Genomic DNA, 72,089 nt, shown 5'->3' on the forward strand with positions numbered 1-72,089 from the left:
ATTCAGCTCACAGAGTTGAAACTTTCTTTAGACAGAGCAGATTTGAAACACTCTTTTTGCGGATTTTACAAGTGGAGATTTCAAGCGATTTGAGGCCAATTGTTGTAAAGGATATATGTTCGTTTAAAAACTAGACAGAATCATTGTCAGAAACTACTTTGTGATGTGTGCTTTCAACTCACAGAGTTTCACCTTTGTTTTCATAGAGTGGTTTGGAAACACTCTGTTAAGTTTGCAAGAGTATATTTGGACCACTTTGAGGCCTTCGTTGGAAACGGGATTTCTCAGTATACTGCTAGACAGATGAACTCCCAGTAACTTCTTTGTGTTGTGTGTATTCAACTAACATAGTTAAAACTTCTTTTAGACAGAGCAGTTTGGAAACACTCTTTATGTGGAATTTGCAAGTGGAGATTTCAAGCGATTTGAGGCCAATCTTAGAAATCGAAATATCTTTGTATAAAAACGAGACAGAATCATTCTCTGAAACTACTTTGTGATGTGTGCGTTCAACACAGAGAGTTTAACCTTTCTTTTCATAGAGCAGTTTGGAAACACTCTGTTTGTTAAGTCTGCAAGGGGATAATTAGACCTCTTTGAGGCCTTCGTTGGAAACGGGATTTCTTCATATAAAGCTAGACAGATGAATTCTCAGTAACTTCTTTGTGTTGTGTGTATTCAACTCACACAGTTGCACCTTCCTTTAAACAGAGCAGTTTGGAAACACTCTTTTTGTGGAATTTGCAAGTGGAGATTTCAAGCGATTTGAGGCCAATCTTACAAATCGAAATATCTTTGTATAAAAACTAGACAGAATCATTCTCAGAAACTACTTTGTGATGTGTGCGTTCAACTCACAGAGTTTCACCTTTCTTTTCATAGAGCAGTTTAGCAACACTCTGTTGAGTTTGGAAGAGGATATTTAGACCACTTTGAGGCCTTCTTTTGAAACGGGTCTTCTCAGTATATTGGTAGACAGATGAACTCCCAGTAACTTCTTTGTGCTGTGTGTGTTCAACTCACAGGGTTGAAACTTCATTTACACAGAGAAGATTTGAAACACTCTTTTTGTGGATTTTACAAGTGGAGATTTCAAGCGACTTCAGGCCAATTATAGGAAAGGAAGTATCTTCTTTTAAAAACTAGATAGAATCATTCTCAGAAACTATTTGTGATGTGTGCGTTCAACTAACAGAGTTTAACCTTTCTTTTCAAAGAGGAGTTTGGAAACACACTGTTTGTTAAGTCTGCAAGGGGATATTTAGACCTCTTTGAGGCCTTCGTTGGAAACGGGTATTCTTCATATAAAGCTAGACAGATGAATTCTCAGTAACTTCTTTGTGTTGTGTGTATTCAACTCACAGAGTTGAAACTTCCTTTACACAGAGCAGTTTGGAAACACTCTTTTTGTGGAATTTGCAAGTAGAGATTTAAAGCGATTTGAGGCCAATCTTAGAAATCGAAATATCTTTTTATAAAAACTAGACAGAATCACTCTCAGAAAATACTTTGTGATGTGTGCGTTCAACTCACAGAGTTTAACCTTTCTTTTCAAAGAGCAGTTTGGAAACACTATGTTTGTTAAGTCTGCAAGGGGACATTTAGACCTCTTTGAGGCCTTCGTTGGAAACGGGAATTCTTCATATAAAGCTAGACAGATGAATTCTCAGTAACTTCTTTGTGTTGTGTGTATTCAACTCACACAGTTGAACCTTCCTTTAGACAGAGCAGATTTGAAACACTCTTTTTACGGATTTTACAAGTGGAGATTTCAAGCGATTTGAGGCCAATTGTTGTAAAGGATATATGTTCGTTTAAAAACTAGACAGAATCATTGTCAGAAACTACTTTGTGATGTGTGCGTTCAACTCACAGAGTTTCACCTTTGTTTTCATAGATTGGTTTGAAACACTCTGTTAAGTTTGCAAGAGTATATTTGGACCACTTTGAGGCCTTCGTTGGAAACGGGATTTCTCAGTATACTGCTAGACAGATGAACTCCCAGTAACTTCTTTGTGTTGTGTGTATTCAACTAACTTATTTGAACCTTCGTTTAGACAGAGCAGTTTGGAAACACTCTTTATGTGGAATTTGCAAGTGGAGATTTCAAGCGATTTGGGGCCAATCTTAGAAATCGAAATATCTTTGTATAAAAACTAGACAGAATCATTCTCTGAAACTACTTTGTGATGTGTGCGTTCAACACAGAGAGTTTAACCTTTCTTTTCATAGAGCAGTTTGGAAACACTCTGTTTGTTAAGTCTGCAAGGGGATAATTAGACCTCTTTGAGGCCTTCGTTGGAAACGGGATTTCTTCATATAAAGCTAGACAGATGAATTCTCAGTAACTTCTTTGTGTTGTGTGTATTCAACTCACACAGTTGCACCTTCCTTTAAACAGAGCAGTTTGGAAACACTCTTTATGTGGAATTTGCAAGTGGAGATTTCAAGCGATTTGAGGCCAATCTTAGAAATCGAAATATCTTTGTATAAAAACTAGACAGAATCATTCTCTGAAACTACTTTGTGATGTGTGCGTTCAACTAACAGAGTTTAACCTTTCTTTTCAAAGAGGAGTTTGGAAACACTCTGTTTGTTAAGTCTGCAAGGGGATATTTAGACCTCTTTGAGGCCTTCGTTGGAAACGGGTATTCTTCATATAAAGCTAGAGAGATGAATTCTCAGTAACTTCTTTGTGTTGTGTGTATTCAGCTCACAGAGTTGAAACTTTCTTTAGACAGAGCAGATTTGAAACACTGTTTTTGTGGGTTTTACAAGTGGAGATTTCAAGCGATTTGAGGCCAATTGTAGTAAAGAATACATCTTCGTTTAAAAACTAGACAGAATCATTGTCAGAAACTACTTTGTGATGTGTGCATTCAACTCACAGAGATTCACCTTTGTTTTCATAGAGTGGTTTGGAAACACTCTGTTAAGTTTGGAAGAGTATATTTGGACCACTTTGAGTCCTTCGTTGGAAACGGGATTTCTCACTATACTGCTAGACAGATGAACTCCCAGTAACTTCTTTGTGTTGTGTGTATTCAACTAACTTATTTGAACCTTCGTTTAGACAGAGCAGTTTGGAAACACTCTTTATGTGGAATTTGCAAGTGGAGATTTCAAGCGATTTGGGGCCAATCTTAGAAATCGAAATAACTTTGTATAAAAACTAGACAGAATCATTCTCTGAAACTACTTTGTGATGTGTGCATTCAACTAACATAGTTTAACCTTTCTTTTCATAGAGCAGTTTAGCAACACTCTGTTAAGTTTGGAAGAGGATATTTGGAGCATTTTGAGGCCTTCGTTGGAAACGGGAATTCTTCATATAAAGCTAGACAGATGAATTCTCAGTAACTTCTTTGTGTTGTGTGTGTTCAGGTGACAGAGTTGAAACTTTCTTTAGACAGAGCAGATTTGAAACACTCTTTTTGTGGATTTTACAAGTGGAGATTTCAAGCGACTTCAGGCCAATTATAGGAAAGGAAGTATCTTCTTTTAAAAACTACACAGAATCATTCTCAGAAACTACTTTGTGATGTGTGCGTTCAACTCACAGAGTTTAACCTTTCTTTTCATAGAGCAGTTTGGAAACACTCTGTTTGTGAAGTCTGCAAGGGGATAATTAGACCTCTTTGAGGCCTTCGTTGGAAACGGGATTTCTTCATATAAAGCTAGACAGATGAATTCTCAGTAACTTCTTTGTGTTATGTGTATTCAACTCACACAGTTGAACCTTCCTTTAGACAGAGCAGTTTGGAAACACTCTTTTTGTGGAATTAGCAAGTGGTGATTTCACGCGATTTGAGGCCAATCTTACAAATCGAAATATCTTTGTATAAAAACCTGACAGAATCATTCTCGGAAACTACTTTGTGATGTGTGCGTTCAACTCACAGAGTTTCAACTTTCTTTTCACAGAGCAGTTTAGCAACACTCTGTTAAGTTTGGAAGAGGATATTTGGAACAATTTGAGGCCTTCTTTGGAAACGGGTTTTCTCAGTATATTGCTAGACAGATGAACTCCCAGTAACTTCTTTGTGTTGTGTGTATTCAACTCACAGAGTTGAAACTTCCTTTACACAGAGCAGTTTGGAAACACTCTTTTTGTGGAATTTGCAAGTAGAGATTTAAAGCGATTTGAGGCCAATCTTAGAAATCGAAATATCTTTTTATAAAAACTAGACAGAATCACTCTCAGAAAATACTTTGTGATGTGTGCGTTCAACTCACAGAATTTAACCTTTCTTTTCAAAGAGCAGTTTGGAAACACTATGTTTGTTAAGTCTGCAAGGGGACATTTAGACCTCTTTGAGGCCTTCGTTGGAAACGGGAATTCTTCATATAAAGCTAGACAGATGAATTCTCAGTAACTTCTTTGTGTTGTGTGTATTCAGCTCACAGAGTTGAAAATTTCTTTAGACAGAGCAGATTTGAAACACTCCTTTTGTGGATTTTACAAGTGGAGATTTCAAGCGACTTCAGGCCAATTGTAGGAAAGGAAGTATCTTCTTTTAAAAACTAGACAGAATCATTCTCAGAAACTATTTGTGATGTGTGCGTTCAACTAACAGAGTTTAACCTTTCTTTTAATAGGGCAGTTTGGAAACACTCTGTTTGTTAAGTCTGCCAGGGGATATTTAGACCTCTTTGAGGCCTTCGTTGGAAACGGGAATTCTTCATATAAAGCTAGACAGATGAATTCTCAGTAACTTCTTTGTGTTGTGTGTATTCAGCTGACAGAGTTGAAACTTTCTTTAGACAGAGCAGATTTGAAACACTCTTTTTGTGGGTTTTACAAGTGGAGATTTCAAGCGCCTTCAGGCCAATTGTAGGAAAGGAAGTATCTTCTTTTAAAAACTAGACAGAATCATTCTCAGAAACTACTTTGTGATGTGTGCGTTCAACTCACAGAGTTTAACCTTTCTTTTCATAGAGCAGTTTGGAAACACTCTCTTTGTTAAGTCTGCAAGGGGATAATTAGACCTCTTTGAGGCCTTCTTTGGAAACGGGATTTCTACATATAAAGCTAGACAGATGAATTCTCAGTAACTTCTTTGTGTTGTGTGTATTCAACTCACGCAGTTGAACCTTCCTTTAGACAGAGCTGTTTGGAAACACTCTTTTTGTGGAATTTGCAAGTGGAGATTTCAAGCGATTTGAGGCCAATCTTACAAATCGAAATATCTTTGTATAAAAACTAGACATAATCATTCTCAGAAACTACTTTGTGATGTGTGCCTTCAACTCACAGACTTTAACCTTTCTTTTCATAGAGCAGTTTAGCAACACTCTGTTAAGTTTGGAAGAGGATATTTGGACAATTTTGAGGCCTTCGTTGGAAACGGGAATTCTTCATATAAAGCTAGACAGATGAATTCTCAGTAACTTCTTTGTGTTGTGTGTATTCAGGTCACGGAGTTCAAAATTTCTTTAGACAGAGCAGATTTGAAACACTCTTTTTGTGGATTTTACAAGTGGAGATTTCAAGCGACTTCAGGCCAATTGTAGGAAAGGAAGTATCTTCTTTTAAAAACTAGACAGAATCATTCTCAGAAACTATTTGTGATGTGTGCGTTCAACTAACAGAGTTTAACCTTTCTTTTCAAAGAGCAGTTTGGAAACACACTGTTTGTTACGTGTGCAAGGGGATATTTAGACCTCTTTGAGGCCTTCGTTGGAAACGGGAATTCTTCATATAAAGTTAGACAGATGAATTGTCAGTAACTTCTTTGTGTTGTGTGTATTCAGCTGACAGAGTTGAAACTTTCTTTAGACAGAGCAGATTTGAAACACTCTTTTTGTGGGTTTTACAAGTGGAGATTTCAAGCGACTTCAGGCCAATTGTAGGAAAGGTAGTATCTTCTTTTAAAAACTAGACAGAATCATTCTCAAAAACTACTTTGTGATGTGTGCGTTCAATTCACATAGTTTAACCTTTTTTTCATAGAGCAGTTTGGAAACACTCTGTTTGTTAAGTCTGCAAGGGGATAATTAGACCTCTTTGAGGCCTTCGTGGGAAACGGGATTTCTTCATATAAAGCTAGACAGATGAATTCTCAGTAACTTCTTTGTGTTGTGTGTATTCAACTCACACAGTTGAACCTTCCTTTAGACAGAGCAGTTTGGAAACACTCTTTTTGTGGAATTTGCAAGTGGCCATTTCAAGCGATTTGAGGCCAATCTTACAAATCGAAATATCTTTGAATAAAAACCTGACAGCATCATTCTCAGAAACTACTTTGTGATGTGTGCGTTCAACTCACAGAGTTTCACCTTTCTTTTCATAGAGCAGTTTAGCAACACTCTGTGAAGTTTGGAAGAGGATATTTGGACCATTTTGAGGCCTTCTTTGGAAACGGGTTTTCTCAGTATATTGCTAGACAGATGAACTCCCAGTAACTTCTTTGTGTTGTGTGTATTCAACTCACAGAGTTGAAACTTCCTTTACACAGAGCAGTTTGGAAACACTCTTTTTGTGGAATTTGCAAGTGGAGATTTCAAGCGATTTGAGGCCTATCTTACAAATCGAAATATCTTTGTATAAAAACTAGACAGAATCATTCTCAGAAACTACTTTGGGATGTGTGCCTTCAACTCACAGAGTTTAACCTTTCTTTTCATAGAGCAGTTTAGCAACACTCTGTTAAGTTTGGAAGAGGATATTTGGACCATTTTGAGGCCTTCGTTGGAAACGGGAATTCTTCATATAAAGCTAGACAGATGAATTCTCAGTAACTTCTTTGTGTTGTGTGTATTCAGGTCACAGAGTTGAAAATTTCTTTAGACAGAGCAGATTTGAAACTCTCTTTTTGTGGATTTTACAAGTGGAGATTTCAAGCGACTTCAGGCCAATTGTAGGAAAGGAAGTATCTTCTTTTAAAAACTAGACAGAATCATTCTCAGAAACTACTCTGTGATGTGTGCATTGAAATCACAGTGTTGAACCTTTCTTTTCATAGAGCAGTTTGGAAACACTCTGTTTGTTAAGTCTGCAAGGGGATATTTAGACCTCTTTGAGGCCTTCGTTGGAAACGGGATTTCTTCATATAAAGCTAGACAGATGAATTCTCAGTAACTTCTTTGTGTTGTGTGTATTCAACTCACACAGTTGAACCTTCCTTTAGACAGAGCAGATTTGAAACACTCTTTTTGCGGATTTTACAAGTGGAGATTTCAAGCGATTTGAGGCCAATTGTTGTAAAGGATATATGTTCGTTTAAAAACTAGACAGAATCATTGTCAGAAACTACTTTGTGATGTGTGCGTTCAACTCACAGAGTTTCACCTTTGTTTTCATAGATTGGTTTGGAAACACTCTGTTAAGTTTGCAAGAGTATATTTGGACCACTTTGAGGCCTTCGTTGGAAACGGGATTTCTCAGTATACTGCTAGACAGATGAACTCCCAGTAACTTCTTTGTGTTGTGTGTATTCAACTAACATAGTTAAACCTTCTTTTCGACAGAGCAGTTTGGAAACACTCTTTATGTGGAATTTGCAAGTGGAGATTTCAAGCGATTTGAGGCCAATCTTAGAAATCGAAATATCTTTGTATAAAAACTAGACAGAATCATTCTCTGAAACTACTTTGTGATGTGTGCGTTCAACACAGAGAGTTTAACCATTCTTTTCATAGAGCAGTTTGGAAACACTCTGTTTGTTAAGTCTGCAAGGGGATAATTAGACCTCTTTGAGGCCTTCGTTGGAAACGGGATTTCTTCATATAAAGCTAGACAGATGAATTCTCAGTAACTTCTTTGTGTTGTGTGTATTCAACTCACACAGTTGCACCTTCCTTTAAACAGAGCAGTTTGGAAACACTCTTTTTGTGGAATTTGCAAGTGGAGATTTCAAGCGATTTGAGGCCAATCTTACAAATCGAAATATCTTTGTATAAAAACTAGACAGAATCATTCTCAGAAACTACTTTGTGATGTGTGCGTTCAACTCACAGAGTTTCACCTTTCTTTTCATAGAGCAGTTTAGCAACACTCTGTTAAGTTTGGAAGAGGATATTTGGACCACTTTGAGGCCTTCTTTGGAAACGGGTCTTCTCAGTATATTGGTAGACAGATGAACTCCCAGTAACTTCTTTGTGTTGTGTGTATTCAACTCACAGAGTTGAAACTTCCTTTACACAGAGTAGATTTGAAACACTCTTTTTGTGGATTTCACAAGTGGAGATTTCAAGCGACTTCAGGCCAATTGTAGGAAACGAAGTATCTTCTTTTAAAAACTAGACAGAATCATTCTCAGAAACTATTTGCGATGTGTGCGTTCAACTAACAGAGTTTAACCTTTCTTTTCAAAGAGCAGTTTGGAAACACACTGTTTGTTAAGTGTGCAAGGGGATATTTAGACCTCTTTGAGGCCTTCGTTGGAAACGGGAATTCTTCATATAAAGTTAGACAGATGAATTCTCAGTAACTTCTTTGTGTTGTGTGTATTCAGCTGACAGAGTTGAAACTTTCTTTAGACAGAGCAGATTTGAAACACTCTTTTTGTGGGTTTTACAAGTGGAGATTTCAAGCGACTTCAGGCCAATTGTAGGAAAGGTAGTATCTTCTTTTAAAAACTATACAGAATCATTCTCAGAAACTACTTTGTGATGTGTGCGTTCAATTCACATAGTTTAACCTTTTTTTCATAGAGCAGTTTGGAAACACTCTGTTTGTTAAGTCTGCAAGGGTATAATTAGACCTCTTTGAGGCCTTCGTTGGAAACGGGATTTCTTCATATAAAGCTAGACAGATGAATTCTCAGTAACTTCTTTGTGTTGTGTGTATTCAACTCACACAGTTGAACCTTCCTTTAGATAGAGCAGTTTGGAAACACTCTTTTTGTGGAATTTGCAAGTGGACATCTCAAGCGATTTGAGGCCAATCTTACAAATCGTAATATCTTTGCATAAAAACCTGACAGCATCATTCTCAGAAACTACTTTGTGATGTGTGCGTTCAACTCACAGAGTTTCACCTTTCTTTTCGTAGAGCAGTTTAGCAACACTCTGTTAAGTTTGGAAGAGGATATTTGGACCATTTTGCGGCCTTCTTTGGAACCGGGTTTTCTCCGTATATTGCTAGACAGATGAACTCCCAGTAACTTCTTTGTGTTGTGTGTATTCAACTCACAGAGTTGAACCTTCTTTTAGACAGAGCAGTTTGGAAACACTCTTTATGTGGAATTTGCAAGTGGAGATTTCAAGCGATTTGAGGCCAATCTTAGAAATCGAAATATCTTTGTATAAAAACTAGACAGAATCATTCTCTGAAACTACTTTGTGATGTGTGCGTTCAACTAACAGAGTTTAAACTTTGTTTTCATAGAGCAGTTTGAAAACACTCTGTTTGTTAAGTCTGCAAGGGGATATTTAGACCTCTTTGAGGCCTTCGTTGGAAATGGGAATTCTTCATATAAAGCTAGACAGATGAATTCTCAGTAACTTCTTTGTGTTGTGTGTATTCAGCTCACAGTATTGAAACTTTTTATAGACAGAGCAGATTTGAAACACTCTTTTTGTGGATTTTACAAGTGGAGATTTCAAGCGACTTCAGGCCAATTGTAGGAAAGGTAGTATCTTCTTTAAAAACTAGACAGAATCATTCTCAGAAACTACTTTGTGATGTGTGCGTTCAACTCACAGAGTTTAACGTTTCTTTTCATAGAGCAGTTTGGAAACACTCTGTTTGTTAAGTCTGCAAGGGGATAATTAGACCTCTATGAGGCCTTCGTTGGAAACGGGATTTCTTCATATAAAGCAAGACAGATGAATTCTCAGTAACTTCTTTGTGTTGTGTGTATTCAACTCACACAGTTGAACCTTCCTTTAGACAGAGCAGTTTGGAAACACTCTTTTTGTGGTATTTGCACGTGGACATTTCAAGCGATTTGAGGCCAATCTTACAAATCGAAATATCTTTGTATAAAAACTAGACAGAATCATTCTCAGAATCTTCTTTGTGATGTGTGCGTTCAACTCACAGAGTTTCACCTTTCTTTTCATAGAGCAGTTTAGCAACACTCTGTGAAGTTTGGAAGATTATATTTGGACCATTTTGAGGCCTTCTTTGGAAACGGGTTTTCTCAGTATATTGCTAGACAGATGAACTCCCAGTAACTTCTTTGTGTTGTGTGTATTCAACTCACAGAGTTGAAACTTCCTTTACACAGAGCAGTTTGGAAACACTCTTTTTGTGGAATTTGCAAGTGGAGATTCCAAGCGATTTGAGGCCAATCTAAGAAATCGAAATATCTTTGTATAAAAACAAGACAGAATCAATCTCAGAAACTACTTTGTGATGTGTGCGTTCAACTTACAGAGTTTAACCTTTCTTTTCATAGAGCAGTTTGGAAACACTCTGTTTGTTAAGTCTGCAAGGGGATATTTAGACCTCTTTGAGGCCTTCGTTGGAAACGGGAATTCTTCATATAAAGCTAGACAGATGAATTCTCAGTAACTTCTTTGTGTTGTGTGTATTCAGCTCACAGAGTTGAAACTTTCTTTAGACAGAGCAGATTTGAAACACTCTTTTTGCGGATTTTACAAGTGGAGATTTCAAGCGATTTGAGGCCAATTGTTGTAAAGGATATATGTTCGTTTAAAAACTAGACAGAATCATTGTCAGAAACTACTTTGTGATGTGTGCGTTCAACTCACAGAGTTTCACCTTTGTTTTCATAGAGTGGTTTGGAAACACTCTGTTAAGTTTGCAAGAGTATATTTGGACCACTTTGAGGCCTTCGTTGGAAACGGGATTTCTCAGTATACTGCTAGACAGATGAACTCCCAGTAACTTCTTTGTGTTGTGTGTATTCAACTAACATAGTTAAAACTTCTTTTAGACAGAGCAGTTTGGAAACACTCTTTATGTGGAATTTGCAAGTGGAGATTTCAAGCGATTTGAGGCCAATCTTAGAAATCGAAATATCTTTGTATAAAAACGAGACAGAATCATTCTCTGAAACTACTTTGTGATGTGTGCGTTCAACACAGAGAGTTTAACCTTTCTTTTCATAGAGCAGTTTGGAAACACTCTGTTTGTTAAGTCTGCAAGGGGATAATTAGACCTCTTTGAGGCCTTCGTTGGAAACGGGATTTCTTCATATAAAGCTAGACAGATGAATTCTCAGTAACTTCTTTGTGTTGTGTGTATTCAACTCACACAGTTGCACCTTCCTTTAAACAGAGCAGTTTGGAAACACTCTTTTTGTGGAATTTGCAAGTGGAGATTTCAAGCGATTTGAGGCCAATCTTACAAATCGAAATATCTTTGTATAAAAACTAGACAGAATCATTCTCAGAAACTACTTTGTGATGTGTGCGTTCAACTCACAGAGTTTCACCTTTCTTTTCATAGAGCAGTTTAGCAACACTCTGTTGAGTTTGGAAGAGGATATTTAGACCACTTTGAGGCCTTCTTTTGAAACGGGTCTTCTCAGTATATTGGTAGACAGATGAACTCCCAGTAACTTCTTTGTGCTGTGTGTGTTCAACTCACAGGGTTGAAACTTCATTTACACAGAGAAGATTTGAAACACTCTTTTTGTGGATTTTACAAGTGGAGATTTCAAGCGACTTCAGGCCAATTATAGGAAAGGAAGTATCTTCTTTTAAAAACTAGATAGAATCATTCTCAGAAACTATTTGTGATGTGTGCGTTCAACTAACAGAGTTTAACCTTTCTTTTCAAAGAGGAGTTTGGAAACACACTGTTTGTTAAGTCTGCAAGGGGATATTTAGACCTCTTTGAGGCCTTCGTTGGAAACGGGTATTCTTCATATAAAGCTAGACAGATGAATTCTCAGTAACTTCTTTGTGTTGTGTGTATTCAACTCACAGAGTTGAAACTTCCTTTACACAGAGCAGTTTGGAAACACTCTTTTTGTGGAATTTGCAAGTAGAGATTTAAAGCGATTTGAGGCCAATCTTAGAAATCGAAATATCTTTTTATAAAAACTAGACAGAATCACTCTCAGAAAATACTTTGTGATGTGTGCGTTCAACTCACAGAGTTTAACCTTTCTTTTCAAAGAGCAGTTTGGAAACACTATGTTTGTTAATTCTGCAAGGGGACATTTAGACCTCTTTGAGGCCTTCGTTGGAAACGGGAATTCTTCATATAAAGCTAGACAGATGAATTCTCAGTAACTTCTTTGTGTTGTGTGTATTCAGCTCACAGAGTTGAAAATTTCTTTAGACAGAGCAGATTTGAAACACTCCTTTTGTGGATTTTACAAGTGGAGATTTCAAGCGACTTCAGGCCAATTGTAGGAAAGGAAGTATCTTCTTTTAAAAACTAGACAGAATCATTCTCAGAAACTATTTGTGATGTGTGCGTTCAACTAACAGAGTTTAACCTTTCTTTTAATAGGGCAGTTAGGAAACACTCTGTTTGTTAAGTCTGCCAGGGGATATTTAGACCTCTTTGAGGCCTTCGTTGGAAACGGGAATTCTTCATATAAAGCTAGACAGATGAATTCTCAGTAACTTCTTTGTGTTGTGTGTATTCAGCTGACAGAGTTGAAACTTTCTTTAGACAGAGCAGATTTGAAACACTCTTTTTGTGGGTTTTACAAGTGGAGATTTCAAGCGCCTTCAGGCCAATTGTAGGAAAGGAAGTATCTTCTTTTAAAAACTAGACAGAATCATTCTCAGAAACTACTTTGTGATGTGTGCCTTCAACTCACAGACTTTAACCTTTCTTTCCATTGAGCAGTTTAGCAAAACTCTGTTAAGTTTGGAAGAGGATATTTGGACCATTTTGAGGCCTTCGTTGGAAACGGGAATTCTTCATATAAAGCTAGACAGATGAATTCTCAGTAACTTCTTTGTGTTGTGTGTACTCAGGACACGGAGTTGAAAATTTCTTTAGACAGAGCAGATTTGAAACACTCTTTTTGTGGATTTTACAAGTGGAGATTTCAAGCGACTTCAGGCCAATTGTAGGAAAGGAAGTATCTTCTTTTAAAAACCTGACAGCATCATTCTCAGAAAGTATTTGTGATGTGTGCGTTCAACTAACAGAGTTTAACCTTTCTTTTCAAAGAGCAGTTTGGAAACACACTGTTTGTTAAGTGTGCAAGGGGATATTTAGACCTCTTTGAGGCCTTCGTTGGAAACGGGAATTCTTCATATAAAGTTAGACAGATGAATTCTCAGTAACTTCTTTGTGTTGTGTGTATTCAGCTGACAGAGTTGAAACTTTCTTCAGACAGAGCAGATTTGAAACACTTTTTGTGGGTTTTACAAGTGGAGATTTCAAGCGACTTCAGGCCAATTGTAGGAAAGGTAGTATCTCCTTTTAAAAACTAGACAGAATCATTCTCAGAAACTACTTTGTGATGTGTGCGTTCAATTCACATAGTTTAGCCTTTCTTTTCATAGAGCAGTTTGGAAACACTCTGTTTGTTAAGTCTGCAAGGGGATAATTAGACATCTTTGAGGCCTTCGTTGGAAACGGGATTTCTTCATATAAAGCTAGACAGATGAATTCTCAGTAACTTCTTTGTGTTGTGTGTATTCAACTCACACAGTTGAACCCTCCTTTAGAGAGAGCAGTTTGGAAACACTCTTTTTGTGGAATTTGCAAGTGGACATTTCAAGCGATTTGAGGCCAATCTTACAAATCGAAATATCTTTGTATAAAAACTAGACAGCATCATTCTCAGAAACTACTTTGTGATGTCTGCGTTCAACTCACAGAGTTTCACCTTTCTTTTCATAGAGCAGTTTAGCAACACTCTGTTAAGTTTGGAAGAGGATATTTGGACCATTTTGAGGCCTTCTTTGGAAACGGGTTTTCTCAGTATATTGCTAGACAGATGAACTCCCAGTAACTTCTTTGTGTTGTGTGTATTCAACTCACAGAGTTGAAACTTCCTTTACACAGAGTAGATTTGAAACACTCTTTTTGTGGATTTCACAAGTGGAGATTTCAAGCGACTTCAGGCCAATTGTAGGAAACGAAGTATCTTCTTTTAAAAACTAGACAGAATCATTCTCAGAAACTATTTGCGATGTGTGCGTTCAACTAACAGAGTTTAACCTTTCTTTTCAAAGAGCAGTTTGGAAACACACTGTTTGTTAAGTGTGCAAGGGGATATTTAGACCTCTTTGAGGCCTTCGTTGGAAACGGGAATTCTTCATATAAAGTTAGACAGATGAATTCTCAGTAACTTCTTTGTGTTGTGTGTATTCAGCTGACAGAGTTGAAACTTTCTTTAGACAGAGCAGATTTGAAACACTCTTTTTGTGGGTTTTACAAGTGGAGATTTCAAGCGACTTCAGGCCAATTGTAGGAAAGGTAGTATCTTCTTTTAAAAACTAGACAGAATCATTCTCAGAAACTACTTTGTGATGTGTGCGTTCAATTCACATAGTTTAACCTTTTTTTCATAGAGCAGTTTGGAAACACTCTGTTTGTTAAGTCTGCAAGGGTATAATTAGACCTCTTTGAGGCCTTCGTTGGAAACGGGATTTCTTCATATAAAGCTAGACAGATGAATTCTCAGTAACTTCTTTGTGTTGTGTGTATTCAACTCACACAGTTGAACCTTCCTTTAGATAGAGCAGTTTGGAAACACTCTTTTTGTGGAATTTGCAAGTGGACATTTCAAGCGATTTGAGGCCAATCTTACAAATCGTAATATCTTTGCATAAAAACCTGACAGCATCATTCTCAGAAACTACTTTGTGATGTGTGCGTTCAACTCACAGAGTTTCACCTTTCTTTTCGTAGAGCAGTTTAGCAACACTCTGTTAAGTTTGGAAGAGGATATTTGGACCATTTTGCGGCCTTCTTTGGAACCGGGTTTTCTCAGTATATTGCTAGACAGATGAACTCCCAGTAACTTCTTTGTGTTGTGTGTATTCAACTCACAGAGTTGAACCTTCTTTTAGACAGAGCAGTTTGGAAACACTCTTTATGTGGAATTTGCAAGTGGAGATTTCAAGCGATTTGAGGCCAATCTTAGAAATCGAAATATCTTTGTATAAAAACTAGACAGAATCATTCTCTGAAACTACTTTGTGATGTGTGCGTTCAACTAACAGAGTTTAAACTTTGTTTTCATAGAGCAGTTTGAAAACACTCTGTTTGTTAAGTCTGCAAGGGGATATTTAGACCTCTTTGAGGCCTTCGTTGGAAATGGGAATTCTTCATATAAAGCTAGACAGATGAATTCTCAGTAACTTCTTTGTGTTGTGTGTATTCAGCTCACAGTATTGAAACTTTTTATAGACAGAGCAGATTTGAAACACTCTTTTTGTGGATTTTACAAGTGGAGATTTCAAGCGACTTCAGGCCAATTGTAGGAAAGGTAGTATCTTCTTTAAAAACTAGACAGAATCATTCTCAGAAACTACTTTGTGATGTGTGCGTTCAACTCACAGAGTTTAACGTTTCTTTTCATAGAGCAGTTTGGAAACACTCTGTTTGTTAAGTCTGCAAGGGGATAATTAGACCTCTATGAGGCCTTCGTTGGAAACGGGATTTCTTCATATAAAGCAAGACAGATGAATTCTCAGTAACTTCTTTGTGTTGTGTGTATTCAACTCACACAGTTGAACCTTCCTTTAGACAGAGCAGTTTGGAAACACTCTTTTTGTGGTATTTGCACGTGGACATTTCAAGCGATTTGAGGCCAATCTTACAAATCGAAATATCTTTGTATAAAAACTAGACAGAATCATTCTCAGAATCTTCTTTGTGATGTGTGCGTTCAACTCACAGAGTTTCACCTTTCTTTTCATAGAGCAGTTTAGCAACACTCTGTGAAGTTTGGAAGATTATATTTGGACCATTTTGAGGCCTTCTTTGGAAACGGGTTTTCTCAGTATATTGCTAGACAGATGAACTCCCAGTAACTTCTTTGTGTTGTGTGTATTCAACTCACAGAGTTGAAACTTCCTTTACACAGAGCAGTTTGGAAACACTCTTTTTGTGGAATTTGCAAGTGGAGATTCCAAGCGATTTGAGGCCAATCTAAGAAATCGAAATATCTTTGTATAAAAACAAGACAGAATCAATCTCAGAAACTACTTTGTGATGTGTGCGTTCAACTTACAGAGTTTAACCTTTCTTTTCATAGAGCAGTTTGGAAACACTCTGTTTGTTAAGTCTGCAAGGGGATATTTAGACCTCTTTGAGGCCTTCGTTGGAAACGGGAATTCTTCATATAAAGCTAGACAGATGAATTCTCAGTAACTTCTTTGTGTTGTGTGTATTCAGCTCACAGAGTTGAAACTTTCTTTAGACAGAGCAGATTTGAAACACTCTTTTTGCGGATTTTACAAGTGGAGATTTCAAGCGATTTGAGGCCAATTGTTGTAAAGGATATATGTTCGTTTAAAAACTAGACAGAATCATTGTCAGAAACTACTTTGTGATGTGTGCGTTCAACTCACAGAGTTTCACCTTTGTTTTCATAGAGTGGTTTGGAAACACTCTGTTAAGTTTGCAAGAGTATATTTGGACCACTTTGAGGCCTTCGTTGGAAACGGGATTTCTCAGTATACTGCTAGACAGATGAACTCCCAGTAACTTCTTTGTGTTGTGTGTATTCAACTAACATAGTTAAAACTTCTTTTAGACAGAGCAGTTTGGAAACACTCTTTATGTGGAATTTGCAAGTGGAGATTTCAAGCGATTTGAGGCCAATCTTAGAAATCGAAATATCTTTGTATAAAAACGAGACAGAATCATTCTCTGAAACTACTTTGTGATGTGTGCGTTCAACACAGAGAGTTTAACCTTTCTTTTCATAGAGCAGTTTGGAAACACTCTGTTTGTTAAGTCTGCAAGGGGATAATTAGACCTCTTTGAGGCCTTCGTTGGAAACGGGATTTCTTCATATAAAGCTAGACAGATGAATTCTCAGTAACTTCTTTGTGTTGTGTGTATTCAACTCACACAGTTGCACCTTCCTTTAAACAGAGCAGTTTGGAAACACTCTTTTTGTGGAATTTGCAAGTGGAGATTTCAAGCGATTTGAGGCCAATCTTACAAATCGAAATATCTTTGTATAAAAACTAGACAGAATCATTCTCAGAAACTACTTTGTGATGTGTGCGTTCAACTCACAGAGTTTCACCTTTCTTTTCATAGAGCAGTTTAGCAACACTCTGTTGAGTTTGGAAGAGGATATTTAGACCACTTTGAGGCCTTCTTTTGAAACGGGTCTTCTCAGTATATTGGTAGACAGATGAACTCCCAGTAACTTCTTTGTGCTGTGTGTGTTCAACTCACAGGGTTGAAACTTCATTTACACAGAGAAGATTTGAAACACTCTTTTTGTGGATTTTACAAGTGGAGATTTCAAGCGACTTCAGGCCAATTATAGGAAAGGAAGTATCTTCTTTTAAAAACTAGATAGAATCATTCTCAGAAACTATTTGTGATGTGTGCGTTCAACTAACAGAGTTTAACCTTTCTTTTCAAAGAGGAGTTTGGAAACACACTGTTTGTTAAGTCTGCAAGGGGATATTTAGACCTCTTTGAGGCCTTCGTTGGAAACGGGTATTCTTCATATAAAGCTAGACAGATGAATTCTCAGTAACTTCTTTGTGTTGTGTGTATTCAACTCACAGAGTTGAAACTTCCTTTACACAGAGCAGTTTGGAAACACTCTTTTTGTGGAATTTGCAAGTAGAGATTTAAAGCGATTTGAGGCCAATCTTAGAAATCGAAATATCTTTTTATAAAAACTAGACAGAATCACTCTCAGAAAATACTTTGTGATGTGTGCGTTCAACTCACAGAGTTTAACCTTTCTTTTCAAAGAGCAGTTTGGAAACACTATGTTTGTTAATTCTGCAAGGGGACATTTAGACCTCTTTGAGGCCTTCGTTGGAAACGGGAATTCTTCATATAAAGCTAGACAGATGAATTCTCAGTAACTTCTTTGTGTTGTGTGTATTCAGCTCACAGAGTTGAAAATTTCTTTAGACAGGGCAGATTTGAAACACTCCTTTTGTGGATTTTACAAGTGGAGATTTCAAGCGACTTCAGGCCAATTGTAGGAAAGGAAGTATCTTCTTTTAAAAACTAGACAGAATCATTCTCAGAAACTATTTGTGATGTGTGCGTTCAACTAACAGAGTTTAACCTTTCTTTTAATAGGGCAGTTAGGAAACACTCTGTTTGTTAAGTCTGCCAGGGGATATTTAGACCTCTTTGAGGCCTTCGTTGGAAACGGGAATTCTTCATATAAAGCTAGACAGATGAATTCTCAGTAACTTCTTTGTGTTGTGTGTATTCAGCTGACAGAGTTGAAACTTTCTTTAGACAGAGCAGATTTGAAACACTCTTTTTGTGGGTTTTACAAGTGGAGATTTCAAGCGCCTTCAGGCCAATTGTAGGAAAGGAAGTATCTTCTTTTAAAAACTAGACAGAATCATTCTCAGAAACTACTTTGTGATGTGTGCCTTCAACTCACAGACTTTAACCTTTCTTTCCATTGAGCAGTTTAGCAAAACTCTGTTAAGTTTGGAAGAGGATATTTGGACCATTTTGAGGCCTTCGTTGGAAACGGGAATTCTTCATATAAAGCTAGACAGATGAATTCTCAGTAACTTCTTTGTGTTGTGTGTACTCAGGACACGGAGTTGAAAATTTCTTTAGACAGAGCAGATTTGAAACACTCTTTTTGTGGATTTTACAAGTGGAGATTTCAAGCGACTTCAGGCCAATTGTAGGAAAGGAAGTATCTTCTTTTAAAAACCTGACAGCATCATTCTCAGAAAGTATTTGTGATGTGTGCGTTCAACTAACAGAGTTTAACCTTTCTTTTCAAAGAGCAGTTTGGAAACACACTGTTTGTTAAGTGTGCAAGGGGATATTTAGACCTCTTTGAGGCCTTCGTTGGAAACGGGAATTCTTCATATAAAGTTAGACAGATGAATTCTCAGTAACTTCTTTGTGTTGTGTGTATTCAGCTGACAGAGTTGAAACTTTCTTCAGACAGAGCAGATTTGAAACACTTTTTGTGGGTTTTACAAGTGGAGATTTCAAGAGACTTCAGGCCAATTGTAGGAAAGGTAGTATCTCCTTTTAAAAACTAGACAGAATCATTCTCAGAAACTACTTTGTGATGTGTGCGTTCAATTCACATAGTTTAGCCTTTCTTTTCATAGAGCAGTTTGGAAACACTCTGTTTGTTAAGTCTGCAAGGGGATAATTAGACCTCTTTGAGGCCTTCGTTGGAAACGGGATTTCTTCATATAAAGCTAGACAGATGAATTCTCAGTAACTTCTTTGTGTTGTGTGTATTCAACTCACACAGTTGAACCCTCCTTTAGACAGAGCAGTTTGGAAACACTCTTTTTGTGGAATTTGCAAGTGGACATTTCAAGCGATTTGAGGCCAATCTTACAAATCGAAATATCTTTGAATAAAAACCTGACAGCATCATTCTCAGAAACTACTTTGTGATGTGTGCGTTCAACTCACAGAGTTTCACCTTTCTTTTCATAGAGCAGTTTAGCAACACTCTGTGAAGTTTGGAAGAGGATATTTGGACCATTTTGAGGCCTTCTTTGGAAACGGGTTTTCTCAGTATATTGCTAGACAGATGAACTCCCAGTAACTTCTTTGTGTTGTGTGTATTCAACTCACAGAGTTGAAACTTCCTTTACACAGAGCAGTTTGGAAACACTCTTTGTGTGGAATTTGCAAGTGGAGATTTCAAGCGATTTGTGGCCTATCTTACAAATCGAAATATCTTTGTATAAAAACTAGACAGAATCATTCTCAGAAACTACTTTGGGATGTGTGCCTTCAACTCACAGACTTTAACCTTTCTTTTCATAGAGCAGTTTAGCAACACTCTGTTAAGTTTGGAAGAGGATATTTGGACCATTTTGAGGCCTTCGTTGGAAACGGGAATTCTTCATATAAAGCTAGACAGATGAATTCTCAGTAACTTCTTTGTGTTGTGTGTATTCAGGTCACAGAGTTGGAAATTTCCTTAGACAGAGCAGATTTGAAACTCTCTTTTTGTGGATTTTACAAGTGGAGATTTCAAGCGACTTCAGGCCAATTGTAGGAAAGGAAGTATCTTCTTTTAAAAACTAGACAGAATCATTCTCAGAAACTATTTGTGATGAGTGCGTTCAACTAACAGAGTTTAACCTTTCTTTTCAAAGAGCAGTTTGGAAACACACTGTGTGTTAAGTGTGCAAGGGGATATTTAGACCTCTTTGAGGCCTTCGTTGGAAACGGGAATTCTTCATATAAAGTTAGACAGATGAATTCTCAGTAACTTCTTTGTGTTGTGTGTATTCAGCTGACAGAGTTGAAACTTTCTTTAGACAGAGCAGATTTGAAACACTCTTTTTGTGGGTTTTACAAGTGGAGATTTCAAGCGACTTCAGGCCAATTGTAGGAAAGGCAGTATCTTCTTTTAAAAACTAGACAGAATCATTCTCAGAAACTACTTTGTGATGTGTGCATTCAATTCACATAGTTTAAACTTTTTTTCATAGAGCAGTTTGGAAACACTCTGTTTGTTAAGTCTGCAAGGGTATAATTAGACCTCTTTGAGGCCTCCGTTGGAAACGGGATTTCTTCATATAAAGCTAGACAGATGAATTCTCAGTAACTTCTTTGTGTTGTGTGTATTCAACTCACACAGTTGAACCTTCCTTTAGACAGAGCAGTTTGGAAACACTCTTTTTGTGGAATTTGCAAGTGGGCATTTCAAGCGATTTGAGGCCAATCTTACAAATCGAAATATCTTTGCATAAAAACCTGACAGCATCATTCTCAGAAACTACTTTGTGATGTGTGCGTTCAACTCACAGAGTTTCACCTTTCTTATCATAGGACAGTTTAGCAACACTCTGTTAAGTTTGGAAGAGTATATTTGGACCATTTTGAGGCCTTCTTTGGAAACGGGTTTTCTCAGTATATTGCTAGACAGATGAACTCCCAGTAACTTCTTTGTGTTGTGTGTATTCAACTCTCAGAGTTGAACCTTCTTTTAGACAGAGCAGTTTGGAAACACTCTTTATGTGGAATTTGCAAGTGGAGATTTCAAGCGATTTGAGGCCAATCTTACAAATCGAAATATCTTTGTATAAAAACTAGACAGAATCATTCTCTGAAACTACTTTGTGATGTGTGCGTTCAACTAACAGAGTTTAAACTTTGTTTTCATAGAGCAGTTTGGAAACACTCTGTTTGTTAAGTCTGCAAGGGGATATTTAGACCTCTTTGAGGCCTTCGTTGGAAATGGGAATTCTTCATATAAAGCTAGACAGATGAATTCTCAGTAACTTCTTTGTGTTGTGTGTATTCAGCTCACAGTATTGAAACTTTTTATAGACAGAGCAGATTTGAAACACTCTTTTTGTGGATTTTACAAGTGGAGATTTCAAGCGACTTCAGGCCAATTGTAGGAAAGGAATTATCTTCTTTTAAAAACTAGACAGAATCATTCTCAGAAACTACTCTGTGATGTGTGCATTGAAATCACAGTGTTGAACCTTTCTTTTCATAGAGCAGTTTGGAAACACTCTGTTTGTTAAGTCTGCAAGGGGATATTTAGACCTCTTTGAGGCCTTCGTTGGAAACGGGATTTCTTCATATAAAGCTAGACTGATGAATTCTCAGTAACTTCTTTGTGTTGTGTGTATTCAACTCACACAGTTGAACCTTCCTTTAGACAGAGCAGATTCGAAACACTCTTTTTGCGGATTTTACAAGTGGAGATTTCAAGCGATTTGAGGCCAATTGTTGTAAAGGATATATGTTCGTTTAAAAACTAGACAGAATCATTGTCACAAAACTACTTTGTGATGTGTGCGTTCAACTCACAGAGTTTCACCTTTGTTTTCATAGATTGGTTTGGAAACACTCTGTTAAGTTTGCAAGAGTATATTTGGACCACTTTGAGGCCTTCGTTGGAAACGGGATTTCTCAGTATACTGCTAGACAGATGAACTCCCAGTAACTTCTTTGTGTTGTGTGTATTCAACTCACATAGTTAAACCTTCTTTTCGACAGAGCAGTTTGGAAACACTCTTTATGTGGAATTTGCAAGTGGAGATTTCAAGCGATTTGAGGCCAATCTTAGAAATCGAAATATCTTTGTATAAAAACTAGACAGAATCATTCTCTGAAACTACTTTGTGATGTGTGCGTTCAACACAGAGAGTTTAACCATTCTTTTCATAGAGCAGTTTGGAAACACTCTGTTTGTTAAGTCTGCAAGGGGATAATTAGACCTCTTTGAGGCCTTCGTTGGAAACGGGATTTCTTCATATAAAGCTAGACAGATGAATTCTCAGTAACTTCTTTGTGTTGTGTGTATTCAACTCACACAGTTGCACCTTCCTTTAAACAGAGCAGTTTGGAAACACTCTTTTTGTGGAATTTGCATGTGGACATTTCAAGCGATTTGAGGCCAATCTTACAAATCGAAATATCTTTGTATAAAAACTAGACAGAATCATTCTCAGAAACTACTTTGTGATGTGTGCGTTCAACTCACAGAGTTTCACCTTTCTTTTCATAGAGCAGTTTAGCAACACTCTGTTAAGTTTGGAAGAGGATATTTGGACCACTTTGAGGCCTTCTTTGGAAACGGGTCTTCTCAGTATATTGGTAGACAGATGAACTCCCAGTAACTTCTTTGTGTTGTGTGTATTCAACTCACAGAGTTGAAACTTCCTTTACACAGAGCAGATTTGAAACACTCTTTTTGTGGATTTCACAAGTGGAGATTTCAAGCGACTTCAGGCCAATTGTAGGAAAGGAAGTATCTTCTTTTAAAAACTAGACAAAATCATTCTCAGAAACTATTTGTGATGTGTGCGTTCAACTAACAGAGTTTAACCTTTCTTTTCAAAGAGCAGTTTGGAAACACACTGTTTGTTAAGTGTGCAAGGGGATATTTAGACCTCTTTGAGGCCTTCGTTGGAAACGGGAATTCTTCATATAAAGTTAGACAGATGAATTCTCAGTAACTTCTTTGTGTTGTGTGTATTCAGCTGACAGAGTTGAAACTTTCTTTAGACAGAGCAGATTTGAAACACTCTTTTTGTGGGTTTTACAAGTGGAGATTTCAAGCGACTTCAGGCCAATTGTAGGAAAGGTAGTATCTTCTTTTAAAAACTAGACAGAATCATTCTCAGAAACTACTTTGTGATGTGTGCGTTCAATTCACATAGTTTAACCTTTTTTTCATAGAGCAGTTTGGAAACACTCTGTTTGTTAAGTCTGCAAGGGTATAATTAGACCTCTTTGAGGCCTTCGTTGGAAACGGGATTTCTTCATATAAAGCTAGACAGATGAATTCTCAGTAACTTCTTTGTGTTGTGTGTATTCAACTCACACAGTTGAACCTTCCTTTAGACAGAGCAGTTTGGAAACACTCTTTTTGTGGAATTTGCAAGTGGACATTTCAAGCGATTTGAGGCCAATCTTACAAATCGTAATATCTTTGCATAAAAACCTGACAGCATCATTCTCAGAAACTACTTTGTGATGTGTGCGTTCAACTCACAGAGTTTCACCTTTCTTTTCGTAGAGCAGTTTAGCAACACACTGTTAAGTTTGGAAGAGGATATTTGGACCATTTTGAGGCCTTCTTTGGAACCGGGTTTTCTCAGTATATTGCTAGACAGATGAACTCCCAGTAACTTCTTTGTGTTGTGTGTATTCAACTCACAGAGTTGAACCTTCTTTTAGACAGAGCAGTTTGGAAACACTCTTTATGTGGAATTTGCAAGTGGAGATTTCAAGCGATTTGAGGCCAATCTTAGAAATCGAAATATCTTTGTATAAAAACTAGACAGAATCATTCTCTGAAACTACTTTGTGATGTGTGCGTTCAACTAACAGAGTTTAAACTTTGTTTTCATAGAGCAGTTTGAAAACACTCTGTTTGTTAAGTCTGCAAGGGGATATTTAGACCTCTTTGAGGCCTTCGTTGGAAATGGGAATTCTTCATATAAAGCTAGACAGATGAATTCTCAGTAACTTCTTTGTGTTGTGTGTATTCAGCTCACGGTATTGAAACTTTTTATAGACAGAGCAGATTTGAAACACTCTTTTTGTGGATTTTACAAGTGGAGATTTCAAGCGACTTCAGGCCAATTGTAGGAAAGGAAGTATCTTCTTTTAAAAACTAGACAGAATCATTCTCAGAAACTACTCTGTGATGTGTGCATTGAAATCACAGTGTTGAACCTTTCTTTTCATAGAGCAGTTTGGAAACACTCTGTTTGTTAAGTCTGCAAGGGGATATTTAGACCTCTTTGAGGCCTTCGTTGGAAACGGGATTTCTTCATATAAAGCTAGACTGATGAATTCTCAGTAACTTCTTTGTGTTGTGTGTATTCAACTCACACAGTTGAACCTTCCTTTAGACAGAGCAGATTAGAAACACTCTTTTTGCGGATTTTACAAGTGGAGATTTCAAGCGATTTGAGGCCAATTGTTGTAAAGGATATATGTTCGTTTAAAAACTAGACAGAATCATTGTCAGAAACTACTTTGTGATGTGTGCGTTCAACTCACAGAGTTTCACCTTTGTTTTCATAGATTGGTTTGGAAACACTCTGTTAAGTTTGCAAGAGTATATTTGGACAACTTTGAGGCCTTCGTTGGAAACGGGATTTCTCAGTATACTGCTAGACAGATGAACTCCCAGTAACTTCTTTGTGTTGTGTGTATTCAACTCACATAGTTAAACCTTCTTTTCGACAGAGCAGTTTGGAAACACTCTTTATGTGGAATTTGCAAGTGGAGATTTCAAGCGATTTGAGGCCAATCTTAGAAATCGAAATATCTTTGTATAAAAACTAGACAGAATCATTCTCTGAAACTACTTTGTGATGTGTGCGTTCAACACAGAGAGTTTAACCATTCTTTTCATAGAGCAGTTTGGAAACACTCTGTTTGTTAAGTCTGCAAGGGGATAATTAGACCTCTTTGAGGCCTTCGTTGGAAACGGGATTTCTTCATATAAAGCTAGACAGATGAATTCTCAGTAACTTCTTTGTGTTGTGTGTATTCAACTCACACAGTTGCACCTTCCTTTAAACAGAGCAGTTTGGAAACACTCTTTTTGTGGAATTTGCAAGTGGACATTTCAAGCGATTTGAGGCCAATCTTACAAATCGAAATATCTTTGTATAAAAACTAGACAGAATCATTCTCAGAAACTACTTTGTGATGTGTGCGTTCAACTCACAGAGTTTCACCTTTCTTTTCATAGAGCAGTTTAGCAACACTCTGTTAAGTTTGGAAGAGGATATTTGGACCACTTTGAGGCCTTCTTTGGAAACGGGTCTTCTCAGTATATTGGTAGACAGATGAACTACCAGTAACTTCTTTGTGTTGTGTGTATTCAACTCACAGAGTTGAAACTTCCTTTACACAGAGCAGATTTGAAACACTCTTTTTGTGGATTTCACAAGTGGAGATTTCAAGCGACTTCAGGCCAATTGTAGGAAAGGAAGTATCTTCTTTTAAAAACTAGACAGAATCATTCTCAGAAACTATTTGTGATGTGTGCATTCAACTAACAGAGTTTAACCTTTCTTTTCAAAGAGCAGTTTGGAAACACACTGTTTGTTAAGTGTGCAAGGGGATATTTAGACCTCTTTGAGGCCTTCGTTGGAAACGGGAATTCTTCTTATAAAGTTAGACAGATGAATTCTCAGTAACTTCTTTGTGTTGTGTGTATTCAGCTGACAGAGTTGAAACTTTCTTTAGACAGAGCAGATTTGAAACACTCTTTTTGTGGGTTTTACAAGTGGAGATTTCAAGCGACTTCAGGCCAATTGTAGGAAAGGTAGTATCTTCTTTTAAAAACTAGACAGAATCATTCTCAGAAACTACTTTGTGATGTGTGCGTTCAACTCACAGAGTTTAACGTTTCTTTTCATAGAGCAGTTTGGAAACACTCTGTTTGTTAAGTCTGCAAGGGTATAATTAGACCTCTTTGAGGCCTTCGTTGGAAACGGGATTTCTTCATATAAAGCTAGACAGATGAATTCTCAGTAACTTCTTTGTGTTGTGTGTATTCAACTCACACAGTTGAACCTTCCTTTAGACAGAGCAGTTTGGAAACACTCTTTTTGTGGAATTTCCACGTGGACATTTCAAGTGATTTGAGGCCAATCTTACAAATCGAAATAACTTTGTATAAAAACTAGACAGAATCATTCTCAGAATCTTCTTTGTGATGTGTGCGTTCAACTCACAGAGTTTCACCTTTCTTTTCATAGAGCAGTTTAGCAACACTCTGTGAAGTTTGGAAGAGGATATTTGGACCATTTTGAGGCCTTCTTTGGAAACGGGTTTTCTCAGTATATTGCTAGACAGATGAACTCCCAGTAACTTCTTTGTGTTGTGTGTATTCAACTCACAGAGTTGAAACTTCCTTTACACAGAGCAGTTTGGAAACACTCTTTTTGTGGAATTTGCAAGTGGAGATTCCAAGCCATTTGAGGCCAATCTAAGAAATCGAAATATCTTTGTATAAAAACAAGACAGAATCAATCTCAGAAACTACTTTGTGATGTGTGCGTTCAACTTACAGAGTTTAACCTTTCTTTTCAGAGAGCAGTTTGGAAACACTCTGTTTGTTAAGTCTGCAAGGGGATATTTAGACCTCTTTGAGGCCTTCGTTGGAAACGGGAATTCTTCATATAAAGCTAGACAGATGAATTCTCAGCAACTTCTTTGTGTTGTGTGTATTCAGCTCACAGAGTTGAAACTTTCTTTAGACAGAGCAGATTTGAAACACTCTTTTTGCGGATTTTACAAGTGGAGATTTCAAGCGATTTGAGGCCAATTGTTGTAAAGGATATATGTTCGTTTAAAAACTAGACAGAATCATTGTCAGAAACTACTTTGTGATGTGTGCGTTCAACTCACAGAGTTTCACCTTTGTTTTCATAGAGTGGTTTGGAAACACTCTGTTAAGTTTGCAAGAGTATATTTGGACCACTTTGAGGCCTTCGTTGGAAACGGGATTTCTCAGTATACTGCTAGACAGATGAACTCCCAGTAACTTCTTTGTGTTGTGTGTATTCAACTAACATAGTTAAAACTTCTTTTAGACAGAGCAGTTTGGAAACACTCTTTATGTGTAATTTGCAAGTGGAGATTTCAAGCGATTTGGGGCCAATCTTAGAAATCGAAATATCTTTGTATAAAAACTAGACAGAATCATTCTCTGAAACTACATTGTGATGGGTGCGTTCAACACAGAGAGTTTAACCTTTCTTTTCATAGAGCAGTTTGGAAACACTCTGTTTGTTAAGTCTGCAAGGGGATAATTAGACCTCTTTGAGGCCTTCGTTGGAAACGGGATTTCTTCATATAAAGCTAGACAGATGAATTCTCAGTAACTTCTTTGTGTTGTGTGTATTCAACTCACACAGTTGCACCTTCCTTTAAACAGAGCAGTTTGGAAACACTCTTTTTGTGGAATTTGCAAGTGGAGATTTCAAGCGATTTGAGGCCAATCTTACAAATCGAAATATCTTTGTATAAAAACTAGACAGAATCATTCTCAGAAACTACTTTGTGATGTGTGCGTTCAACTCACAGAGTTTCACCTTTCTTTTCATAGAGCAGTTTAGCAACACTCTGTTAAGTTTGGAAGAGGATATTTAGACCACTTTGAGGCCTTCTTTTGAAACGGGTCTTCTCAGTATATTGGTAGACAGATGAACTCCCAGTAACTTCTTTGTGCTGTGTGTGTTCAACTCACAGGGTTGAAACTTCCTTTGCACAGAGCAGATTTGAAACACTCTTTTTGTGGATTTTACAAGTGGAGATTTCAAGCGACTTCAGGCCAATTATAGGAAAGGAAGTATCTTCTTTTAAAAACTAGATAGAATCATTCTCAGAAACTATTTGTGATGTGTGCGTTCAACTAACAGAGTTTAACCTTTCTTTTCAAAGAGGAGTTTGGAAACACTCTGTTTGTTAAGTCTGCAAGGGGATATTTAGACCTCTTTGAGGCCTTCGTTGGAAACGGGTATTCTTCATATAAAGCTAGACAGATGAATTCTCAGTAACTTCTTTGTGTTGTGTGTATTCAGCTCACAGAGTTGAAACTTTCTTTAGACAGAGCAGATTTGAAACACTCTTTTTGTGGATTTTACAAGTGGAGATTTCAAGCGACTTCAGGCCAATTGTAGGGAAGGTAGTATCTTCTTTTAAAATCTAGACAGAATCATTCTCAGAAACTACTTTGTGATGTGTGCGTTCAACTCACAGAGTTTAACGTTTCTTTTCATAGAGCAGTTTGGAAACACTCTGTTTGTTAAGTCTGCAAGGGGATAATTAGACCTCTATGAGGCCTTCGTTGGAAAAGGGATTTCTTCATATAAAGCTAGACAGATGAATTCTCAGTAACTTCTTTGTGTTGTGTGTATTCAAATCACACAGTTGAACCTTCCTTTAGACAGAGCAGTTTGGAAACACTCCTTTGTGGAATTTGCACGTGGACATTTCAAGCGATTTGAGGCCAATCTTACAAATCGAAATATCTTTGTATAAAAACTAGACAGAATCATTCTCAGAATCTTCTTTGTGATGTGTGCGTTCAACTCACAGAGTTTCACCTTTCTTTTCATAGAGCAGTTTAGCAACACTCTGTGAAGTTTGGAAGAGGATATTTGGACCATTTTGAGTCCTTCTTTGGAAACGGGTTTTCTCAGTATATTGCTAGACAGATGAACTCCCAGTAACTTCTTTGTGTTGTGTGTATTCAACTCACAGAGTTGAAACTTCCTTTACACAGAGCAGTTTGGAAACACTCTTTTGTGGAATTTGGAAGTGGAGATTCCAAGCGATTTGAGGCCAATCTTAGAAATCGAAATATCTTTGTATAAAAACTAGACAGAATCATTCTCAGAAACTACTGTGTGATGTGTGCGTTCAACTTACAGAGTTTAACCTTTCTTTTCAAAGAGCAGTTTGGAAACACTCTGTTTGTTCAGTCTGCAAGGGGATATTTAGACCTCTTTGAGGCCTTCGTTGGAAACGGGAATTCTTCATATAAAGCTAGACAGATGAATTCTCAGTAACTTCTTTGTGTTGTGTGTATTCAGCTCACAGAGTTGAAACTTTCTTTAGACAGAGCAGATTTGAAACACTGTTTTTGTGGGTTTTACAAGTGGAGATTTCAAGCGATTTGAGGCCAATTGTAGTAAAGAATATATCTTCGTTTAAAAACTAGACAGAATCATTGTCAGAAACTACTTTGTGATGTGTGCATTCAACTCACAGAGATTCACCTTTGTTTTCATAGAGTGGTTTAGAAACACTCTGTTAAGTTTGGAAGAGTATATTTGGACCACTTTGAGTCCTTCGTTGGAAACGGGATTTCTCAGTATACTGCTAGACAGATAAACTCCCAGTAACTTCTTTGTGTTGTGTGTATTCAACTAACTTATTTGAACCTTCGTTTAGACAGAGCAGTTTGGAAACACTCTTTATGTGGAATTTGCAAGTGGAGATTTCAAGCGATTTGGGGCCAATCTTAGAAATCGAAATAACTTTGTATAAAAACTAGACAGAATCATTCTCTGAAACTACTTTGTGATGTGTGCATTCAACTAACAGAGTTTAACCTTTCTTTTCATAGAGCAGTTTAGCAACACTCTGTTAAGTTTGGAAGAGGATATTTGGAGCATTTTGAGGCCTTCGTTGGAAACGGGAATTCTTCATATAAAGCTAGACAGATGAATTCTCAGTAACTTCTTTGTGTTGTGTGTATTCAGCTGACAGAGTTGAAACTTTCTTTAGACAGAGCAGATTTGAAACACTCTTTTTGTGGATTTTACAAGTGGAGATTTCAAGCGACTTCAGGCCAATTATAGGAAAGGAAGTATCTTCTTTTAAAAACTAGACAGAATCATTCTCAGAAACTACTTTGTGATGTGTGCGTTCAACTCACAGAGTTTAACCTTTCTTTTCATAGAGCAGTTTGGAAACACTCTGTTTGTTAAGTCTGCAAGGGGATAATTAGACCTCTTTGAGGCCTTCGTTGGAAACGGGATTTCTTCATATAAAGCTAGACAGATGAATTCTCAGTAACTTCTTTGTGTTATGTGTATTCAACTCACACAGTTGAACCTTCCTTTAGACAGAGCAGTTTGGAAACACTCTTTTTGTGGAATTTGCAAGTAGAGATTTAAAGCGATTTGAGGCCAATCTTAGAAATCGAAATATCTTTTTATAAAAACTAGACAGAATCACTCTCAGAAAATACTTTGTGATGTGTGCGTTCAACTCACAGAGTTTAACCTTTCTTTTCAAAGAGCAGTTTGGAAACACTATGTTTGTTAAGTCTGCAAGGGGACATTTAGACCTCTTTGAGGCCTTCGTTGGAAACGGGAATTCTTCATATAAAGCTAGACAGATGAATTCTCAGTAACTTCTTTGTGTTGTGTGTATTCAGCTCACAGAGTTGAAAATTTCTTTAGACAGAGCAGATTTGAAACACTCCTTTTGTGGATTTTACAAGTGGAGATTTCAAGCGACTTCAGGCCAATTGTAGGAAAGGAAGTATCTTCTTTTAAAAACTAGACAGAATCATTCTCAGAAACTATTTGTGATGTGTGCGTTCAACTAACAGAGTTTAACCTTTCTTTTAATAGGGCAGTTTGGAAACACTCTGTTTGTTAAGTCTGCCAGGGGATATTTAGACCTCTTTGAGGCCTTCGTTGGAAACGGGAATTCTTCATATAAAGCTAGACAGATGAATTCTCAGTAACTTCTTTGTGTTGTGTGTATTCAGCTGACAGAGTTGAAACTTTCTTTAGACAGAGCAGATTTGAAACACTCTTTTTGTGGGTTTTACAAGTGGAGATTTCAAGCGCCTTCAGGCCAATTGTAGGAAAGGAAGTATCTTCTTTTAAAAACTAGACAGAATCATTCTCAGAAACTACTTTGTGATGTGTGCGTTCAACTCACAGAGTTTAACCTTTCTTTTCATAGAGCAGTTTGGAAACACTCCCTTTGTTAAGTCTGCAAGGGGATAATTAGACCTCTTTGAGGCCTTCTTTGGAAACGGGATTTCTACATATAAAGCTAGACAGATGAATTCTCAGTAACTTCTTTGTGTTGTGTGTATTCAACTCACACAGTTGAACCTTCCTTTAGACAAAGCTGTTTGGAAACACTCTTTTTGTGGAATTTGCAAGTGGAGATTTCAAGCGATTTGAGGCCAATCTTACAAATCGAAATATCTTTGTATAAAAACTAGACAGAATCATTCTCAGAAACTACTTTCTGATGTGTGCCTTCAAATCACAGACTTTAACCTTTCTTTTCATAGAGCAGTTTAGCAACACTCTGTTAAGTTTGGAAGAGGATATTTGGACCATTTTGAGGCCTTCGTTGGAAACGGGAATTCTTCATATAAAGCTAGACAGATGAATTCTCAGTAACTTCTTTGTGTTGTGTGTATTCAGGTCACAGAGTTGAAAATTTCTTTAGACAGAGCAGATTTGAAACACTCTTTTTGTGGATTTTACAAGTGGAGATTTCAAGCGACTTCAGGCCAATTGTAGGAAAGGAAGCATCTTCTTTTAAAAACTAGACAGAATCATTCTCAGAAACTATTTGTGATGTGTGCGTTCAACTAACAGAGTTTAACCTTTCTTTTCAAAGAGCAGTTTGGAAACACACTGTTTGTTAAGTGTGCAAGGGGATATTTAGACCTCTTTGAGGCCTTCGTTGGAAACGGGAATTCTTCATATAAAGTTAGACAGATGAATTCTCAGTAACTTCTTTGTGTTGTGTGTATTCAGCTGACAGAGTTGAAACTTTCTTCAGTCAGAGCAGATTTGAAACACTTTTTGTGGGTTTTACAAGTGGAGATTTCAAGCGACTTCAGGCCAATTGTAGGAAAGGTAGTATCTCCTTTTAAAAACTAGACAGAATCATTCTCAGAAACTACTTTGTGATGTGTGCATTCAATTCACATAGTTTAGCCTTTCTTTTCATAGAGCAGTTTGGAAACACTCTGTTTGTTAAGTCTGCAAGGGGATAATTAGACCTCTTTGAGGCCTTCGTTGGAAACGGGATTTCTTCATATAAAGCTAGACAGATGAATTCTCAGTAACTTCTTTGTGTTATGTGTATTCAACTCACACAGTTGAACCTTCCTTTAGACAGAGCAGTTTGGAAACACTCTTTTTGTGGAATTTGCAAGTGGTGATTTCACGCGATTTGAGGCCAATCTTACAAATCGAAATATCTTTGTATAAAAACCTGACAGAATCATTCTCGGAAACTACTTTGTGATGTGTGCGTTCAACTCACAGAGTTTCAACTTTCTTTTCATAGAGCAGTTTAGCAACACTCTGTTAAGTTTGGAAGAGGATATTTGGACCATTTTGAGGCCTTCTTTGGATACGGGTTTTCTCAGTATATTGCTAGACAGATGAACTCCCAGTAACTTCTTTGTGTTGTGTGTATTCAACTCACAGAGTTGAAACTTCCTTTACACAGAGCAGTTTGGAAACACTCTTTTTGTGGAATTTGCAAGTAGAGATTTAAAGCGATTTGAGGCCAATCTTAGAAATCGAAATATCTTTTTATAAATCTAGACAGAATCACTCTCAGAAAATACTTTGTGATGTGTGCGTTCAACTCACAGAGTTTAACCTTTCTTTTCAAAGAGCAGTTTGGAAACACTATGTTTGTTATGTCTGCAAGGGGACATTTAGACCTCTTTGAGGCCTTCGTTGGAAACGGGAATTCTTCATATAAAGCTAGACAGATGAATTCTCAGTAACTTCTTTGTGTTGTGTGTATTCAGCTCACAGAGTTGAAAATTTCTTTAGACAGAGCAGATTTGAAACACTCCTTTTGTGGATTTTACAAGTGGAGATTTCAAGCGACTTCAGGCCAATTGTAGGAAAGGAAGTATCTTCTTTTAAAAACTAGACAGAATCATTCTCAGAAACTATTTGTGATGTGTGCGTTCAACTAACAGAGTTTAACCTTTCTTTTAATAGGGCAGTTTGGAAACACTCTGTTTGTTAAGTCTGCCAGGGGATATTTAGACCTCTTTGAGGCCTTCGTTGGAAACGGGAATTCTTCATATAAAGCTAGACAGATGAATTCTCAGTAACTTCTTTGTGTTGTGTGTATTCAGCTGACAGAGTTGAAACTTTCTTTAGACAGAGCAGATTTGAAACACTCTTTTTGTGGGTTTTACAAGTGGAGATTTCAAGCGCCTTCAGGCCAATTGTAGGAAAGGAAGTATCTTCTTTTAAAAACTAGACAGAATCATTCTCAGAAACTACTTTGTGATGTGTGCGTTCAACTCACAGAGTTTAACCTTTCTTTTCATAGAGCAGTTTGGAAACACCCTCTTTGTTAAGTCTGCAAGGGGATAATTAGACCTCTTTGAGGCCTTCTTTGGAAACGGGATTTCTACATATAAAGCTAGACAGATGAATTCTCAGTAACTTCTTTGTGTTGTGTGTATTCAACTCACACAGTTGAACCTTCCTTTAGACAGAGCTGTTTGGAAACACTCTTTTTGTGGAATTTGCAAGTGGAGATTTCAAGCGATTTGAGGCCAATCTTACAAATCGAAATATCTTTGTATAAAAACTAGACATAATCATTCTCAGAAACTACTTTGTGATGTGTGCCTTCAACTCACAGACTTTAACCTTTCTTTTCATAGAGCAGTTTAGCAACACTCTCTTAAGTTTGGAAGAGGATATTTGGACCATTTTGAGGCCTTCGTTGGAAACGGGAATTCTTCATATAAAGCTAGACAGATGAATTCTCAGTAACTTCTTTGTGTTGTGTGTATTCAGGTCACAGAGTTGAAAATTTCTTTAGACAGAGCAGATTTGAAACACTCTTTTTGTGGATTTTACAAGTGGAGATTTCAAGCGACTTCAGGCCAATTGTAGGAAAGGAAGTATCTTCTTTTAAAAACTAGACAGAATCATTCTCAGAAACTATTTGTGATGTGTGCGTTCAACTAACAGAGTTTAACCTTTCTTTTCAAAGAGCAGTTTGGAAACACACTGTTTGTTAAGTGTGCAAGGGGATATTTAGACCTCTTTGAGGCCTTCGTTGGAAACGGGAATTCTTCATATAAAGTTAGACAGATGAATTCTCAGTAACTTCTTTGTGTTGTGTGTATTCAGCTGACAGAGTTGAAACTTTCTTCAGAAAGAGCAGATTTGAAACACTTTTTGTGGGTTTTACAAGTGGAGATTTCAAGCGACTTCAGGCCAATTGTAGGAAAGGTAGTATCTCCTTTTAAAAACTAGACAGAATCATTCTCAGAAACTACTTTGTGATGTGTGCGTTCAATTCACATAGTTTAGCCTTTCTTTTCATAGAGCAGTTTGGAAACACTCTGTTTGTTAAGTCTGCAAGGGGATAATTAGACCTCTTTGAGGCCTTCGTTGGAAACGGGATTTCTTCATATAAAGCTAGACAGATGAATTCTCAGTAACTTCTTTGTGTTGTGTGTATTCAACTCACACAGTTGAACCCTCCTTTAGACAGAGCAGTTTGGAAACACTCTTTTTGTGGAATTTGCAAGTGGACATTTCAAGCGATTTGAGGCCAATCTTACAAATCGAAATATCTTTGTATAAAAACTAGACAGCATCATTCTCAGAAACTACTGTGTGATGTGTGCGTTCAACTCACAGAGTTTCACCTTTCTTTTCATAGAGCAGTTTAGCAACACTCTGTTAAGTTTGGAAGAGGATATTTGGACCATTTTGAGGCCTTCTTTGGAAACGGGTTTTCTCAGTATATTGCTAGACAGATGAACTCCCAGTAACTTCTTTGTGTTGTGTGTATTCAACTCACAGATTTGAAACTTCCTTTACACAGAGCAGTTTGGAAACACTCTTTTTGTGGAATTTGCAATTGGAGATTTCAAGCGATTTGAGGCCTATCTTACAAATCGAAATATCTTTGTATAAAAACTAGACAGAATCATTCTCAGAAACTACTTTGGGATGTGTGCCTTCAACTCACAGACTTTAACCTTTCTTTTCATAGAGCAGTTTAGCAACACTCTGTTAAGTTTGGAAGAGGATATTTGGACCATTTTGAGGCCTTCGTTGGAAACGGGAATTCTTCATATAAAGCTAGACAGATGAATTCTCAGTAACTTTTTTGTGTTGTGTGTATTCAGGTCACAGAGTTGGAAATTTCTTTAGACAGAGCAGATTTGAAACTCTCTTTTTGTGGATTTTACAAGTGGAGATTTCAAGCGACTTCAGGCCAATTGTAGGAAAGGAAGTATCTTCTTTTAAAAACTAGACAGAATCATTCTCAGAAACTATTTGTGATGAGTGCGTTCAACTAACAGAGTTTAACCTTTCTTTTCAAAGAGCAGTTTGGAAACACACTGTGTGTTAAGTGTGCAAGGGGATATTTAGACCTCTTTGAGGCCTTCGTTGGAAACGGGAATTCTTCATATAAAGTTAGACAGATGAATTCTCAGTAACTTCTTTGTGTTGTGTGTATTCAGCTGACAGAGTTGAAACTTTCTTTAGACAGAGCAGATTTGAAACACTCTTTTTGTGGGTTTTACAAGTGGAAATTTCAAGCGACTTCAGGCCAATTGTAGGAAAGGTAGTATCTTCTTTTAAAAACTAGACAGAATCATTCTCAGAAACTACTTTGTGATGTGTGCATTCAATTCACATAGTTTAAACTTTTTTTCATAGAGCAGTTTGGAAACACTCTGTTTGTTAAGTCTGCAAGGGTATAATTAGACCTCTTTGAGGCCTCCGTTGGAAACGGGATTTCTTCATATAAAGCTAGACAGATGAATTCTCAGTAACTTCTTTGTGTTGTGTGTATTCAACTCACACAGTTGAACCTTCCTTTAGACAGAGCAGTTTGGAAACACTCTTTTTGTGGAATTTGCAAGTGGGCATTTCAAGCGATTTGAGGCCAATCTTACAAATCGAAATATCTTTGCATAAAAACCTGACAGCATCATTCTCAGAAACTACTTTGTGATGTGTGCGTTCAACTCACAGAGTTTCACCTTTCTTTTCATAGAGCAGTTTAGCAACACTCTGTTAAGTTTGGAAGAGGATATTTGGACCATTTTGAGGCCTTCTTTGGAAACGGGTTTTCTCAGTATATTGCTAGACAGATGAACTCCCAGTAACTTCTTTGTGTTGTGTGTATTCAACTCTCAGAGCTGAACCTTCTTTTAGACAGAGCAGTTTGGAAACACTCTTTATGTGGAATTTGCAAGTGGAGATTTCAAGCGATTTGAGGCCAATCTTACAAATCGAAATATCTTTGTATAAAAACTAGACAGAATCATTCTCTGAAACTACTTTGTGATGTGTGCGTTCAACTAACAGAGTTTAAACTTTGTTTTCATAGAGCAGTTTGGAAACACTCTGTTTGTTAAGTCTGCAAGGGGATATTTAGACCTCTTTGAGGCCTTCGTTGGAAATGGGAATTCTTCATATAAAGCTAGACAGATGAATTCTCAGTAACTTCTTTGTGTTGTGTGTATTCAGCTCACAGTATTGAAACTTTTTATAGACAGAGCAGATTTGAAACACTCTTTTTGTGGATTTTACAAGTGGAGATTTCAAGCGACTTCAGGCCAATTGTAGGAAAGGAATTATCTTCTATTAAAAACTAGACAGAATCATTCTCAGAAACTACTCTGTGATGTGTGCATTGAAATCACAGTGTTGAACCTTTCTTTTCATAGAGCAGTTTGGAAACACTCTGTTTGTTAAGTCTGCAAGGGGATATTTAGACCTCTTTGAGGCCTTCGTTGGAAACGGGATTTCTTCATATAAAGCTAGACTGATGAATTCTCAGTAACTTCTTTGTGTTGTGTGTATTCAACTCACACAGTTGAACCTTCCTTTAGACAGAGCAGATTTGAAACACTCTTTTTGCGGATTTTACAAGTGGAGATTTCAAGCGATTTGAGGCCAATTGTTGTAAAGGATATATGTTCGTTTAAAAACTAGACAGAATCATTGTCAGAAACTACTTTGTGATGTGTGCGTTCAACTCACAGAGTTTCACCTTTGTTTTCATAGATTGGTTTGGAAACACTCTGTTAAGTTTGCAAGAGTATATTTGGACCAATTTGAGGCCTTCGTTGGAAACGGGATTTCTCAGTATACTGCTAGACAGATGAACTCCCAGTAACTTCTTTGTGTTGTGTGTATTCAACTCACATAGTTAAACCTTCTTTTCGACAGAGCAGTTTGGAAACACTCTTTATGTGGAATTTGCAAGTGGAGATTTCAAGCGATTTGAGGCCAATCTTAGAAATCGAAATATCTTTGTATAAAAACTAGACAGAATCATTCTCTGAAACTACTTTGTGATGTGTGCGTTCAACACAGAGAGTTTAACCATTCTTTTCATAGAGCAGTTTGGAAACACTCTGTTTGTTAAGTCTGCAAGGGGATAATTAGACCTCTTTGAGGCCTTCGTTGGAAACGGGATTTCTTCATATAAAGCTAGACAGATGAATTCTCAGTAACTTCTTTGTGTTGTGTGTATTCAACTCACACAGTTGCACCTTCCTTTAAACAGAGCAGTTTGGAAACACTCTTTTTGTGGAATTTGCAAGTGGACATTTCAAGCGATTTGAGGCCAATCTTACAAATCGAAATATCTTTGTATAAAAACTAGACAGAATCATTCTCAGAAACTACTTTGTGATGTGTGCGTTCAACTCACAGAGTTTCACCTTTCTTTTCATAGAGCAGTTTAGCAACACTCTGTTAAGTTTGGAAGAGGATATTTGGACCACTTTGAGGCCTTCTTTGGAAACGGGTCTTCTCAGTATATTGGTAGACAGATGAACTCCCAGTAACTTCTTTGTGTTGTGTGTATTCAACTCACAGAGTTGAAACTTCCTTTACACAGAGCAGATTTGAAACACTCTTTTTGTGGATTTCACAAGTGGAGATTTCAAGCGACTTCAGGCCAATTGTAGGAAAGGAAGTATCTTCTTTTAAAAACTAGACAGAATCATTCTCAGAAACTATTTGTGATGTGTGCGTTCAACTAACAGAGTTTAACCTTTCTTTTCAAAGAGCAGTTTGGAAACACACTGTTTGTTAAGTGTGCAAGGGGATATTTAGACCTCTTTGAGGCCTTCGTTGGAAACGGGAATTCTTCATATAAAGTTAGACAGATGAATTCTCAGTAACTTCTTTGTGTTGTGTGTATTCAGCTGACAGAGTTGAAACTTTCTTTAGACAGAGCAGATTTGAAACACTCTTTTTGTGGGTTTTACAAGTGGAGATTTCAAGCGATTTCAGGCCAATTGTAGGAAAGGTAGTATCTTCTTTTAAAAACTAGACAGAATCATTCTCAGAAACTACTTTGTGATGTGTGCGTTCAATTCACATAGTTTAACCTTTTTTTCATAGAGCAGTTTGGAAACACTCTGTTTGTTAAGTCTGCAAGGGTATAATTAGACCTCTTTGAGGCCTTCGTTGGAAACGGGATTTCTTCATATAAAGCTAGACAGATGAATTCTCAGTAACTTCTTTGTGTTGTGTGTATTCAACTCACACAGTTGAACCTTCCTTTAGACAGAGCAGTTTGGAAACACTCTTTTTGTGGAATTTGCAAGTGGACATTTCAAGCGATTTGAGGCCAATCTTACAAATCGTAATATCTTTGCATAAAAACCTGACAGCATCATTCTCAGAAACTACTTTGTGATGTGTGCGTTCAACTCACAGAGTTTCACCTTTCTTTTCGTAGAGCAGTTTAGCAACACACTGTTAAGTTTGGAAGAGGATATTTGGACCATTTTGAGGCCTTCTTTGGAACCGGGTTTTCTCAGTATATTGCTAGACAGATGAACTCCCAGTAACTTCTTTGTGTTGTGTGTATTCAACTCACAGAGTTGAACCTTCTTTTAGACAGAGCAGTTTGGAAACACTCTTTATGTGGAATTTGCAAGTGGAGATTTCAAGCGATTTGAGGCCAATCTTAGAAATCGAAATATCTTTGTATAAAAACTAGACAGAATCATTCTCTGAAACTACTTTGTGATGTGTGCGTTCAACTAACAGAGTTTAAACTTTGTTTTCATAGAGCAGTTTGAAAACACTCTGTTTGTTAAGTCTGCAAGGGGATATTTAGACCTCTTTGAGGCCTTCGTTGGAAATGGGAATTCTTCATATAAAGCTAGACAGATGAATTCTCAGTAACTTCTTTGTGTTGTGTGTATTCAGCTCACAGTATTGAAACTTTTTATAGACAGAGCAGATTTGAAACACTCTTTTTGTGGATTTTACAAGTGGAGATTTCAAGCGACTTCAGGCCAATTGTAGGAAAGGAAGTATCTTCTTTTAAAAACTAGACAGAATCATTCTCAGAAACTACCCTGTGATGTGTGCATTGCAATCACAGTGTTGAACCTTTCTTTTCATAGAGCAGTTTGGAAACACTCTGTTTGTTAAGTCTGCAAGGGGATATTTAGACCTCTTTGAGGCCTTCGTTGGAAACGGGATTTCTTCATATAAAGCTAGACTGATGAATTCTCAGTAACTTCTTTGTGTTGTGTGTATTCAACTCACACAGTTGAACCTTCCTTTAGACAGAGCAGATTTGAAACACTCTTTTTGCGGATTTTACAAGTGGAGATTTCAAGCGATTTGAGGCCAATTGTTGTAAAGGATATATGTTCGTTTAAAAACTAGACAGAATCATTGTCAGAAACTACTTTGTGATGTGTGCGTTCAACTCACAGAGTTTCACCTTTGTTTTCATAGATTGGTTTGGAAACACTCTGTTAAGTTTGCAAGAGTATATTTGGACCACTTTGAGGCCTTCGTTGGAAACGGGATTTCTCAGTATACTGCTAGACAGATGAACTCCCAGTAACTTCTTTGTGTTGTGTGTATTCAACTCACATAGTTAAACCTTCTTTTCGACAGAGCAGTTTGGAAACACTCTTTATGTGGAATTTGCAAGTGGAGATTTCAAGCGATTTGAGGCCAATCTTAGAAATCGAAATATCTTTGTATAAAAACTAGACAGAATCATTCTCTGAAACTACTTTGTGATGTGTGCGTTCAACACAGAGAGTTTAACCATTCTTTTCATAGAGCAGTTTGGAAACACTCTGTTTGTTAAGTCTGCAAGGGGATAATTAGACCTCTTTGAGGCCTTCGTTGGAAACGGGATTTCTTCATATAAAGCTAGACAGATGAATTCTCAGTAACTTCTTTGTGTTGTGTGTATTCAACTCACACAGTTGCACCTTCCTTTAAACAGAGCAGTTTGGAAACACTCTTTTTGTGGAATTTGCAAGTGGACATTTCAAGCGATTTGAGGCCAATCTTACAAATCGAAATATCTTTGTATAAAAACTAGACAGAATCATTCTCAGAAACTACTTTGTGATGTGTGCGTTCAACTCACAGAGTTTCACCTTTCTTTTCATAGAGCAGTTTAGCAACACTCTGTTAAGTTTGGAAGAGGATATTTGGACCACTTTGAGGCCTTCTTTGGAAACGGGTCTTCTCAGTATATTGGTAGACAGATGAACTCCCAGTAACTTCTTTGTGTTGTGTGTATTCAACTCACAGAGTTGAAACTTCCTTTACACAGAGCAGATTTGAAACACTATTTTTGTGGATTTCACAAGTGGAGATTTCAAGCGACTTCAGGCCAATTGTAGGAAAGGAAGTATCTTCTTTTAAAAACTAGACAGAATCATTCTCAGAAACTATTTGTGATGTGTGCGTTCAACTAACAGAGTTTAACCTTTCTTTTCAAAGAGCAGTTTGGAAACACACTGTTTGTTAAGTGTGCAAGGGGATATTTAGACCTCTTTGAGGCCTTCGTTGGAAACGGGAATTCTTCATATAAAGTTAGACAGATGAATTCTCAGTAACTTCTTTGTGTTGTGTGTATTCAGCTGACAGAGTTGAAACTTTCTTTAGACAGAGCAGATTTGAAACACTCTTTTTGTGGGTTTTACAAGTGGAGATTTCAAGCGATTTCAGGCCAATTGTAGGAAAGGTAGTATCTTCTTTTAAAAACTAGACAGAATCATTCTCAGAAACTACTTTGTGATGTGTGCGTTCAATTCACATAGTTTAACCTTTTTTTCATAGAGCAGTTTGGAAACACTCTGTTTGTTAAGTCTGCAAGGGTATAATTAGACCTCTTTGAGGCCTTCGTTGGAAACGGGATTTCTTCATATAAAGCTAGACAGATGAATTCTCAGTAACTTCTTTGTGTTGTGTGTATTCAACTCACACAGTTGAACCTTCCTTTAGACAGAGCAGTTTGGAAACACTCTTTTTGTGGAATTTGCAAGTGGACATTTCAAGCGATTTGAGGCCAATCTTACAAATCGTAATATCTTTGCATAAAAACCTGACAGCATCATTCTCAGAAACTACTTTGTGATGTGTGCGTTCAACTCACAGAGTTTCACCTTTCTTTTCGTAGAGCAGTTTAGCAACACACTGTTAAGTTTGGAAGAGGATATTTGGACCATTTTGAGGCCTTCTTTGGAACCGGGTTTTCTCAGTATATTGCTAGACAGATGAACTCCCAGTAACTTCTTTGTGTTGTGTGTATTCAACTCACAGAGTTGAACCTTCTTTTAGACAGAGCAGTTTGGAAACACTCTTTATGTGGAATTTGCAAGTGGAGATTTCAAGCGATTTGAGGCCAATCTTAGAAATCGAAATATCTTTGTATAAAAACTAGACAGAATCATTCTCTGAAACTACTTTGTGATGTGTGCGTTCAACTAACAGAGTTTAAACTTTGTTTTCATAGAGCAGTTTGAAAACACTCTGTTTGTGAAGTCTGCAAGGGGATATTTAGACCTCTTTGAGGCCTTCGTTGGAAATGGGAATTCTTCATATAAAGCTAGACAGATGAATTCTCAGTAACTTCTTTGTGTTGTGTGTATTCAGCTCACAGTATTGAAACTTTTTATAGACAGAGCAGATTTGAAACACTCTTTTTGTGGATTTTACAAGTGGAGATTTCAAGCGACTTCAGGCCAATTGTAGGAAAGGAAGTATCTTCTTTTAAAAACTAGACAGAATCATTCTCAGAAACTACCCTGTGATGTGTGCATTGCAATCACAGTGTTGAACCTTTCTTTTCATAGAGCAGTTTGGAAACACTCTGTTTGTTAAGTCTGCAAGGGGATATTTAGACCTCTTTGAGGCCTTCGTTGGAAACGGGATTTCTTCATATAAAGCTAGACTGATGAATTCTCAGTAACTTCTTTGTGTTGTGTGTATTCAACTCACACAGTTGAACCTTCCTTTAGACAGAGCAGATTTGAAACACTCTTTTTGCGGATTTTACAAGTGGAGATTTCAAGCGATTTGAGGCCAATTGTTGTAAAGGATATATGTTCGTTTAAAAACTAGACAGAATCATTGTCAGAAACTACTTTGTGATGTGTGCGTTCAACTCACAGAGTTTCACCTTTGTTTTCATAGATTGGTTTGGAAACACTCTGTTAAGTTTGCAAGAGTATATTTGGACCACTTTGAGGCCTTCGTTGGAAACGGGATTTCTCAGTATACTGCTAGACAGATGAACTCCCAGTAACTTCTTTGTGTTGTGTGTATTCAACTCACATAGTTAAACCTTCTTTTCGACAGAGCAGTTTGGAAACACTCTTTATGTGGAATTTGCAAGTGGAGATTTCAAGCGATTTGAGGCCAATCTTAGAAATCGAAATATCTTTGTATAAAAACTAGACAGAATCATTCTCTGAAACTACTTTGTGATGTGTGCGTTCAACACAGAGAGTTTAACCATTCTTTTCATAGAGCAGTTTGGAAACACTCTGTTTGTTAAGTCTGCAAGGGGATAATTAGACCTCTTTGAGGCCTTCGTTGGAAACGGGATTTCTTCATATAAAGCTAGACAGATGAATTCTCAGTAACTTCTTTGTGTTGTGTGTATTCAACTCACACAGTTGCACCTTCCTTTAAACAGAGCAGTTTGGAAACACTCTTTTTGTGGAATTTGCAAGTGGAGATTTCAAGCGATTTGAGGCCAATCTTACAAATCGAAATATCTTTGTATAAAAACTAGACAGAATCATTCTCAGAAACTACTTTGTGATGTGTGCGTTCAACTCACAGAGTTTCACCTTTCTTTTCATAGAGCAGTTTAGCAACACTCTGTTAAGTTTGGAAGAGGATATTTGGACCACTTTGAGGCCTTCTTTGGAAACGGGTCTTCTCAGTATATTGGTAGACAGATGAACTCCCAGTAACTTCTTTGTGTTGTGTGTATTCAACTCACAGAGTTGAAACTTCCTTTACACAGAGCAGATTTGAAACACTCTTTTTGTGGATTTCACAAGTGGAGATTTCAAGCGACTTCAGGCCAATTGTAGGAAAGGAAGTATCTTCTTTTAAAAACTAGACAGAATCATTCTCAGAAACTATTTGTGATGTGTGCGTTCAACTAACAGAGTTTAAGCTTTCTTTTCAAAGAGCAGTTTGGAAACACACTGTTTGTTAAGTGTGCAAGGGGATATTTAGACCTCTTTGAGGCCTTCGTTGGAAACGGGAATTCTTCATACAAAGTTAGACAGATGAATTCTCAGTAACTTCTTTGTGTTGTGTGTATTCAGCTGACAGAGTTGAAACTTTCTTTAGACAGAGCAGATTTGAAACACTCTTTTTGTGGGTTTTACAAGTGGAGATTTCAAGCGACTTCAGGCCAATTGTAGGAAAGGTAGTACCTTCTTTTAAAAACTAGACAGAATCATTCTCAGAAACTACTTTGTGATGTGTGCGTTCAATTCACATAGTTTAACCTTTTTTTCATAGAGCAGTTTGGAAACACTCTGTTTGTTAAGTCTGCAAGGGTATAATTAGACCTCTTTGATGCCTTCGTTGGAAACGGGATTTCTTCATATAAAGCTAGACAGATGAATTCTCAGTAACTTCTTTGTGTTGTGTGTATTCAACTCACACAGTTGAACCTTCCTTTAGACAGAGCACTTTGGAAACACTCTTTTTGTGGAATTTGCAAGTGGACATTTCAAGCGATTTGAGGCCAATCTTACAAATCGTAATATCTTTGCATAGAAACCTGACAGCATCATTCTCAGAAACTACTTTGTGATGTGTGCGTTCAACTCACAGAGTTTCACCTTTCTTTTCGTAGAGCAGTTTAGCAACACTCTGTGAAGTTTGGAAGAGGATATTTGGACCATTTTGAGTCCTTCTTTGGAAACGGGTTTTCTCAGTATATTGCTAGACAGATGAACTCCCAGTAACTTCTTTGTGTTGTGTGTATTCAACTCACAGAGTTGAACCTTCTTTTAGACAGAGCAGTTTGGAAACACTCTTTATGTGGAATTTGCAAGTGGAGATTTCAAGCGATTTGAGGCCAATCTTAGAAATCGAAATATCTTTGTATAAAAACTAGACAGAATCATTCTCTGAATCTTCTTTGTGATGTGTGCGTTCAACTCACAGAGTTTCACCTTTCTTTTCATAGAGCAGTTTAGCAACACTCTGTGAAGTTTGGAAGAGGATATTTGGACCATTTTGAGTCCTTCTTTGGAAACGGGTTTTCTCAGTATATTGCTAGACAGATGAACTCCCAGTAACTTCTTTGTGTTGTGTGTATTCAACTCACAGAGTTGAAACTTCCTTTACACAGAGCAGTTTGGAAACACTCTTTTTTGGAATTTGGAAGTGGAGACTCCAAGCGATTTGAGGACAATCTTAGAAATCGAAATATCTTTGTATAAAAACTAGACAGAATCATTCTCAGAAACTACTGTGTGATGTGTGCGTTCAACTTACAGAGTTTAACCTTTCTTTTCAAAGAGCAGTTTGGAAACACTCTGTTTGTTCAGTCTGCAAGGGGATATTTAGACCTCTTTGAGGCCTTCGTTGGAAACGGGAATTCTTCATATAAAGCTAGACAGATGAATTCTCAGTAACTTCTTTGTGTTGTGTGTATTCAGCTCACAGAGTTGAAACTTTCTTTAGACAGAGCAGATTTGAAACACTGTTTTTGTGGGTTTTACAAGTGGAGATTTCAAGCGATATGAGGCCAATTGTAGTAAAGAATATAACTTCGTTTAAAAACTAGACAGAATCATTGTCAGAAACTACTTTGTGATGTGTGCATTCAACTCACAGAGATTCACCTTTGCTTTCATAGAGTGGTTTGGAAACACTCTGTTAAGTTTGGAAGAGTATATTTGGACCACTTTGAGTCCTTCGTTGGAAACGGGATTTCTCAGTATACTGCTAGACAGATGAACTCCCAGTAACTTCTTTGTGTTGTGTGTATTCAACTAACTTATTTGAACCTTCGTTTAGACAGAGCAGTTTGGAAACACTCTTTATGTGGAATTTGCAAGTGGAGATTTCAAGCGATTTGGGGCCAATCTTAGAAATCGAAATAACTTTGTATAAAAACTAGACAGAATCATTCTCTGAAACTACTTTGTGATGTGTGCATTCAACTAACATAGTTTAACCTTTCTTTTCATAGAGCAGTTTAGCAACACTCTGTTAAGTTTGGAAGAGGATATTTGGAGCATTTTGAGGCCTTCGTTGGAAACGGGAATTCTTCATATAAAGCTAGACAGATGAATTCTCAGTAACTTCTTTGTGTTGTGTGTATTCAGCTGACAGAGTTGAAACTTTCTTTAGACAGAGCAGATTTGAAACACTCTTTTTGTGGATTTTACAAGTGGAGATTTCAAGCGACTTCAGGCCAATTATAGGAAAGGAAGTATCTTGTTTTAAAAACTAGACAGAATCATTCTCAGAAACTACTTTGTGATGTGTGCGTTCAACTCACAGAGTTTAACCTTTCTTTTCATAGAGCAGTTTGGAAACACTCTGTTTGTGAAGTCTGCAAGGGGATAATTAGACCTCTTTGAGGCCTTCGTTGGAAATGGGATTTCTTCATATAAAGCTAGACAGATGAATTCTCAGTAACTTCTTTGTGTTATGTGTATTCAACTCACACAGTTGAACCTTCCTTTAGACAGAGCAGTTTGGAAACACTCTTTTTGTGGAATTTGCAAGTGGTGATTTCACGCGATTTGAGGCCAATCTTACAAATCGAAATATCTTTGTATAAAAACCTGACAGAATCATTCTCGGAAACTACTTTGTGATGTGTGCGTTCAACTCACAGAGTTTCACCTTTCTTTTCATAGAGCAGTTTAGCAACACTCTGTTAAGTTTGGAAGAGGATATTTGGACCATTTTGAGGCCTTCTTTGGATACGGGTTTTCTCAGTATATTGCTAGACAGATGAACTCCCAGTAACTTCTTTGTGTTGTGTGTATTCAACTCACAGAGTTGAAACTTCCTTTACACAGAGCAGTTTGGAAACACTCTTTTTGTGGAATTTGCAAGTAGAGATTTAAAGCGATTTGAGGCCAATCTTAGAAATCGAAATATCTTTTTATAAAAACTAGACAGAATCACTCTCAGAAAATACTTTGTGATGTGTGCGTTCAACTCACAGAGTTTCACCTTTCTTTTCAAAGAGCAGTTTGGAAACACTATGTTTGTTAAGTCTGCAAGGGGACATTTAGACCTCTTTGAGGCCTTCGTTGGAAAAGGGAATTCTTCATATAAAGCTAGACAGATGAATTCTCAGTAACTTCTTTGTGTTGTGTGTATTCAGCTCACAGAGTTGAAAATTTCTTTAGACAGAGCAGATTTGAAACACACCTTTTGTGGATTTTACAAGTGGAGATTTCAAGCGACTTCAGGCCAATTGTAGGAAAGGAAGTATCTTCTTTTAAAAACTAGACAGAATCATTCTCAGAAACTATTTGTGATGTGTGCGTTCAACTCACAGAGTTTAACCTTCCTTTTAATAGGGCAGTTTGGAATCACTCTGTTTGTTAAGTCTGCCAGGGGATATTTAGACCTCTTTGAGGCCTTCGTTGGAAACGGGAATTCTTCATATAAAGCTAGACAGATGAATTCTCAGTAACTTCTTTGTGTTGTGTGTATTCAGCTGACAGAGTTGAAACTTTCTTTAGACAGAGCAGATTTGAAACACTCTTTTTGTGGGTTTTACAAGTGGAGATTTCAAGCGCCTTCAGGCCAATTGTAGGAAAGGAAGTATCTTCTTTTAAAAACTAGACAGAATCATTCTCAGAAACTACTTTGTGATGTGTGCGTTCAACTCACAGAGTTTAACCTTTCTTTTCATAGAGCAGTTTGGAAACACTCTCTTTGTTAAGTCTGCAAGGGGATAATTAGACCTCTTTGAGGCCTTCTTTGGAAACGGGATTTCTACATATAAAGCTAGACAGATGAATTCTCAGTAACTTCTTTGTGTTGTGTGTATTCAACTCACACAGTTGAACCTTCCTTTAGACAGAGCTGTTTGGAAACACTCTTTTTGTGGAATTTGCAAGTGGAGATTTCAAGCGATTTGAGGCCAATCTTACAAATCGAAATATCTTTGTATAAAAACTAAACAGAATCATTCTCAGAAACTACTTTGTGATGTGTGCGTTCAACTCACAGACTTTAACCTTTCTTTTCATAGAGCAGTTTAGCAACACTCTGTTAAGTTTGGAAGAGGATACTTGGACCATTTTGAGGCCTTCGTTGGAAACGGGAATTCTTCATATAAAGCTAGACAGATGAATTCTCAGTAACTTATTTGTGTTGTGTGTATTCAGGTCACAGATTTGAAAATTTCTTTAGACAGAGCAGATTTGAAACACTCTTTTAGTGGATTTTACAAGTGGAGATTTCAAGCGACTTCAGGCCAATTGTGGGAAAGGAAGTATCTTCTTTAAAAACTAGACAGAATCATTCTCAGAAACTATTTGTGATGTGTGCGTTCAACTAACAGAGTTTAACCTTTCTTTTCAAAGAGCAGTTTGGAAACACACTGTTTGTTAAGTGTGAAAGGGGATATTTAGACCTCTTTGAGGCCTTTGTTGGAAACGGGTCTTCTCAGTATATTGGTAGACAGATGAACTCCCAGTAACTTCTTTGTGATGTGTGTATTCAACTCACAGAGTTGAAACTTCCTTTACACAGAGCAGATTTGAAACACCCTTTTTGTGGATTTCACAAGTGGAGATTTCAAGCGACTTCAGGGCAATTATAGGAAAGGAAGTATCTTCTTTTAAAAACTAGATAGAATCATTCTGAAAAACTATTTGTGAAGTGTGCGTTCAACTAACAGAGTTTAACCTTTCTTTTCAAAGAGCAGTTTGGAAACACTCTGTTTGTTAAGTCTGCAAGGGGATATTTAGACCTCTTTGAGGCCTTCTTAGGAAACGGGTATTCTTCATATAAAGCTAGACAGATGAATTCTCAGTAACTTTTTTGTGTTGTGTGTATTCAGCTCACAGAGTTGAAACTTTCTTTAGACAGAGCAGATTTGAAACACTCCTTTTGTGGATTTTACAAGTGGAGATTTCAAGCGACTTCAAGCCAATTGTAGGAAAGGTAGTATCTTCTTTTAAAAACTAGACAGAATCATTCTCAGAAACTACTTTGTGATGTGTGCGTTCAACTCACAGAGTTTAACCTTTCTTTTCAAAGAGCAGTTTGGAAACACACTGTTTGTTAAGTGTGCAAGGGGATATTTAGACCTCTTTGAGGCCTTCGTTGGAAACGGGAATTCTTCATATAAAGTTAGACAGATGAATTCTCAGTAACTTCTTTGTGTTGTGTGTATTCAGCTGACAGAGTTGAAACTTTCTTTAGACAGAGCAGATTTGAAACACTCTTTTTGTGGGTTTTACAAGTGGAGATTTCAAGCGACTTCAGGCCAATTGTAGGAAAGGTAGTATCTTCTTTTAAAAACTAGACAGAATCATTCTCAGAAACTACTTTGTGATGTGTGCGTTCAATTCACATAGTTTAACCTTTCTTTTCATAGAGCAGTTTGGAAACACTCTGTTTGTTAAGTCTGCAAGGGGATAATTAGACCTCTTTGAGGCCTTCGTTGGAAACGGGATTTCTTCATATAAAGCTAGACAGATGAATTCTCAGTAACTTCTTTGTGTTGTGTGTATTCAACTCACACAGTTGAACCTTCCTTTAGACAGAGCAGTTTGGAAACACTCTTTTTGTGGAATTTGCAAGTGGACATTTCAAGCGATTTGAGGCCAATCTTACAAATCGAAATATCTTTGAATAAAAACCTGACAGCATCATTCTCAGAAACTACTTTGTGATGTGTGCGTTCAACTCACAGAGTTTCACCTTTCTTTTCATAGAGCAGTTTAGCACACTCTGTTAAGTTTGGAAGAGGATATTTGGACCATTTTGAGGCCTTCTTTGGAAACGGGTTTTCTCAGTATATTGCTAGACAGATGAACTCCCAGTAACTTCTTTGTGTTGTGTGTATTCAACTCACAGAGTTGAACCTTCTTTTCGACAGAGCAGTTTGGAAACACTCTTTATGTGGAATTTGCAAGTGGAGATTTCAAGCGATTTGAGGCCAATCTTAGAAATCGAAATATCTTTGTATAAAAACTAGACAGAATCATTCTCTGAAACTACTTTGTGATGTGTGCGTTCAACACAGAGAGTTTAACCATTCTTTTCATAGAGCAGTTTGGAAACACTCTGTTTGTTAAGTCTGCAAGGGGATAATTAGACCTCTATGAGGCCTTCGTTGGAAACGGGATTTCTTCATATATAGCTAGACAGATGAATTCTCAGTAACTACTTTGTGTTGTGTGTATTCAACTCACACAGTTGCACCTTCCTTTAAACAGAGCAGTTTGGAAACACTCTTTTTGTGGAATTTGCAAGTGGAGATTTCAAGCGATTTGAGGCCAATCTTAGAAATCGAAATATCTTTGTATAAAAACTAGACAGAATCATTCTCTGAAACTACTTTGCGATGTGTGCGTTCAACTCAAAGAGTTTCACCTTTCTTTTCATAGAGCAGTTTAGCAACACTCTGTTAAGTTTGGAAGAGGATATTTGGACCACTTTGAGGCCTTCCTTGGAAATGGGTCTTCTCAGTATATTGGTAGACAGATGAACTCCCAGTAACTTCTTTGTGATGTGTGTATTCAACTCACAGAGTTGAAACTTCCTTTACACAGAGCAGATTTGAAACACTCTTTTTGTGGATTTCACAAGTGGAGATTTCAAGCGACTTCAGGGCAATTATAGGAAAGGAAGTATCTTCTTTTAAAAACTAGATAGAATCATTCTGAAAAACTATTTGTGAAGTGTGCGTCCAACTAACAGAGTTTAACCTTTCTTTTCAAAGAGCAGTTTGGAAACACTCTGTTTGTTAAGTCTGCAAGGGGATATTTAGACCTCTTTGAGGCCTTTGTTGGAAACGGGTATTCTTCATATAAAGCTAGACAGATGAATTCTCAGTAACTTCTTTGTGTTGTGTGTATTCAGCTCACAGAGTTGAAACTTTCTTTAGACAGAGCAGATTTGAAACACTCTTTTTGTGGATTTTACAAGTGGAGATTTCAAGCGACTTCAGGCCAATTGTAGGAAAGGTAGTATCTTCTTTTAAAAACTAGACAGAATCATTCTCAGAAACTACTTTGTGATGTGTGCGTTCAACTCACAGAGTTTAACGTTTCTTTTCATAGAGCAGTTTGGAAACACTCTGTTTGTTAAGTCTGCAAGGGGATAATTAGACCTCTTTGAGGCCTTCGTTGGAAACGGGATTTCTTCATATAAAGCTAGACAGATGAATTCTCAGTAACTTCTTTGTGTTGTGTGTATTCAACTCACACAGTTGAACCTTCCTTTAGACAGAGCAGTTTGGAAACACTCTTTTTGTGGAATTTGCAAGTGGAGACTTCAAGCGATTTGAGGCCAATCTTAGAAATCGATATATCTTTGTATAAAAACTAGACAGAATCATTCTCAGAAACTACTTTGTGATGTGTGCCTTCAACTCACAGACTTTAACCTTTCTTTTCATAGAGCAGTTTAGCAACACTCTGTTAAGTTTGGAAGAGGATATTTGGACCCTTTTGAGGCCTTCGTTGGAAACGGGAATTCTTCATATAAAGCTAGACAGATGAATTCTCAGTAACTTCTTTGTGTTGTGTGTATTCAGGTCACAGAGTTGAAAATTTCTTTAGACAGAGCAGATTTGAAACTCTCTTTTTGTGGATTTTACAAGTGGAGATTTCAAGCGACTTCAGGCCAATTGTAGGAAAGGAAGTATCTTCTTTTAAAAACTAGACAGAATCATTCTCAGAAACTATTTGTGATGAGTGCGTTCAACTAACAGAGTTTAACCTTTCTTTTCAAAGAGCAGTTTGGAAACACACTGTGTGTTAAGTGTGCAAGGGGATATTTAGACCTCTTTGAGGCCTTCGTTGGAAACGGGAATTCTTCATATAAAGTTAGACAGATGAATTCTCAGTAACTTCTTTGTGTTGTGTGTATTCAGCTGACAGAGTTGAAACTTTCTTTAGACAGAGCAGATTTGAAACACTCTTTTTGTGGGTTTTACAAGTGGAAATTTCAAGCGACTTCAGGCCAATTGTAGGAAAGGTAGTATCTTCTTTTAAAAACTAGACAGAATCATTCTCAGAAACTACTTTGTGATGTGTGCGTTCAATTCACATAGTTTAAACTTTTTTTCATAGAGCAGTTTGGAAACACTCTGTTTGTTAAGTCTGCAAGGGTATAATTAGACCTCTTTGAGGCCTCCGTTGGAAACGGGATTTCTTCATATAAAGCTAGACAGATGAATTCTCAGTAACTTCTTTGTGTTGTGTGTATTCAACTCACACAGTTGAACCTTCCTTTAGACAGAGCAGTTTGGAAACACTCTTTTTGTGGAATTTGCAAGTGGGCATTTCAAGCGATTTGAGGCCAATCTTACAAATCGAAATATCTTTGCATAAAAACCTGACAGCATCATTCTCAGAAACTACTTTGTGATGTGTGCGTTCAACTCACAGAGTTTCACCTTTCTTTTCATAGAGCAGTTTAGCAACAATCTGTTAAGTTTGGAAGAGGATATTTGGACCATTTTGAGGCCTTCTTTGGAAACGGGTTTTCTCAGTATTTTGCTAGACAGATGAACTCCCAGTAACTTCTTTGTGTTGTGTGTATTCAACTCACAGAGTTGAACCTTCTTTTCGACAGAGCAGTTTGGAAACACTCTTTATGTGGAATTTGCAAGTGGAGATTTCAAGCGATTTGAGGCCAATCTTAGAAATCGAAATATCTTTGTATAAAAACTAGACAGAATCATTCTCTGAAACTACTTTGTGATGTGTGCGTTCAACTAACAGAGTTTAAACTTTGTTTTCATAGAGCAGTTTGGAAACACTCTGTTTGTTAAGTCTGCAAGGGGATATTTAGACCTCTTTGAGGCCTTCGTTGGAAATGGGAATTCTTCATATAAAGCTAGACAGATGAATTCTCAGTAACTTCTTTGTGTTGTGTGTATTCAGGTCACAGAGTTGAAAATTTCTTTAGACAGAGCAGATTTGAAACACTCTTTTAGTGGATTTTACAAGTGGAGATTTCAAGCGACTTCAGGCCAATTGTGGGAAAGGAAGTATCTTCTTTTAAAAACTAGACAGAATCATTCTCAGAAACTATTTGTGATGTGTGCGTTCAACTAACAGAGTTTAACATTTCTTTTCAAAGAGCAGTTTGGAAACACACTGTTTGTTAAGTGTGAAAGGGGATATTTAGACGTCTTTGAGGCCTTTGTTGGAAACGGGTCTTCTCAGTATATTGGTAGACAGATGAACTCAAAGTAACTTCTTTGTGATGTGTGTATTCAACTCACAGAGTTGAAACTTCCTTTACTCAGAGCAGATTTGAAACACTCTTTTTGTGGATTTCACAAGTGGAGACTTCAAGCGACTTCAGGGCAATTATAGGAAAGGAAGTATCTTCTTTTAAAAACTAGATAGAATCATTCTGAAAAACTATTTGTGAAGTGTGCGTTCAACTAACAGAGTTTAACCTTTCTTTTCAAAGAGCAGTTTGGAAACACTCTGTTTGTTAAGTCTGCAAGGGGATATTTAGACCTCTTTGAGGCCTTTGTTGGAAACGGGTATTCTTCATATAAAGCTAGACAGATGAATTCTCAGTAACTTCTTTGTGTTGTGTGTATTCAGCTCACAGAGTTGAAACTTTCTTTAGACAGAGCAGATTTGAAACACTCCTTTTGTGGATTTTACAAGTGGAGATTTCAAGCGACTTCAAGCCAATTGTAGGAAAGGTAGTATCTTCTTTTAAAAACTAGACAGAATCATTCTCAGAAACTACTTTGTGATGTGTGCGTTCAACTCACAGAGTTTAACCTTTCTTTTCAAAGAGCAGTTTGGAAACACACTGTTTGTTAAGTGTGCAAGGGGATATTTAGACCTCTTTGAGGCCTTCGTTGGAAACGGGAATTCTTCATATAAAGTTAGACAGATGAATTCTCAGTAACTTCTTTGTGTTGTGTGTATTCAGCTGACAGAGTTGAAACTTTCTTTAGACAGAGCAGATTTGAAACACTCTTTTTGTGGGTTTTACAAGTGGAGATTTCAAGCGACTTCAGGCCAATTGTAGGAAAGGTAGTATCTTCTTTTAAAAACTAGACAGAATCATTCTCAGAAACTACTTTGTGATGTGTGCGTTCAATTCACATAGTTTAACCTTTCTTTTCATAGAGCAGTTTGGAAACACTCTGTTTGTTAAGTCTGCAAGGGGATAATTAGACCTCTTTGAGGCCTTCGTTGGAAACGGGATTTCTTCATATAAAGCTAGACAGATGAATTCTCAGTAACTTCTTTGTGTTGTGTGTATTCAACTCACACAGTTGAACCTTCCTTTAGACAGAGCAGTTTGGAAACACTCTTTTTGTGGAATTTGCAAGTGGACATTTCAAGCGATTTGAGGCCAATCTTACAAATCGAAATATCTTTGTATAAAAACTAGACAGCATCATTCTCAGAAACTACTTTGTGATGTGTGCGTTCAACTCACAGACTTTAACCTTTCTTTTCATAGAGCAGTTTAGCAACACTCTGTTAAGTTTGGAAGAGGATATTTGGACCATTTTGAGGCCTTCGTTGGAAACGGGAATTCTTCATATAAAGCTAGACAGATGAATTCTCAGTAACTTCTTTGTGTTGTGTGTATTCAGGTCACAGAGTTGAAAATTTCTTTAGACAGAGCAGATTTGAAACACTCTTTTTGTGGATTTTACAATTGGAGATTTCAAGCGACTTCAGGCCAATTGTAGGAAAGGAAGTATCTTCTTTTAAAAACTAGACAGAATCATTCTCAGAAACTATTTGTGATGTGTGCGTTCAACTAACAGAGTTCAACCTTTCTTTTCAAAGAGCAGTTTGGAAACACACTGTTTTTTTAAGTGTGCAAGGGGATATTTAGACCTCTTTGAGGCCTTCGTTGGAAACGGGAATTCTTCATATAAAGTTAGACAGATGAATTCTCAGTAACTTCTTTGTGTTGTGTGTATTCAGCTGACAGAGTTGAAACTTTCTTTAGACAGAGCAGATTTGAAACACTCTTTTTGTGGGTTTTACAAGTGGAGATTTCAAGCGTCTTCAGGCCAATTGTAGGAAAGGTAGTATCTTCTTTTAAAAACTAGACAGAATCATTCTCAGAAACTACTTTGTGATGTGTGCGTTCAATTCACATAGTTTAACCTTTTTTTCATAGAGCAGTTTGGAAACACTCTGTTTGTTAAGTCTGCAAGGGTATAATTAGACCTCTTTGAGGCCTTCGTTGGAAACGGGATTTCTTCATATAAAGCTAGACAGATGAATTCTCAGTAACTTCTTTGTGTTGTGTGTATTCAACTCACACAGTTGAACCTTCCTTTAGACAGAGCAGTTTGGAAACACTCTTTTTGTGGAATTTGCAAGTGGATATTTCAAGCGATTTGAGGCCAATCTTACAAATCGAAATATCTTTGAATAAAAACCTGACAGCATCATTCTCAGAAACTACTTTGTGATGTGTGCGTTCAACTCACAGAGTTTCACCTTTCTTTTCATAGAGCAGTTTAGCAACACTCTGTTAAGTTTGGAAGAGGATATTTGGACCATTTTGAGGCCTTCTTTGGAAACGGGTTTTCTCAGTATATTGCTAGACAGATGAACTCCCAGTAACTTCTTTGTGTTGTGTGTATTCAACTCACAGAGTTGAACCTTCTTTTCGACAGAGCAGTTTGGAAACACTCTTTATGTGGAATTTGCAAGTGGAGATTTCAAGCGATTTGAGGCCAATCTTAGAAATCGAAATATCTTTGTATAAAAACTAGACAGAATCATTCTCTGAAACTTCTTTGTGATGTGTGCGTTCAACACAGAGAGTTTAACCATTCTTTTCATAGAGCAGTTTGGAAACACTCTGTTTGTTAAGTCTGCAAGGGGATAATTAGACCTCTATGAGGCCTTCGTTGGAAACGGGATTTCTTCATATATAGCTAGACAGATGAATTCTCAGTAACTTCTTTGTGTTGTGTGTATTCAACTCACACAGTTGCACCTTCCTTTAAACAGAGCAGTTTGGAAACACTCTTTTTGTGGAATTTGCAAGTGGAGATTTCAAGCGATTTGAGGCCAATCTTAGAAATCGAAATATCTTTGTATAAAAACTAGACAGAATCATTCTCTGAAACTACTTTGCGATGTGTGCGTTCAACTCACAGAGTTTCACCTTTCTTTTCATAGAGCAGTTTAGCAACACTCTGTTAAGTTTGGAAGAGGATATTTGGACCACTTTGAGGCCTTCTTTGGAAATGGGTCTTCTCAGTATATTGGTAGACAGATGAACTCCCAGTAACTTCTTTGTGATGTGTGTATTCAACTCACAGAGTTGAAACTTCCTTTACACAGAGCAGATTTGAAACACTCTTTTTGTGGATTTCACAAGTGGAGATTTCAAGCGACTTCAGGGCAATTATAGGAAAGGAAGTATCTTCTTTTAAAAACTAGATAGAATCATTCTGAAAAACTATTTGTGAAGTGTGCGTTCAACTAACAGAGTTTAACCTTTCTTTTCAAAGAGCAGTTTGGAAACACTCTGTTTGTTAAGTCTGCAAGGGGATATTTAGACCTCTTTGAGGCCTTCTTAGGAAACGGGTATTCTTCATATAAAGCTAGACAGATGAATTCTCAGTAACTTTTTTGTGTTGTGTGTATTCAGCTCACAGAGTTGAAACTTTCTTTAGACAGAGCAGATTTGAAACACTCCTTTTGTGGATTTTACAAGTGGAGATTTCAAGCGACTTCAAGCCAATTGTAGGAAAGGTAGTATCTTCTTTTAAAAACTAGACAGAATCATTCTCAGAAACTACTTTGTGATGTGTGCGTTCAACTCACAGAGTTTAACCTTTCTTTTCAAAGAGCAGTTTGGAAACACACTGTTTGTTAAGTGTGCAAGGGGATATTTAGACCTCTTTGAGGCCTTCGTTGGAAACGGGAATTCTTCATATAAAGTTAGACAGATGAATTCTCAGTAACTTCTTTGTGTTTTGTGTATTCAGCTGACAGAGTTGAAACTTTCTTTAGACAGAGCAGATTTGAAACACTCTTTTTGTGGGTTTTACAAGTGGAGATTTCAAGCGACTTCAGGCCAATTGTAGGAAAGGTAGTATCTTCTTTTAAAAACTAGACAGAATCATTCTCAGAAACTACTTTGTGATGTGTGCGTTCAATTCACATAGTTTAACCTTTCTTTTCATAGAGCAGTTTGGAAACACTCTGTTTGTTAAGTCTGCAAGGGGATAATTAGACCTCTTTGAGGCCTTCGTTGGAAACGGGATTTCTTCATATAAAGCTAGACAGATGAATTCTCAGTAACTTCTTTGTGTTGTGTGTATTCAACTCACACAGTTGAACCTTCCTTTAGACAGAGCAGTTTGGAAACACTCTTTTTGTGGAATTTGCAAGTGGACATTTCAAGCGATTTGAGGCCAATCTTACAAATCGAAATATCTTTGAATAAAAACCTGACAGCATCATTCTCAGAAACTACTTTGTGATGTGTGCGTTCAACTCACAGAGTTTCACCTTTCTTTTCATAGAGCAGTTTAGCACACTCTGTTAAGTTTGGAAGAGGATATTTGGACCATTTTGAGGCCTTCTTTGGAAACGGGTTTTCTCAGTATATTGCTAGACAGATGAACTCCCAGTAACTTCTTTGTGTTGTGTGTATTCAACTCACAGAGTTGAACCTTCTTTTCGACAGAGCAGTTTGGAAACACTCTTTATGTGGAATTTGCAAGTGGAGATTTCAAGCGATTTGAGGCCAATCTTAGAAATCGAAATATCTTTGTATAAAAACTAGACAGAATCATTCTCTGAAACTACTTTGTGATGTGTGCGTTCAACACAGAGAGTTTAACCATTCTTTTCATAGAGCAGTTTGGAAACACTCTGTTTGTTAAGTCTGCAAGGGGATAATTAGACCTCTATGAGGCCTTCGTTGGAAACGGGATTTCTTCATATATAGCTAGACAGATGAATTCTCAGTAACTTCTTTGTGTTGTGTGTATTCAACTCACACAGTTGCACCTTCCTTTAAACAGAGCAGTTTGGAAACACTCTTTTTGTGGAATTTGCAAGTGGAGATTTCAAGCGATTTGAGGCCAATCTTAGAAATCGAAATATCTTTGTATAAAAACTAGACAGAATCATTCTCTGAAACTACTTTGCGATGTGTGCGTTCAACTCAAAGAGTTTCACCTTTCTTTTCATAGAGCAGTTTAGCAACACTCTGTTAAGTTTGGAAGAGGATATTTGGACCACTTTGAGGCCTTCCTTGGAAATGGGTCTTCTCAGTATATTGGTAGACAGATGAACTCCCAGTAACTTCTTTGTGATGTGTGTATTCAACTCACAGAGTTGAAACTTCCTTTACACAGAGCAGATTTGAAACACTCTTTTTGTGGATTTCACAAGTGGAGATTTCAAGCGACTTCAGGGCAATTATAGGAAAGGAAGTATCTTCTTTTAAAAACTAGATAGAATCATTCTGAAAAACTATTTGTGAAGTGTGCGTCCAACTAACAGAGTTTAACCTTTCTTTTCAAAGAGCAGTTTGGAAACACTCTGTTTGTTAAGTCTGCAAGGGGATATTTAGACCTCTTTGAGGCCTTTGTTGGAAACGGGTATTCTTCATATAAAGCTAGACAGATGAATTCTCAGTAACTTCTTTGTGTTGTGTGTATTCAGCTCACAGAGTTGAAACTTTCTTTAGACAGAGCAGATTTGAAACACTCTTTTTGTGGATTTTACAAGTGGAGATTTCAAGCGACTTCAGGCCAATTGTAGGAAAGGTAGTATCTTCTTTTAAAAACTAGACAGAATCATTCTCAGAAACTACTTTGTGATGTGTGCGTTCAACTCACAGAGTTTAACGTTTCTTTTCATAGAGCAGTTTGGAAACACTCTGTTTGTTAAGTCTGCAAGGGGATAATTAGACCTCTTTGAGGCCTTCGTTGGAAACGGGATTTCTTCATATAAAGCTAGACAGATGAATTCTCAGTAACTTCTTTGTGTTGTGTGTATTCAACTCACACAGTTGAACCTTCCTTTAGACAGAGCAGTTTGGAAACACTCTTTTTGTGGAATTTGCAAGTGGAGACTTCAAGCGATTTGAGGCCAATCTTAGAAATCGAAATATCTTTGTATAAAAACTAGACAGAATCATTCTCAGAAACTACTTTGTGATGTGTGCCTTCAACTCACAGACTTTAACCTTTCTTTTCATAGAGCAGTTTAGCAACACTCTGTTAAGTTTGGAAGAGGATATTTGGACCCTTTTGAGGCCTTCGTTGGAAACGGGAATTCTTCATATAAAGCTAGACAGATGAATTCTCAGTAACTTCTTTGTGTTGTGTGTATTCAGGTCACAGAGTTGAAAATTTCTTTAGACAGAGCAGATTTGAAACTCTCTTTTTGTGGATTTTACAAGTGGAGATTTCAAGCGACTTCAGGCCAATTGTAGGAAAGGAAGTATCTTCTTTTAAAAACTAGACAGAATCATTCTCAGAAACTATTTGTGATGAGTGCGTTCAACTAACAGAGTTTAACCTTTCTTTTCAAAGAGCAGTTTGGAAACACACTGTGTGTTAAGTGTGCAAGGGGATATTTAGACCTCTTTGAGGCCTTCGTTGGAAACGGGAATTCTTCATATAAAGTTAGACAGATGAATTCTCAGTAACTTCTTTGTGTTGTGTGTATTCAGCTGACAGAGTTGAAACTTTCTTTAGACAGAGCAGATTTGAAACACTCTTTTTGTGGGTTTTACAAGTGGAAATTTCAAGCGACTTCAGGCCAATTGTAGGAAAGGTAGTATCTTCTTTTAAAAACTAGACAGAATCATTCTCAGAAACTACTTTGTGATGTGTGCGTTCAATTCACATAGTTTAAACTTTTTTTCATAGAGCAGTTTGGAAACACTCTGTTTGTTAAGTCTGCAAGGGTATAATTAGACCTCTTTGAGGCCTCCGTTGGAAACGGGATTTCTTCATATAAAGCTAGACAGATGAATTCTCAGTAACTTCTTTGTGTTGTGTGTATTCAACTCACACAGTTGAACCTTCCTTTAGACAGAGCAGTTTGGAAACACTCTTTTTGTGGAATTTGCAAGTGGGCATTTCAAGCGATTTGAGGCCAATCTTACAAATCGAAATATCTTTGCATAAAAACCTGACAGCATCATTCTCAGAAACTACTTTGTGATGTGTGCGTTCAACTCACAGAGTTTCACCTTTCTTTTCATAGAGCAGTTTAGCAACAATCTGTTAAGTTTGGAAGAGGATATTTGGACCATTTTGAGGCCTTCTTTGGAAACGGGTTTTCTCAGTATTTTGCTAGACAGATGAACTCCCAGTAACTTCTTTGTGTTGTGTGTATTCAACTCACAGAGTTGAACCTTCTTTTCGACAGAGCAGTTTGGAAACACTCTTTATGTGGAATTTGCAAGTGGAGATTTCAAGCGATTTGAGGCCAATCTTAGAAATCGAAATATCTTTGTATAAAAACTAGACAGAATCATTCTCTGAAACTACTTTGTGATGTGTGCGTTCAACTAACAGAGTTTAAACTTTGTTTTCATAGAGCAGTTTGGAAACACTCTGTTTGTTAAGTCTGCAAGGGGATATTTAGACCTCTTTGAGGCCTTCGTTGGAAATGGGAATTCTTCATATAAAGCTAGACAGATGAATTCTCAGTAACTTCTTTGTGTTGTGTGTATTCAGGTCACAGAGTTGAAAATTTCTTTAGACAGAGCAGATTTGAAACACTCTTTTAGTGGATTTTACAAGTGGAGATTTCAAGCGACTTCAGGCCAATTGTGGGAAAGGAAGTATCTTCTTTTAAAAACTAGACAGAATCATTCTCAGAAACTATTTGTGATGTGTGCGTTCAACTAACAGAGTTTAACATTTCTTTTCAAAGAGCAGTTTGGAAACACACTGTTTGTTAAGTGTGAAAGGGGATATTTAGACGTCTTTGAGGCCTTTGTTGGAAACGGGTCTTCTCAGTATATTGGTAGACAGATGAACTCAAAGTAACTTCTTTGTGATGTGTGTATTCAACTCACAGAGTTGAAACTTCCTTTACTCAGAGCAGATTTGAAACACTCTTTTTGTGGATTTCACAAGTGGAGACTTCAAGCGACTTCAGGGCAATTATAGGAAAGGAAGTATCTTCTTTTAAAAACTAGATAGAATCATTCTGAAAAACTATTTGTGAAGTGTGCGTTCAACTAACAGAGTTTAACCTTTCTTTTCAAAGAGCAGTTTGGAAACACTCTGTTTGTTAAGTCTGCAAGGGGATATTTAGACCTCTTTGAGGCCTTTGTTGGAAACGGGTATTCTTCATATAAAGCTAGACAGATGAATTCTCAGTAACTTCTTTGTGTTGTGTGTATTCAGCTCACAGAGTTGAAACTTTCTTTAGACAGAGCAGATTTGAAACACTCCTTTTGTGGATTTTACAAGTGGAGATTTCAAGCGACTTCAAGCCAATTGTAGGAAAGGTAGTATCTTCTTTTAAAAACTAGACAGAATCATTCTCAGAAACTACTTTGTGATGTGTGCGTTCAACTCACAGAGTTTAACCTTTCTTTTCAAAGAGCAGTTTGGAAACACACTGTTTGTTAAGTGTGCAAGGGGATATTTAGACCTCTTTGAGGCCTTCGTTGGAAACGGGAATTCTTCATATAAAGTTAGACAGATGAATTCTCAGTAACTTCTTTGTGTTGTGTGTATTCAGCTGACAGAGTTGAAACTTTCTTTAGACAGAGCAGATTTGAAACACTCTTTTTGTGGGTTTTACAAGTGGAGATTTCAAGCGACTTCAGGCCAATTGTAGGAAAGGTAGTATCTTCTTTTAAAAACTAGACAGAATCATTCTCAGAAACTACTTTGTGATGTGTGCGTTCAATTCACATAGTTTAACCTTTCTTTTCATAGAGCAGTTTGGAAACACTCTGTTTGTTAAGTCTGCAAGGGGATAATTAGACCTCTTTGAGGCCTTCGTTGGAAACGGGATTTCTTCATATAAAGCTAGACAGATGAATTCTCAGTAACTTCTTTGTGTTGTGTGTATTCAACTCACACAGTTGAACCTTCCTTTAGACAGAGCAGTTTGGAAACACTCTTTTTGTGGAATTTGCAAGTGGACATTTCAAGCGATTTGAGGCCAATCTTACAAATCGAAATATCTTTGTATAAAAACTAGACAGCATCATTCTCAGAAACTACTTTGTGATGTGTGCGTTCAACTCACAGAGTTTAACCTTTCTTTTCATAGAGCAGTTTAGCAACACTCTGTTAAGTTTGGAAGAGGATATTTGGACCATTTTGAGGCCTTCGTTGGAAACGGGAATTCTTCATATAAAGCTAGACAGATGAATTCTCAGTAACTTCTTTGTGTTGTGTGTATTCAGGTCACAGAGTTGAAAATTTCTTTAGACAGAGCAGATTTGAAACACTCTTTTTGTGGATTTTACAATTGGAGATTTCAAGCGACTTCAGGCCAATTGTAGGAAAGGAAGTATCTTCTTTTAAAAACTAGACAGAATCATTCTCAGAAACTATTTGTGATGTGTGCGTTCAACTAACAGAGTTCAACCTTTCTTTTCAAAGAGCAGTTTGGAAACACACTGTTTTTTTAAGTGTGCAAGGGGATATTTAGACCTCTTTGAGGCCTTCGTTGGAAACGGGAATTCTTCATATAAAGTTAGACAGATGAATTCTCAGTAACTTCTTTGTGTTGTGTGTATTCAGCTGACAGAGTTGAAACTTTCTTTAGACAGAGCAGATTTGAAACACTCTTTTTGTGGGTTTTACAAGTGGAGATTTCAAGCGTCTTCAGGCCAATTGTAGGAAAGGTAGTATCTTCTTTTAAAAACTAGACAGAATCATTCTCAGAAACTACTTTGTGATGTGTGCGTTCAATTCACATAGTTTAACCTTTTTTTCATAGAGCAGTTTGGAAACACTCTGTTTGTTAAGTCTGCAAGGGTATAATTAGACCTCTTTGAGGCCTTCGTTGGAAACGGGATTTCTTCATATAAAGCTAGACAGATGAATTCTCAGTAACTTCTTTGTGTTGTGTGTATTCAACTCACACAGTTGAACCTTCCTTTAGACAGAGCAGTTTGGAAACACTCTTTTTGTGGAATTTGCAAGTGGATATTTCAAGCGATTTGAGGCCAATCTTACAAATCGAAATATCTTTGAATAAAAACCTGACAGCATCATTCTCAGAAACTACTTTGTGATGTGTGCGTTCAACTCACAGAGTTTCACCTTTCTTTTCATAGAGCAGTTTAGCAACACTCTGTTAAGTTTGGAAGAGGATATTTGGACCATTTTGAGGCCTTCTTTGGAAACGGGTTTTCTCAGTATATTGCTAGACAGATGAACTCCCAGTAACTTCTTTGTGTTGTGTGTATTCAACTCACAGAGTTGAACCTTCTTTTCGACAGAGCAGTTTGGAAACACTCTTTATGTGGAATTTGCAAGTGGAGATTTCAAGCGATTTGAGGCCAATCTTAGAAATCGAAATATCTTTGTATAAAAACTAGACAGAATCATTCTCTGAAACTTCTTTGTGATGTGTGCGTTCAACACAGAGAGTTTAACCATTCTTTTCATAGAGCAGTTTGGAAACACTCTGTTTGTTAAGTCTGCAAGGGGATAATTAGACCTCTATGAGGCCTTCGTTGGAAACGGGATTTCTTCATATATAGCTAGACAGATGAATTCTCAGTAACTTCTTTGTGTTGTGTGTATTCAACTCACACAGTTGCACCTTCCTTTAAACAGAGCAGTTTGGAAACACTCTTTTTGTGGAATTTGCAAGTGGAGATTTCAAGCGATTTGAGGCCAATCTTAGAAATCGAAATATCTTTGTATAAAAACTAGACAGAATCATTCTCTGAAACTACTTTGCGATGTGTGCGTTCAACTCACAGAGTTTCACCTTTCTTTTCATAGAGCAGTTTAGCAACACTCTGTTAAGTTTGGAAGAGGATATTTGGACCACTTTGAGGCCTTCTTTGGAAATGGGTCTTCTCAGTATATTGGTAGACAGATGAACTCCCAGTAACTTCTTTGTGATGTGTGTATTCAACTCACAGAGTTGAAACTTCCTTTACACAGAGCAGATTTGAAACACTCTTTTTGTGGATTTCACAAGTGGAGATTTCAAGCGACTTCAGGGCAATTATAGGAAAGGAAGTATCTTCTTTTAAAAACTAGATAGAATCATTCTGAAAAACTATTTGTGAAGTGTGCGTCCAACTAACAGAGTTTAACCTTTCTTTTCAAAGAGCAGTTTGGAAACACTCTGTTTGTTAAGTCTGCAAGGGGATATTTAGACCTCTTTGAGGCCTTTGTTGGAAACGGGTATTCTTCATATAAAGCTAGACAGATGAATTCTCAGTAACTTCTTTGTGTTGTGTGTATTCAGCTCACAGAGTTGAAACTTTCTTTAGACAGAGCAGATTTGAAACACTCTTTTTGTGGATTTTACAAGTGGAGATTTCAAGCGACTTCAGGCCAATTGTAGGAAAGGTAGTATCTTCTTTTAAAAACTAGACAGAATCATTCTCAGAAACTACTTTGTGATGTGTGCGTTCAACTCACAGAGTTTAACGTTTCTTTTCATAGAGCAGTTTGGAAACACTCTGTTTGTTAAGTCTCCAAGGGGATAATTAGACCTCTTTGAGGCCTTCGTTGGAAACGGGATTTCTTCATATAAAGCTAGACAGATGAATTCTCAGTAACCTCTTTGTGTTGTGTGTATTCAACTCACACAGTTGAACCTTCCTTTAGACAGAGCAGTTTGGAAACACTCTTTTTGTGGAATTTGCAAGTGAAGACTTCAAGCGATTTGAGGCCAATCTTAGAAATCGATATATCTTTGTATAAAAACTAGACAGAATCATTCTCAGAAACTACTTTGTGATGTGTGCCTTCAACTCACAGACTTTAACCTTTCTTTTCATAGAGCAGTTTAGCAACACTCTGTTAAGTTTGGAAGAGGATATTTGGACCCTTTTGAGGCCTTCGTTGGAAACGGGAATTCTTCATATAAAGCTAGACAGATGAATTCTCAGTAACTTCTTTGTGTTGTGTGTATTCAGGTCACAGAGTTGAAAATTTCTTTAGACAGAGCAGATTTGAAACTCTCTTTTTGTGGATTTTACAAGTGGAGATTTCAAGCGACTTCAGGCCAATTGTAGGAAAGGAAGTATCTTCTTTTAAAAACTAGACAGAATCATTCTCAGAAACTATTTGTGATGAGTGCGTTCAACTAACAGAGTTTAACCTTTCTTTTCAAAGAGCAGTTTGGAAACACACTGTGTGTTAAGTGTGCAAGGGGATATTTAGACCTCTTTGAGGCCTTCGTTGGAAACGGGAATTCTTCATATAAAGTTAGACAGATGAATTCTCAGTAACTTCTTTGTGTTTTGTGTATTCAGCTGACAGAGTTGAAACTTTCTTTAGACAGAGCAGATTTGAAACACTCTTTTTGTGGGTTTTACAAGTGGAAATTTCAAGCGACTTCAGGCCAATTGTAGGAAAGGTAGTATCTTCTTTTAAAAACTAGACAGAATCATTCTCAGAAACTACTTTGTGATGTGTGCGTTCAATTCACATAGTTTAAACTTTTTTTCATAGAGCAGTTTGGAAACACTCTGTTTGTTAAGTCTGCAAGGGTATAATTAGACCTCTTTGAGGCCTCCGTTGGAAACGGGATTTCTTCATATAAAGCTAGACAGATGAATTCTCAGTAACTTCTTTGTGTTGTGTGTATTCAACTCACACAGTTGAACCTTCCTTTAGACAGAGCAGTTTGGAAACACTCTTTTTGTGGAATTTGCAAGTGGGCATTTCAAGCGATTTGAGGCCAATCTTACAAATCGAAATATCTTTGCATAAAAACCTGACAGCATCATTCTCAGAAACTACTTTGTGATGTGTGCGTTCAACTCACAGAGTTTCACCTTTCTTTTCATAGAGCAGTTTAGCAACAATCTGTTAAGTTTGGAAGAGGATATTTGGACCATTTTGAGGCCTTCTTTGGAAACGGGTTTTCTCAGTATTTTGCTAGACAGATGAACTCCCAGTAACTTCTTTGTGTTGTGTGTATTCAACTCACAGAGTTGAACCTTCTTTTCGACAGAGCAGTTTGGAAACACTCTTTATGTGGAATTTGCAAGTGGAGATTTCAAGCGATTTGAGGCCAATCTTAGAAATCAAAATATCTTTGTATAAAAACTAGACAGAATCATTCTCTGAAACTACTTTGTGATGTGTGCGTTCAACTAACAGAGTTTAAACTTTGTTTTCATAGAGCAGTTTGGAAACACTCTGTTTGTTAAGTCTGCAAGGGGATATTTAGACCTCTTTGAGGCCTTCGTTGGAAATGGGAATTCTTCATATAAAGCTAGACAGATGAATTCTCAGTAACTTCTTTGTGTTGTGTGTATTCAGCTCACAGAGTTGAAACTTTCTTTAGACAGAGCAGATTTGAAACACTCTTTTTGTGGATTTTACAAGTGGAGATTTCAAGCGACTTCAGGCCAATTGTAGGAAAGGTAGTATCTTCTTTTAAAAACTAGACAGAATCATTCTCAGAAACTACTTTGTGATGTGTGCGTTCAACTCACAGAGTTTAACGTTTCTTTTCATAGAGCAGTTTGGAAACACTCTGTTTGTTAAGTCTCCAAGGGGATAATTAGACCTCTTTGAGGCCTTCGTTGGAAACGGGATTTCTTCATATAAAGCTAGACAGATGAATTCTCAGTAACCTCTTTGTGTTGTGTGTATTCAACTCACACAGTTGAACCTTCCTTTAGACAGAGCAGTTTGGAAACACTCTTTTTGTGGAATTTGCAAGTGAAGACTTCAAGCGATTTGAGGCCAATCTTAGAAATCGATATATCTTTGTATAAAAACTAGACAGAATCATTCTCAGAAACTACTTTGTGATGTGTGCCTTCAACTCACAGACTTTAACCTTTCTTTTCATAGAGCAGTTTAGCAACACTCTGTTAAGTTTGGAAGAGGATATTTGGACCCTTTTGAGGCCTTCGTTGGAAACGGGAATTCTTCATATAAAGCTAGACAGATGAATTCTCAGTAACTTCTTTGTGTTGTGTGTATTCAGGTCACAGAGTTGAAAATTTCTTTAGACAGAGCAGATTTGAAACTCTCTTTTTGTGGATTTTACAAGTGGAGATTTCAAGCGACTTCAGGCCAATTGTAGGAAAGGAAGTATCTTCTTTTAAAAACTAGACAGAATCATTCTCAGAAACTATTTGTGATGAGTGCGTTCAACTAACAGAGTTTAACCTTTCTTTTCAAAGAGCAGTTTGGAAACACACTGTGTGTTAAGTGTGCAAGGGGATATTTAGACCTCTTTGAGGCCTTCGTTGGAAACGGGAATTCTTCATATAAAGTTAGACAGATGAATTCTCAGTAACTTCTTTGTGTTTTGTGTATTCAGCTGACAGAGTTGAAACTTTCTTTAGACAGAGCAGATTTGAAACACTCTTTTTGTGGGTTTTACAAGTGGAAATTTCAAGCGACTTCAGGCCAATTGTAGGAAAGGTAGTATCTTCTTTTAAAAACTAGACAGAATCATTCTCAGAAACTACTTTGTGATGTGTGCGTTCAATTCACATAGTTTAAACTTTTTTTCATAGAGCAGTTTGGAAACACTCTGTTTGTTAAGTCTGCAAGGGTATAATTAGACCTCTTTGAGGCCTCCGTTGGAAACGGGATTTCTTCATATAAAGCTAGACAGATGAATTCTCAGTAACTTCTTTGTGTTGTGTGTATTCAACTCACACAGTTGAACCTTCCTTTAGACAGAGCAGTTTGGAAACACTCTTTTTGTGGAATTTGCAAGTGGGCATTTCAAGCGATTTGAGGCCAATCTTACAAATCGAAATATCTTTGCATAAAAACCTGACAGCATCATTCTCAGAAACTACTTTGTGATGTGTGCGTTCAACTCACAGAGTTTCACCTTTCTTTTCATAGAGCAGTTTAGCAACAATCTGTTAAGTTTGGAAGAGGATATTTGGACCATTTTGAGGCCTTCTTTGGAAACGGGTTTTCTCAGTATTTTGCTAGACAGATGAACTCCCAGTAACTTCTTTGTGTTGTGTGTATTCAACTCACAGAGTTGAACCTTCTTTTCGACAGAGCAGTTTGGAAACACTCTTTATGTGGAATTTGCAAGTGGAGATTTCAAGCGATTTGAGGCCAATCTTAGAAATCGAAATATCTTTGTATAAAAACTAGACAGAATCATTCTCTGAAACTACTTTGTGATGTGTGCGTTCAACTAACAGAGTTTAAACTTTGTTTTCATAGAGCAGTTTGGAAACACTCTGTTTGTTAAGTCTGCAAGGGGATATTTAGACCTCTTTGAGGCCTTCGTTGGAAATGGGAATTCTTCATATAAAGCTAGACAGATGAATTCTCAGTAACTTCTTTGTGTTGTGTGTATTCAGGTCACAAAGTTGAAAATTTCTTTAGACAGAGCAGATTTGAAACACTCTTTTAGTGGATTTTACAAGTGGAGATTTCAAGCGACTTCAGGCCAATTGTGGGAAAGGAAGTATCTTCTTTTAAAAACTAGACAGAATCATTCTCAGAAACTATTTGTGATGTGTGCGTTCAACTAACAGAGTTTAAACTTTCTTTTCAAAGAGCAGTTTGGAAACACACTGTTTGTTAAGTGTGAAAGGGGATATTTAGACCTCTTTGAGGCCTTTGTTGGAAACGGGTCTTCTCAGTATATTGGTAGACAGATGAACTCAAAGTAACTTCTTTGTGATGTGTGTATTCAACTCACAGAGTTGAAACTTCCTTTACACAGAGCAGATTTGAAACACTCTTTTTGTGGATTTCACAAGTGGAGACTTCAAGCGACTTCAGGGCAATTATAGGAAAGGAAGTATCTTTTTTAAAAACTAGATAGAATCATTCTGAAAAACTATTTGTGAAGTGTGCGTTCAACTAACAGAGTTTAACCTTTCTTTTCAAAGAGCAGTTTGGAAACACTCTGTTTGTTAAGTCTGCAAGGGGATATTTAGACCTCTTTGAGGCCTTTGTTGGAAACGGGTATTCTTCATATAAAGCTAGACAGATGAATTCTCAGTAACTTCTTTGTGTTGTGTGTATTCAGCTCACAGAGTTGAAACTTTCTTTAGACAGAGCAGATTTGAAACACTCCTTTTGTGGGTTTTACAAGTGGAGATTTCAAGCGACTTCAAGCCAATTGTAGGAAAGGTAGTATCTTCTTTTAAAAACTAGACAGAATCATTCTCAGAAACTACTTTGTGATGTGTGCGTTCAACTCACAGAGTTTAACCTTTCTTTTCAAAGAGCAGTTTGGAAACACACTGTTTGTTAAGTGTGCAAGGGGATATTTAGACCTCTTTGAGGCCTTCGTTGGAAACGGGAATTCTTCATATAAAGTTAGACAGATGAATTCTCAGTAACTTCTTTGTGTTGTGTGTATTCAGCTGACAGAGTTGAAACTTTCTTTAGACAGAGCAGATTTGAAACACTCTTTTTGTGGGTTTTACAAGTGGAGATTTCAAGCGACTTCAGGCCAATTGTAGGAAAGGTAGTATATTCTTTTAAAAACTAGACAGAATCATTCTCAGAAACTACTTTGTGATGTGTGCGTTCAATTCACATAGTTTAACCTTTCTTTTCATAGAGCAGTTTGGAAACACTCTGTTTGTTAAGTCTGCAAGGGGATAATTAGACCTCTTTGAGGCCTTCGTTGGAAACGGGATTTCTTCATATAAAGCTAGACAGATGAATTCTCAGTAACTTCTTTGTGTTGTGTGTATTCAACTCACACAGTTGAACCTTCCTTTAGACAGAGCAGTTTGGAAACACTCTTTTTGTGGAATTTGCAAGTGGATATTTCAAGCGATTTGAGGCCAATCTTACAAACCGAAATATCTTTGTATAAAAACTAGACAGCATCATTCTCAGAAACTACTTTGTGATGTGGGCGTTCAACTCACAGAGTTTCACCTTTCTTTTCATAGAGCAGTTTAGCAACACTCTGTTAAGTTTGGAAGAGGATATTTGGACCATTTTGAGGCCTTCTTTGGAAACGGGTTTTCTCAGTATATTGCTAGACAGATGAACTCCCAGTAACTTCTTTGTGTTGTGTGTATTCAACTCACAGAGTTGAAAGTTCCTTTACACCGAGCAGTTTGGAAACACTCTTTTTGTGGAATTTGCAATTGGAGATTTCAAGCGATTTGAGGCCTATCTTACAAATCAAAATATCTTTGTATAAAAACTAGACAGAATCATTCTCAGAAACTACTTTGGGATGTGTGCCTTCAACTCACAGACTTTAACCTTTCTTTTCATAGAGCAGTTTAGCAACACTCTGTTAAGTTTGGAAGAGGATATTTGGACCATTTTGAGGCCTTCGTTGGAAACGGGAATTCTTCATATAAAGCTAGACAGATGAATTCTCAGTAACTTCTTTGTGTTGTGTGTATTCAGGTCACAGAGTTGAAAATTTCTTTAGACAGAGCAGATTTGAAACACTCTTTTTGTGGATTTTACAATTGGAGATTTCAAGCGACTTCAGGCCAATTGTAGGAAAGGAAGTATCTTCTTTTAAAAACTAGACAGAATCATTCTCAGAAACTATTTGTGATGTGTGCGTTCAACACAGAGAGTTTAACCATTCTTTTCATAGAGCAGTTTGGAAACACTCTGTTTGTTAAGTCTGCAAGGGGATAATTAGACCTCTTTGAGGCCTTCGTTGGAAAGGGGATTTCTTCATATAAAGCTAGACAGATGAATTCTCAGTAACTTCTTTGTGTTGTGTGTATTCAACTCACACAGTTGCACCTTCCTTTAAACAGAGCAGTTTGGAAACACTCTTTTTGTGGAATTTGCAAGTGGAGATTTCAAGCGATTTGAGGCCAATCTTACAAATCGAAATATCTTTGTATAAAAATTAGACATAATCATTCTCAGAAACTACTTTGTGATGTGTGCCTTCAACTCACAGACTTTAACCTTTCTTTTCATAGAGCAGTTTAGCAACACTCTGTTAAGTTTGGAAGAGGATATTTGGACCATTTTGAGGCCTTCGTTGGAAACGGGAATTCTTCATATAAAGCTAGACAGATGAATTCTCAGTAACTTCTTTGTGTTGTGTGTATTCAGGTCACAGAGTTGAAAATTTCTTTAGACAGAGCAGATTTGAAACACTCTTTTTGTGGATTTTACAAGTGGAGATTTCAAGCGACTTCAGGCCAATTGTAGGAAAGGAAGTATCTTCTTTTAAAAACTAGACAGAATCATTCTCAGAAACTATTTGTGATGTGTGCGTTCAACTAACAGAGTTTAACCTTTCTTTTCAAAGAGCAGTTTGGAAACACACTGTTTGTTAAGTGTGCAAGGGGATATTTAGACCTCTTTGAGGCCTTCGTTGGAAACGGGAATTCTTCATATAAAGTTAGACAGATGAATTCTCAGTAACTTCTTTGTGTTGTGTGTATTCAGCTGACAGAGTTGAAACTTTCTTCAGACAGAGCAGATTTGAAACACTTTTTGTGGGTTTTACAAGTGGAGATTTCAAGCGACTTCAGGCCAATTGTAGGAAAGGTAGTATCTCCTTTTAAAAACTAGACAGAATCATTCTCAGAAACTACTTTGTGATGTGTGCATTCAATTCACATAGTTTAGCCTTTCTTTTCATAGAGCAGTTTGGAAACACTCTGTTTGTTAAGTCTGCAAGGGGATAATTAGACCTCTTTGAGGCCTTCGTTGGAAACGGGATTTCTTCATATAAAGCTAGACAGATGAATTCTCAGTAACTTCTTTGTGTTATGTGTATTCAACTCACACAGTTGAACCTTCCTTTAGACAGAGCAGTTTGGAAACACTCTTTTTGTGGAATTTGCAAGTGGTGATTTCATGCGATTGGAGGCCAATCTTACAAATCGAAATATCTTTGTATAAAAACCTGACAGAATCATTCTCGGAAACTACTTTGTGATGTGTGCGTTCAACTCACAGAGTTTCAACTTTCTTTTCATAGAGCAGTTTAGCAACACTCTGTTAAGTTTGGAAGAGGATATTTGGACCATTTTGAGGCCTTCTTTGGATACGGGTTTTCTCAGTATATTGCTAGACAGATGAACTCCCAGTAACTTCTTTGTGTTGTGTGTATTCAACTCACAGAGTTGAAACTTCCTTTACACAGAGCAGTTTGGAAACACTATTTTTGTGGAAATTGCAAGTAGAGATTTAGAGCGATTTGAGGCCAATCTTAGAAATCGAAATATCTTTTTATAAAAACTAGACAGAATCACTCTCAGAAAATACTTTGTGATGTGTGCGTTCAACTCACAGAGTTTAACCTTTCTTTTCAAAGAGCAGTTTGGAAACACTATGTTTGTTAAGTCTGCAAGGGGACATTTAGACCTCTTTGAGGCCTTCGTTGGAAACGGGAATTCTTTATATAAAGCTAGACAGATGAATTCTCAGTAACTTCTTTGTGTTGTGTGTATTCAGCTCACAGAGTTGAAAATTTCTTTAGACAGAGCAGATTTGAAACTCTCCTTTT

Source organism: Pan paniscus, chromosome 18 (genome assembly GCF_029289425.2).
Source record: "Pan paniscus chromosome 18, NHGRI_mPanPan1-v2.0_pri, whole genome shotgun sequence".
NCBI classification, from domain to species: domain Eukaryota; kingdom Metazoa; phylum Chordata; class Mammalia; order Primates; family Hominidae; genus Pan; species Pan paniscus.